This window comes from Thalassophryne amazonica, chromosome 2, assembly GCF_902500255.1.
Source record: "Thalassophryne amazonica chromosome 2, fThaAma1.1, whole genome shotgun sequence".
Taxonomy (NCBI): Eukaryota; Metazoa; Chordata; class Actinopteri; order Batrachoidiformes; family Batrachoididae; genus Thalassophryne; species Thalassophryne amazonica.
Window position 1 is genome coordinate 45,700,644 of NC_047104.1, and position 72,089 is coordinate 45,772,732.

Consider the following 72,089-nt stretch of genomic DNA (forward strand, 5'->3'; position numbering starts at 1 on the left):
GAAGGGAAACAAATAGCCGTCTCTCGGCTGTTAAGTCTTTGCAGCAAGACGGTCAAATACCCACGCATAGAGCCGCTCGCGGAAACACGGCTGTAAAACCTGTTGCAGACGCTAACTGTGTGTGTGTGTGTGCGTGTGTGTGTGCGTGTGTGTGTGTGTGTGTGTGGCGGGACACCCGCTGAGCGGAGATGCTGCCCCGAGGTGATGAACCCGAAGAACAATAAACAATGCTCCTTATCACTCACGCCAGATGTTTTCTTTTAAGATATTAGCCGATCGATCATGGTGCGCGGGACATCCGCTGATCGGAGATGCCGCCCCGAGGTGATGAAGGCGGAAAAAAAACAAAGTTTCTTCTCCGTCACTCCCGGCAGGGTGGCTGGGTGTCAGGCCAGATGGTATTTTTAGAGCAAAAGGTGCCAGTAAGTGTTTTTCACAAAAAACCTCGTTTGAAAAACAATTTACCCTTTTCAACAATATTATAGGAAAGAACACAGGCCGTATAAGGTTTAGAATATGTGCTTTATTACATTCATTAAAGTCACACAGAGAAAAAAGCAATTGTTCATGTTTATTAAACACAGCATACGTGAAGGAAAACATTAAGAAAAAAGTATTTGGTCCACTTACATGAAGAAAAAAAGTATACGTTCATGTTTATTAAACACAGCATACGTGAAGGAAAACATTAAGAAAAAAGGTACTTGTTCCAGTTACCTGAAGAAAAAAGCAATTGTTCATGTTTATTAAACACAACATACATGAAGGAAAACATTAAGAAAAAAGGTACTTGTTCCAGTTACCTGAAGAAAAAAGCATATGTTCATGGTTATTAAACACAAATTTGGTCCACTTACATGAAGAAAAAAGCATACGTCCATGTTTATTAAAGGGTAACCATCAGGCTGTCGCGGTAAATTAGCTGATAGATGATTATTATGTCTATTATGTATAATAAACTCAAGTCTGCTCAAAGCCACTTTTTTAAGGCAACAAGTTCGCATATTTTTTTGTAAAGTCAACTTATTATATTTTACACATTTTGGGATTCAAACATCAAATCCTTATCTCAACACTTCACGGTAACGTTCACATGCCAGCAGCTTGGATGTTAAGTCCTAAATCTAAACATTTTCTTTGCTCACTTGTATCACTGCAAGTTCCTGCTTTACCACCTCATTCTGACCAAGAAACATCTGAAGTGGGTCAAAAAATAACTGAAACTGTTCTTGAAAGCAGCTTTCTCCTGGTTAGTTTTTAATACACCCTGAAGACATCAAGATTGTCCGATCAGATTTCTTGGGAGACTTTCCAAAAGGGAGACATCTATTGTTTTAATATGAAAATCAGCCGTCAGCATTTTATGTCAAGTGTTCCCTGAAAATCACAGATAACTGAATGACGGAGAACTGAAGCAACAACTTTGAAGTTTCAAATAAAACAGGGTTCATCAGCATTTTCTGGTTTATCAGAATCTGAATCAGAACAGCTTTTAATGGCCAAGTATCCACAGAATACATGGAATTTGACTTTGGTTTGAGCCGCACTCTCTCTGTACACTGTAAATGCATGCAAACATACAAACGAATTAAGTTAACCAGACTCAGTTTTCAAGCTGTAGCTTCAAGAAAATTAAGTTGACCTGAATATAATGAATGAACAAAACTATTTTGAGAATTAAGCCGTCACTTGCTGGATGCTCACAGTAAATACATTACTGTAATTTAATTTTTTCAGTACAGCAAAATAAACAAGTTACTGTAATCTAGATTTTAAGTGTATTTGAGTACTGCACACTCGCAATAATTAAGGTAATCAAATCTGCTTCAAGACAACATAAATTACTTTGTAAGGGAGCAAGTTTGCATTTTTAGTAAAGTCAACTTATTATTTTTTACAGTGTAAGGCATGTAGAAATACCCTAAACAGCGAATAATCCGCAGTAAAAATTGTACAACGTGTTTTTAAAAACCGCTTGTAATTATGAACAAACTAGTTTAGCTAACAACTGCTACAGAAAGGTGAACATTTATTAAAATGAATCTGAAATACACGAGTTGACCAACATCAGGAGGGTAAGAGTTCTAATGTTAAAACTCGCTGTTGTTACTCCGCTGTTTTATGATTTGTAAAAAGCTGCACCAGGCACTTGAAAATTGCACATTTCCGACCAATTCTGTCAAAAAACATTAACAGCCTGTGAGCCGACACACTGCTGTCAGTGTGACAAGAGGAAAGTGTGTCATGTAGAAACTGTGCATTTGTTCAGAGCGTATAATTATAAATCTCAAGTCGTTTTAACGTGGATAAAGATTTAAATGCGGTTGTTTTGCAGAAGTTCCACTGAAAACACACAGAAGCTGTAATTTTTACAATTCACACGCCGTATCTTTGATAGAAACAGTCGGTGGTCATTTATTGAGAAATCTAACTGGCGGAGGGTTTTACGCTTTAAACGCTTATTTGGTTGTGAAAAGCTCCACAAAAACTTCTACTTTTCGAGCTGATGCTGACTGTTTGCATAAATTTTTGGCTGAGTGGGGAAACGTCTGACATTATATAGCCAATATGTTTTTTTTCTTACTTTACGGACCTTTAAAAACTTTAGTCATATTACTAAATCACTGTTTTTCTTTTTTTCTTACCTCATGAAGGCGATTCTCTCTCCGGCTCCCCGTGTCGTCTAATAACCCTCTGGGCTTCATTTGTCTTCTTCTTCTCGTTAAACCAGAATAAACTTTTTATGCATCGCAATTATTCTCTCTCAAAAACATTCATTAATACCAGTCCAAAATATCCTCGAACCTCCGGGCATCTTGCAGGAGCGACGGTCACGTCTCGCCACAAACTGAAAGAAAAGATGCGACTTATTAAATATTTAGCCTACACTTTAAAAAAAAAAAAATGTCATGATGATGATTGACGGTTCGACAGACCTCTGTCGGTTAGAACACACCAGCTCCGCGTTAACCTGTATTTTTAATATAAATGAGATTTCAGAGGGTTTACTATCTCTGCTGCTGTGTCTGGGGGAAAAACTTGATTAAACAGCGTTAAATAAACTCCTAACAGAATATCCACAAACTGTAACACAGACCATACTTATTAATGAAATATTTACACTTTAAAAAGTTATGAGCTGATTTTCTTACGTCATAAAGGAGAGTCTGTCCCTGGTGCGTCGTGTCGTCTAAATGATCCTCTGGGGTTAATTTGTCAGGCCGAATTCTTCTGCTCCATCAGAATAAACTTTTCTCACCGTGGGGCTCTATATCTAACAAAAAAACATCATTTAAAAATGTTTTTACCGCCGAGGATCTTTTTTTAAAAAAAAACAGAAGCATTTCTATCAAAAGATTACTTAAATCACTTGCCGTGAAAGACTTTCACACTCTGAAGAAAAAGAAAACTTCATCCCGAGAGAATGAATGTCTGCTCCGGTCAGCGGCTGGAATGAAGGAAAAACACTGCAGCAGGAGGCGGGACAGAAAACTGGACCAGCCTCCAAAACAAGCTCATTACCCACAGGTATCAGGTTTTATGGTGGACCCAAAAAACACACGTAATCATCGATCAGGGGATTTAGCCTGACACCTCGGACCGAGGGACACAGCAGGACCTCATAAAAATATTGCTTCAAACGGGACCTGTGACGCTGGCCCGGTTTGTCAAAAGAGGTGCGCTAAACACCCCAAATACACACACACAGGCACACACTTTTAAGAGCAAATATCCCCAGCCCCGCGCGTGTAGTGGTCCCATACTATGAAAAAAGTGGATGGATAGCAAAGTCATGACGGATAATACAGAAATAGTGGACCTTTTAATAGTTGCACTAAAAGAATAAAACGCTACTCACAGGAGAATTAGTTTTCCCAGCTTCAGCCTGTCTTATTCCAGACATGTCAGAAACCACATGAACAAAACATCTACATATCTTTAACACCAAAGAGATTTAAATATATCCGTACATACATATGTACATACTCATATTTTTTCCCATTTCTATTTCCATGTTTCCGTTTTGTGAATATTTACAAATAAAATAAAGGTCACTGCGTGTATTAAATATATATCAGCGCCACCGGGGCGTCATACCAAGATGTGCTGTCTTTATACACAGAAAATACTATCGCAAACAATGATCTGGTTTCTGATTTTGTGAAAAGATATCGTAATTGCCTTAAGAAAAGGGGTAATACCTCCTGTATCCAGCTACAAGGACCTTTGCACACTTTTAAATGCTGTGACAGCTTGTGTTAACCTTTGATCCTATTTTTTTTTTTATGTTTTTTCACGTGAAAATGTAACCCCTGTCTTGGGACAACCTCCCGATCATACCTTTTAAAGTTTTATCACGTTTGCACGCTTTAAAACATTGTTATTAAGTACAGAAAGAAGTGTTAATCTTTGATCCTAAATTTTTTTAATGTTTTTTTTCACCTGAAAATGGGTTGGATGTGTGAGAGCGGCCTTCCGATCATACCTTTAAAGTTTTACCGCGTTTGGATAATTTAAAATGTCGTTATTAAGCGCAGAAAGAAGCGTTGACCTTTGACCTTGAATTTTTTATGCGCGTTTTTTTGTGAAAAAATGCTTCTGGTGTGTTGAGAACGCTCTCCCGATCATACCTTTAAAGTTTTACCGCGTGTGGACGCGTTTAAAAATTGTCACGGCTCGTGTTAATCTTTGATCCTAAAATTTTTTAATTTTTTTTTGCCTGAAAACGGACCGGATGTGTTGAGAGCGGCCTCCCGATCATACCTTTAAAGTTTTATCGCGTATGCACGCGTTTAAATATTGTCCCTCACATAAAACATGTTCAAGCTAAAATATCTAAAAATATTTCTAGTACCCTCAACAAAGCAAAAATATTTATTGAATTACAAAGCTCTACATATTTTATATCATTCACTTATTTCGCCATTTCTGAATTATTGCGTGGACGTTTGAGGCAACATTTACAAATCCTCACTTCGACCATTACCTTTATGATACCTTGTCAGTATTCATGACAGCCGATTAAGCAGTGTCTTTACTATAACCTTGATTAGCAATTTTAATGCGTATTCTTTATTCTATACAACATATAGCCTATTGAAATGATGTAGTTAACTAAGGTGCAGCAATACAAATTCTATGGAAAAAAAGAGACTTACATGATTAATTATAACATTTATTAAAATAAGGGCTTACTTTCATCAATCAGCAACTCCGTCACTACATAAACGGAAAGTTCACCCCTTAAAAGTCAAAATTCAGCCAAAAGAGGGGCACCTATTCTCGTTTTGAGCTTCTCACAAACCTTCATGCGCTGCGTCTCCTGGAACTCACCGTGGAAGAATATGAAGAGCTATTGTGGAATACTTTCGAGCAAAACTGCTGACAAAGATGTTCAGATGGTTCTCGCAGGATGCTAAGGTGACACTCCATGTGGTCCGGCTGCTGATGGTCTATTTCAGAGAGCCCACGGACCTGTTGGAGTCTGATGGGGAGTGATGGCCACCAAGGTAGATCTTTTTTCTGACCATGGATTCATACATTTTACAAAAAAAGATGATTTTACATCGAACATAACTTAATTGCAGCCCTATTATTATTTTCTTGGACCAGCAGCATTGTGTTACATATTGTACCTATTACTGGACTGATACAAATAATGCTGTGGAAATGTTGGGCTTTACTTTAGACAGCAAGAGGTTCACAGAAACCCAAACTGAGGAAGGGTTCCAAGGGCCCCCCCAACCACCGCACCGCTCTCTGAAATAGACCATCAGCAGCCGGACCACATGGAGTGTCACCTTAGCATCCTGCGAGAACCATCTGAACATCTTTGTCAGCAGTTTTGCTCGAAAGTATTCCACAATAGCTCTTCATATTCTTCCACGGTGAGTTCCAGGAGACGCAGCGCATGAAGGTTTGTGAGAAGCTCAAAACGAGAATAGGTGCCCCTCTTTTGGCTGAATTTTGACTTTTAAGGGGTGAACTTTCCGTTTATGTAGTGACGGAGTTGCTGATTGATGAAAGTAAGCCCTTATTTTAATAAATGTTATAATTAATCATGTAAGTCTCTTTTTTCCATAGAATTTGTATTGCTGCACCTTAGTTAACTACATCATTTCAATAGGCTATATGTTGTATAGAATAAAGAATACGCATTAAAATTGCTAATCAAGGTTATAGTAAAGACACTGCTTAATCGGCTGTCATGAATACTGACAAGGTATCATAAAGGTAATGGTCGAAGTGAGGATTTGTAAATGTTGCCTCAAACGTCCACGCAGTAATTCAGATATGGCGAAACAAGTGAATGATATAAAATATGTAGAGCTTTGTAATTCAATAAATATTTTTGCTTTGTTGAGGGTACTAGAAATATTTTTAGATATTTTAGCTTGAACATGTTTTATGTGAGGGACAATATTTAAACGCGTGCATACGCGATAAAACTTTAAAGGTATGATCGGGAGGCCGCTCTCAACACATCCGGTCCGTTTTCAGGCAAAAAAAAACATTAAAAAATTTTAGGATCAAAGATTAACACGAGCCGTGACAATTTTTAAACGCGTCCACACGCGGTAAAACTTTAAAGGTATGATCGGGAGAGCGTTCTCAACACACCAGAAGCATTTTTTCACAAAAAAAACACGCATAAAAAATTCAAGGTCAAAGGTCAACGCTTCTTTCTGCGCTTAATAACGACATTTTAAATTATCCAAACGCGGTAAAACTTTAAAGGTATGATCGGAAGGCCGCTCTCACACATCCAACCCATTTTCAGGTGAAAAAAAACATTAAAAAAATTTAGGATCAAAGATTAACACTTCTTTCTGTACTTAATAACAATGTTTTAAAGCGTGCAAACGTGATAAAACTTTAAAAGGTATGATCGGGAGGTTGTCCCAAGACAGGGGTTACATTTTCACGTGAAAAAACATAAAAAAAAAAATTAGGATCAAAGGTTAACACAAGCTGTCACAGCATTTAAAAGTGTGCGAAGGTCCTTGTAGCTGGATACAGGAGGTATTACCCCTTTTCTTAAGGCAATTACGATATCTTTTCACAAAATCAGAAACCAGATCATCGTTTGCGATAGTATTTTCTGTGTATAAAGACAGCACATCTTGGTATGACGCCCCGGTGGCGCTGATATATATTTAATACACGCAGTGACCTTTATTTTATTTGTAAATATTCACAAAACGGAAACATGGAAATAGAAATGGGAAGAAATATGAGTATGTACATATGTATGTACGGATATATTTAAATCTCTTTGGTGTTAAAGATATGTAGATGTTTTGTTCATGTGGTTTCTGACATGTCTGGAATAAGACAGGCTGAAGCTGGGAAAACTAATTCTCCTGTGAGTAGCGTTTTATTCTTTTAGTGCAACTATTAAAAGGTCCACTATTTCTGTATTATCCGTCATGACTTTGCTATCCATCCACTTTTTTCATAGTATGGGACCACTACACGCGCGGGGCTGGGGATATTTGCTCTTAAAAGTGTGTGCCTGTGTGTGTGTATTTGGGGTGTTTAGCGCACCTCTTTTGACAAACCGGGCCAGCGTCACAGGTCCCGTTTGAAGCAATATTTTTATGAGGTCCTGCTGTGTCCCTCGGTCCGAGGTGTCAGGCTAAATCCCCTGATCGATGATTACGTGTGTTTTTTGGGTCCACCATAAAACCTGATACCTGTGGGTAATGAGCTTGTTTTGGAGGCTGGTCCAGTTTTCTGTCCCGCCTCCTGCTGCAGTGTTTTTCCTTCATTCCAGCCGCTGACCGGAGCAGACATTCATTCTCTCGGGATGAAGTTTTCTTTTTCTTCAGAGTGTGAAAGTCTTTCACGGCAAGTGATTTAAGTAATCTTTTGATAGAAATGCTTCTGTTTTTTTAAAAAAAAAGATCCTCGGCGGTAAAAACATTTTTAAATGATGTTTTTTTGTTAGATATAGAGCCCCACGGTGAGAAAAGTTTATTCTGATGGAGCAGAAGAATTCGGCCTGACAAATTAACCCCAGAGGATCATTTAGACGACACGACGCACCAGGGACAGACTCTCCTTTATGACGTAAGAAAATCAGCTCATAACTTTTTAAAGTGTAAATATTTCATTAATAAGTATGGTCTGTGTTACAGTTTGTGGATATTCTGTTAGGAGTTTATTTAACGCTGTTTAATCAAGTTTTTCCCCCAGACACAGCAGCAGAGATAGTAAACCCTCTGAAATCTCATTTATATTAAAAATACAGGTTAACGCGGAGCTGGTGTGTTCTAACCGACGGAGGTCTGTCGAACCGTCAACAGGGCGCCGCGGGGACGGACTCGTGTTACACGGTAAGAAGAAAAAATCACATCATGACATTTTTTTTTTTTAAAGTGTAGGCTAAATATTTAATAAGTCGCATCTTTTCTTTCAGTTTGTGGCGAGACGTGACCGTCGCTCCTGCAAGATGCCCGGAGGTTCGAGGATATTTTGGACTGGTATTAATGAATGTTTTTGAGAGAGAATAATTGCGATGCATAAAAAGTTTATTCTGGTTTAACGAGAAGAAGAAGACAAATGAAGCCCAGAGGGTTATTAGACGACACGGGGAGCCGGAGAGAGAATCGCCTTCATGAGGTAAGAAAAAAAGAAAAACAGTGATTTAGTAATATGACTAAAGTTTTTAAAGGTCCGTAAAGTAAGAAAAAAAACATATTGGCTATATAATGTCAGACGTTTCCCCACTCAGCCAAAAATTTATGCAAACAGTCAGCATCAGCTCGAAAAGTAGAAGTTTTTGTGGAGCTTTTCACAACCAAATAAGCGTTTAAAGCGTAAAACCCTCCGCCAGTTAGATTTCTCAATAAATGACCACCGACTGTTTCTATCAAAGATACGGCGTGTGAATTGTAAAAATTACAGCTTCTGTGTGTTTTCAGTGGAACTTCTGCAAAACAACCGCATTTAAATCTTTATCCACGTTAAAACGACTTGAGATTTATAATTATACGCTCTGAACAAATGCACAGTTTCTACATGACACACTTTCCTCTTGTCACACTGACAGCAGTGTGTCGGCTCACAGGCTGTTAATGTTTTTTGACAGAATTGGTCGGAAATGTGCAATTTTCAAGTGCCTGGTGCAGCTTTTTACAAATCATAAAACAGCGGAGTAACAACAGCGAGTTTTAACATTAGAACTCTTACCCTCCTGATGTTGGTCAACTCGTGTATTTCAGATTCATTTTAATAAATGTTCACCTTTCTGTAGCAGTTGTTAGCTAAACTAGTTTGTTCATAATTACAAGCGGTTTTTAAAAACACGTTGTACAATTTTTACTGCGGATTATTCGCTGTTTAGGGTATTTCTACATGCCTTACACTGTAAAAAATAATAAGTTGACTTTACTAAAAATGCAAACTTGCTCCCTTACAAAGTAATTTATGTTGTCTTGAAGCAGATTTGATTACCTTAATTATTGCGAGTGTGCAGTACTCAAATACACTTAAAATCTAGATTACAGTAACTTGTTTATTTTGCTGTACTGAAAAAATTAAATTACAGTAATGTATTTACTGTGAGCATCCAGCAAGTGACGGCTTAATTCTCAAAATAGTTTTGTTCATTCATTATATTCAGGTCAACTTAATTTTCTTGAAGCTACAGCTTGAAAACTGAGTCTGGTTAACTTAATTCGTTTGTATGTTTGCATGCATTTACAGTGTACAGAGAGAGTGCGGCTCAAACCAAAGTCAAATTCCATGTATTCTGTGGATACTTGGCCATTAAAAGCTGTTCTGATTCAGATTCTGATAAACCAGAAAATGCTGATGAACCCTGTTTTATTTGAAACTTCAAAGTTGTTGCTTCAGTTCTCCGTCATTCAGTTATCTGTGATTTTCAGGGAACACTTGACATAAAATGCTGACGGCTGATTTTCATATTAAAACAATAGATGTCTCCCTTTTGGAAAGTCTCCCAAGAAATCTGATCGGACAATCTTGATGTCTTCAGGGTGTATTAAAAACTAACCAGGAGAAAGCTGCTTTCAAGAACAGTTTCAGTTATTTTTTGACCCACTTCAGATGTTTCTTGGTCAGAATGAGGTGGTAAAGCAGGAACTTGCAGTGATACAAGTGAGCAAAGAAAATGTTTAGATTTAGGACTTAACATCCAAGCTGCTGGCATGTGAACGTTACCGTGAAGTGTTGAGATAAGGATTTGATGTTTGAATCCCAAAATGTGTAAAATATAATAAGTTGACTTTACAAAAAAATATGCGAACTTGTTGCCTTAAAAAAGTGGCTTTGAGCAGACTTGAGTTTATTATACATAATAGACATAATAATCATCTATCAGCTAATTTACCGCGACAGCCTGATGGTTACCCTTTAATAAACATGGACGTATGCTTTTTTCTTCATGTAAGTGGACCAAATTTGTGTTTAATAACCATGAACATATGCTTTTTTCTTCAGGTAACTGGAACAAGTACCTTTTTTCTTAATGTTTTCCTTCATGTATGTTGTGTTTAATAAACATGAACAATTGCTTTTTTCTTCAGGTAACTGGAACAAGTACCTTTTTTCTTAATGTTTTCCTTCACGTATGCTGTGTTTAATAAACATGAACGTATACTTTTTTTCTTCATGTAAGTGGACCAAATACTTTTTTCTTAATGTTTTCCTTCACGTATGCTGTGTTTAATAAACATGAACAATTGCTTTTTTCTCTGTGTGACTTTAATGAATGTAATAAAGCACATATTCTAAACCTTATACGGCCTGTGTTCTTTCCTATAATATTGTTGAAAAGGGTAAATTGTTTTTCAAACGAGGTTTTTTGTGAAAAACACTTACTGGCACCTTTTGCTCTAAAAATACCATCTGGCCTGACACCCAGCCACCCTGCCGGGAGTGACGGAGAAGAAACTTTGTTTTTTTTCCGCCTTCATCACCTCGGGGCGGCATCTCCGATCAGCGGATGTCCCGCGCACCATGATCGATCGGCTAATATCTTAAAAGAAAACATCTGGCGTGAGTGATAAGGAGCATTGTTTATTGTTCTTCGGGTTCATCACCTCGGGGCAGCATCTCCGCTCAGCGGGTGTCCCGCCACACACACACACACACACACACGCACACACACACGCACACACACACACACAGTTAGCGTCTGCAACAGGTTTTACAGCCGTGTTTCCGCGAGCGGCTCTATGCGTGGGTATTTGACCGTCTTGCTGCAAAGACTTAACAGCCGAGAGACGGCTATTTGTTTCCCTTCTTTAATTTACGAATTAAAAAACAGAAAAGGAAACGTAATAATTTAAGAATTAAAAATATTAAAGGGGCATTAAATAATAGACACTGATTTATGTTTAATTATTTCAGAATTAGTTAATTCTTTAATACATTAAAAAGATCTAGGTATTTTTAATCATTCTTTAATTCATGAAATAAAATGACATTAAAATATTAGACCCTGGGTGGGAGGGGAGGTATGGCTTGGAGGCGGTGCTTGGCCGGGGTTAGGGGAGGAGCTTGGGGGTGGGGCTAGGGGAGGAGCCAGGGGCAGAGCTAGGGGAGGAGCCGGGGGCGAGGCTTAGGGGCGGGACATACTGATGTCATCGACTCTGATTGGATGACGTCATAAGGGGCGGGGGCTCGGAGGTGGGACTAGGGGCGGGGCTTAGGGGCGGGGCATAGTGACGTCATCGATTATGATTGGCTGTGACATCATAAGGGGCGGGGCTTGGAGGCGGGACTAGGGGAGGGGCTTAGGGGCGGGACATAGTGACGTCATCGATTCTGATTGGCTGTGATGTCATAGATGGGGCGGGGCTTAGTGACGTAGTCGATTTTGATTGGCAGCTGTCACTTTTTTGACGAAAGGTGGGTCAGTTTTCTCTCTCTTGTTTTACCAGTTACACTTGAGTCTGCCAAAATAAATAATATAGCCGCCAAAAATAGCACTCTGGGAATTCCTGTGAGCTTTCCCGTGAGGCCATCCAAAAAAAAACAGTATATCATAGCATATCTCAACAGTGGATGTTATGTATTCCCCATTGTCCATATATTCATATCTTATAGTCTATATCACCTTGCTAGGAAATTTAAAAATTGACCCTCATGTCACATATTGGTGACCCCTTTTCCATACATGAGTCTTTGAAACTGTCATTACCAACAAAGGCATTTGTATGAAGTATTAAAATTGGCCTCCCCCCCACTTTTTTTTTTTTTTTACACACAGCTTAATTTCTGTACTTATTTTTTTGTGTCTTTGCATGCATGTTTTACCTGGGCTGTTACTGACATCTGATGAAAATTCCATGTCAATAGCACCTTTAGAAATATATTTACTAACAAAAATGGTGACGTGTTCAATACTTATCCACTATGTTAAATTTAGTGTGTAAAAAAAACAAAAAAAACAACAAAAAAAAAAAACAATAATTAAAGTGTCATATTTAAGGAACTGCATCCAGTCTGAATTTGATGTAATTCCTCAATAAATGTCATACATTTAACTGATTATAAAAACAGATGACTATTCTACTCGCAGTCAACTAATCGATTAATCCAACGCAAAAAAAAGTTATGGAAGTTGATCTGACTTTCCTGTTGTACACATTATTTGTAATTTACATAGTGTACTGTGATAATTTAAAATAAATGCACTGAGAAGCTTTGTGGGGACTCAGTTATTTCATTTACACCTGAAAAGTCAATCGTGCTTCATACTCGCTCTCAGCTCTTCTAGGATTTCCGAGCCATCGCTCCACGTGACGACTCTAGCTTTCAACGAACCGTGCTGTTTAGCCAGCAGTTTCTCCAGGGTGTACCCCTTCCTGGGCATCACAACATCACATCCTCCCAGACAGGACGTGGGACACAGATCATTCCCACCATCTCCCACATAAAATACCTGCTCATATTCCACCCCGCCATTGAGCTGACCTGACAGGTAAAGCTCCAGCACGTGTTTTTTACAGAGATTGATGGGACAGCGGTCACAGTCATGAGTGTGGTGGCACTGTACCTCCATGTACCCGAGATCATTGAACTTGGCCGGGTTACTAAAAACCCGATCGACAGCTGCCTGAACCCCCGCTGCTCGCAGGATCCAGTCTATGAACATGGTGTTGGAGTCGGATATGATGATGCAGTCAATGTTGCTTTTACGCTCCAATATGAAAGTTAGTAAGTCTGTCATTCCTGGAGTGAAGGGGATGGTTTCCATTACACTGCGCACCTGAGCCGGACTGACCTCATGGTCTCCTGGAGCAACAAAAAGATCAGATACGGATCTAGAAATATTCAGCAGAACAGGCTGTATGGGTTTGACTGAGGGAGAGGCCGACATACAACACAATGAACTCTCACCAATGTAGTTCATCACTCGGCCCATGAACTCAGTCCAATAGCCTTTTTTGTAAGAATTCTTCAGAGAATCAGGAAGCTTCTCACCTGGAAGACATCTGAGAAAAGGGGCACCATTTCATAATAAGGACAGTTCACAAATCCACAAAAACCTTGCCATTGTACAAGAGAAATTTATTGGAAGTTTGAGGACTAAAAGTAACTACCATGCCAGAACTCAACACGTTTCTATTTTTATATCATAACAATATCCAAAAATAAATAAAAATTCTGGGTTCTTCATAATACACACACACAGTATAAGCTGTCGCCACTATTAGCATAATAACAGTTGACAATGACTGTAAAGTTTATCTGGATATTAAGGGTTGACCGATTAATGGCCTAGCCGATTACTGCCACCAATATTGAGCATTTTTGTGAATATTGATCAGTATGGGCCATTTATAACGGCCTATATGACAGTTTAATTTTGCAGCACTGGATGTAGTGACTTAAGTTCCACCTTCACTCGTACATTATTTAAAAAGAGATCACCAGTCAGTGACTTTAGTGTTCTGTGAGGCCACAGCACTGTGTACAGTAGTTCAGAGAGATGTATCTCCACTGCAGCACAGAGCTAAAAGCAGCATCTCTCTCACTCTGAGCAAAACAAAAAGAATTCCATCAAACTCCTTCAGTAAATAATCCAGAGCTCCTCTATTGTCCGTAGCTGCTACAAAATTCAGAAATTAACTGTTTATTTTACAGTTTAAAGACTACATGTTTCCAAAAAGCTCTGTGTTTTCTCAGAAGAAACCAGCAAAGAGGGTGTTTCTTTGCAGATGAGTGAGGGGAGAGACAGAGGAGTTCACTTGTTTTCACATGAACAGTTTACAAACGATGACATGATCACTTTCATAAACTATCATCTTCAGCACCCAGCCTCACTTTGTGAAACAAGGATGTGTGAAAAACTGACTAAAAGTTTTTCATCCACATTTTATCTTTAAAAAAGCAGATTTGATAATGAAATTAGTCCAGGTTCTGCTGTTGTTTCAGATAAGACAATTATTAAGAGGGTTATATTATTGTTAAAATAAGAGCAATCAGAGATTTCTGAACATCGCCAATCCGGTGTCCCTGACCGAACGGCCCCCTCTGAAAATGGGTCCACTCCTCAAAATTCAGTGGAGTCTTCCATGGCCTAATATCTGTGGGGCAAATTTGGTGAGAGTTCGTTAAGTAGTTTTGCCGTAATTCCTCAAAGCCTATATAAAGTGAAATCTTGATCCAGAATCCGGACCCGGATCACCTCCAAAATTGAATGGAGTCTTCCATGGCCTCATATGTAGCTGTGATGAAAATTTCGTCAAAATCCGTGCAGTAGTATTGACATAATCCTGCTAGTAGACAGACAAATAAATAAACACAAGGTTCTCCCCAATTTCAATTTATTTTCATTTATATAGCGCCAAATCACAACAGATTTGCCTCAAAGCGCTTCACACAGGTAAGGTCTAACCTTACCAACCCCCAGAGCAACAGTGGTAACGAAAAACTCCCTCTGAGGAAGAAACCTCAAGCAGACCAGACTCAAAGGGGTGACCCTCTGGTTGGGCCATGCTACAAGCATAAATTACAGAACAATTCACGGATGAATATACAAGAAATGCTATTGGCGCACAGGACAGGAGGATCGCCAACATGAATACAACTCCCATCTCTGGATGGAGCTGCACCTTAAACAGAGAAAAAACAGAATCAGGCATTAGAAAGACAAAAAAATACTGTATAATTTGCCAGCATTAAACAAGAAAAACAGAGAAATACTAAGGTGATCGCCGGCCACTAGCCCTAAACTTCACTAAAAGAACAGAATTTAGGTAAAGTTGAGGCCGCAGCCGGCTCCAATTACTAATAAATGAATTAAAAGAGTAAAAAGCATAAAACAAAACTGTACCAGTATGCTAGCCATATGAAAGGGAAAATAAGTGCGTCTTAAGTCTAGACTTGAAAATGTCCACAGAATCTAACTGTTTTATTGACGCAGGGAAATCATTCCACAGAACAGGGGCATGATAAGAGAAAGCTCTGTGACCCGCAGACTTCTTATTCATCTTAGGGACACAAAGTAGTTCTGCACCCTGAGAACGTAAAGCCTGGGCCGGTACATAAGGTTTAATTAGGTCAGCTAGGTAGGGAGGTGCCAGTCCATGAATAATTTTATAGGTTAGTAGCAGAACCTTAAAATCTGGTCTCACTGGGACAGGAAGCCAGTGAAGGGATGCCAAAATGGGTGTAATGTGGTTGTACTTTCTGCTGAGTGTCAAAAGTCTGGCTGCAGCATTTTGGACCAATTGGAGACCCCTAATGCTAGACTGCGGTAAACCAGAAAATAGAACATTGCAGTAGTCCAATCTAGAAGAGATAAATGCATGGATCAGGGTCTCAGCATCAGCCATAGACAGGATGGGACAAATCTTCGCTATATTTCGCAGGTGGAAGAAAGCAGTCCTAGTAATATTTCTAATGTGAAGACGAAAGGACAACGAAGGATCAAAAATTACCCCAAGAAAGGGAGAAAAGCAGGGGGCCTAAGAAAGACCCCTGTGGAACCCCAAATTTCATGTCACTAAGGTTAGAGGTAGTGTTACTGTACAAAACACAGTGAGAACGACTGGTCAAGTATGACGTCAGCCATGCAAGGGCACTTCCAGTAATCCTAAAATGATTTTCCAGCCTATCAAGTAGAATATGATGATCCACTGTATCAAATGCAGCACTGAGATCTAACAGCAACAGAACCGTAGTGGTGTCCGAATCCATTGTAAGCAGAAGATCATTCACCACTTTAGTGAGAGCCGTCTCTGTTGAATGATATTTTGTAATAGCAGACTGCAGTGGCTCAAAGAGATTATTCTCAGTAAGACAGTCTCCGAGCTGCCGTGACACCACTTTTTCCAGAATTTTAGAGAAAAAAGATAGATTTGATATCGGCCGATAGTTTTTCAATACACTAGGGTCAGGTTTCTTAACACTAGGTTAGGTTTCTTAAGTAACGGTTTAATCACTGCAGATTTGAAACATTTAGGAACAGATCCAGAAGTTAAAGAAAGATTAATAATTTCCAGCACAGTCGGCCCAAGAGTGGGCCACAGGTCCTTAAACAGTTTTGTTGGTATAGGATCAAATAAACAGGTTGTGCTTTTTAAAGATAAAATTGAAAAAGGAGTGCTGCGTGGGTCCACAAATTGTGAAAAAGTATTTTAAAAAATATTAATGCACAGGTGCTCAATTGGAGATAGGGGTGCTATTCAGTACTTGAAAAACAGGCGTTTTTGATCCTCAAATGGTAAGAAAATGAAAAAAACGAAAAAGAGCTATTTTGTGTGAAAACCTCAGGAAGACCAAAAACAAAACTCCAAGGCACTCTGTGAAAATTAAATTAAAAAGCCTTTATTGTGGCATGGCTATATAATTAAAATACGCACCAACGCGTTTCGGCCCAGCATGGCCTTCTTCAGGATATCAAACAGGTTTTACACAGGTGTCACAGGCCTCCTTTAATGAGGAGGAAGCCAGTACATGCCTGCACTCAGATAATTGGAGGAGATTAGAAGTGCATTTTTAGAACAACAACAATGGAAAGACAAAACACAAAAATACAATACAGTATAGTCTATGTACAATATAATACATAGACTATACTATACATACATAATTTCGAAAGCACGCCGCTGTCCAGCACCAAAATCTCAAGTGTGTCTCGGTACCTGAATAATTTCGAATTCTGTTCTGCCGTTTTCTTCATAAAAGCCTTCCTGTTCCCTGTCACAGAAGCTGCAGTATCGTTCTTAGCCTCTGATCGGATCAATCCTGCAGCTGACAGCACTGATTGAGTCGGCTGTGCAACTGTGTGTCTCCTCCCCAGACGGCCCGGCGATCGCTGCACATCGCATGGGCCAAGATGAAACAAAAAAACGCAGAGATCTGGCTTCGTGTAGGGCTTGTTTTGTCATGGTTTGTGTCATCTGGATGTAAACAGGATAAAATAAAGAGCTGAAGTTGTTTATGTGAAACTTCCCACAAAAGCGGGTTTACGTGCCGTCACATTCCCACCAAGTATACCGCTAAAACATCACGAGATGGCACTACACTATAGCTACGCTAGATGGCAGTATGATGGCGCGGCACCTTTGTTCCATTGTTTGGGGAGAACCCTGTAAATAAAAATGCCAATGATTATATTACGTCCTTGGCATGTGTTTTGTTTAAATTTTTCTTTTCTTGGAAAATCCTTCTCTGTTCCACATCCACCAGTTTTGTAAATCATCTTAGATACAGCACATCTTCATCATTTCATTTCACCTACACTGCAGTGGTGCAGTCAAAATTCCAAAAATTGCATCAATGTCCAAAATATAGGCCTGCAATTTTATCTGGATAAAATGAGTGGACAATCATTGATTAAATACAGGATTAGTGCAGAACATTGTAACTCATTCTTCATTGTGATTTCCCCTAATAGACTTATCTGCTACAAATTCTTCTAAATTATTTGTGCCCGTGACAATGCAGAATATAAGAGTTTTGTACCTTAATTTATTATTTAATTACCTAATAACCCAAGTGTCACTGTTGTCATCAACCACAGTGTGATCAAAATCAAACACCACCAGAGTCTTCATTCTTCCCCTGTAGAATGTCAAATACATGAAAAACATCCAGCAAGACCAACCACACACAAGCTGTATAAAACAACATTTTTGGCATGATAATAACAATGTCTGCTAAGGCAATTTACAAGCCGAATATTACACAACGTCCAAATGATTCACGCAATGTTTTCAGTTGGATTTTTAGCGACTGTGCAGAAATAGGAAGCGCCACTTCGTGTAAAAACAAGATTATTTTAAAGGAGTTTGGCGTAACTTGGACAAAACGAACAGTAAACGCTGAATCAAACCGGCTAAAATTTTCTGTCAGTATTAACACAGGACGAATAACAGCGCAAAGCCAGCCTTATACAATTTTTTATCCGCTCAGTTTAGCTGCAAAGTTAAAAATACTTTAATTTTAAGAAAATACCAACACACCTTTCTCTCATAGAGTGTAGGATCCTTATCGACTCCGCCAGCTGACCCGTCTTCTTCTGCGCTTTGATTGTTCGGATAAGATCGGCTGTGTAACAAGTCTGGGAGAATTACCACCACCTGCTGGTCACGATCCGCTACACGCGTTCTCTCTCAAACTTGCATCTTTTTTAATGAACCAATTTCAACGAATTACAGTTTATAGGCAGATCCAAGAGAAAGTACTTTTCAAACAAAGCACTGCATGGCATTTTATTACATTTGTTTTACCTTAATCACTTTTTTTTACACTTAATCACATGTTATAAGCACTGAGAGAAAATATTGTGAAAAGCAGATTTCTATAATAAAATATTTAATGAGGTTTTTTCTTTTCTTTTGAGAAATGAGCAAACATTTTGGATTATATTTATTGTCATAACTGGGAAAATTTGTTTGTTTAGAAGACCTCAGTGCAGATCTGAGTGTAGACACAATTTCACAAGGTGAAATGCCACTTAGCTTGCATCAAAAGCAACCTTAGGTTAATTATTGGATCAACCTGATGGATCAGAGAGAGAATCACCCAGTTAAAGTAGTGATTCAACCAAGCTAGGAGAGAGAAGTGGCAAAATTGTCAAGTTTGGATTGTCAGGAGAGGTAGTAGCAAAGGAACATTACATGGCAAAGTCTAGGTGTTTTGTGGTAGAGGTGGGCGATACCGGGAATTTTGGTATTGATCCAATACCAAGTAAATACAGGCCCAGTATTGCCGATATTGATACCGATACTTTTTCATATTTAAGCTTCATAGATGCAAAGGATCCAAAAGACCTAGGATAGAATTTCGCCAAACATTGTATGTGACAACAAAATACTTTATTATCACAATCAACATTTTTGTTTAAAAAAAATCACTCAACACAACTTAAAACAAAATCTTCTGAGGTAGAGGGCTGACAAACCAAAATACAACAAAATTAACACACCACAACAAAATTGGCTGGTGCCACTGAGCCACTAATGGCGCAACAACAAAAGACCAGAGGGGGGAGGGTGCGCTGCTTCGTGTTGTGTGACACAGCGCAGTGCTGCTCTTACAGACAGAGAGTAGACTTTGATGAATCTGCGTGCACAGCAGTCAGTGCGTGCGGGAGAGAGAAAAAAAGCTTGAGTATTGATCTTTTTACATGAGGGGTGGTGACCAAGTGGTTAATGCACTTGGTTTCAGTTCAGAAGGCTCTGGGTTCAAATCCCACCCCTGCCACATTTCTCCATGTAATGTGGAGTTGCATCAGGAATGGCATCCGGCGTAAAACCTGTGCCAATTCAACATGAAGATCCACCTTGGATTTGCTGTGGTGACCCCGAGTGCAAACAAGGGAGCAGCCGAAGGGACTTACTATTGATCTTTTTACACGAGGATCATTCAATATCAATACCAGCATTGGTATCAATATTATCGATAGGATTGATCCACCCACCTCTATTTTGTGGCCTCCTGCTCCTTTGTGGGCAGTTAGAGATACCCAAGTTTGACCTTGCACTCCTTAAACGTAAGGCAGTGAATAATAATGGAGCCTTACTCAATGCATTTCATGAGCATGTAACAGAGAGGTACCAAGAACATGTTTTACTTTTTACTGACAGGTCAAAGGATCTAGAAACAGGTGCTACTGGAGCATCCTCGGTAGTGCAAGGATGGAATATGCAAGAGAGCATCAGATTTCCTGTATTCACAGTGGAATTATTTGCTACTGTAATGGCAGTCTGATGGCCAGCACAGATAGATCATTGAAAAACGACATTGTTTTGGCGATTAGGGATGTGGCACAGTAAAAGGGGTTGAGTTCACATTAATATGGGTTCCAGCACATGTAAGTATCCCAACAAATGAGAAGGTGGATAGGTTGGCAAAAAAAGCTGTGACAAAAGAAAACAGACATCAGTATCAATCTTTCCAAAGCAGAGGGCAAGTGTATTGTCAGGAGGGAAATTAAACAGTACTCCCTTCCTGAGCGTCTCTCAGAATTTAGAAGAACTGGCCTGAAAGACATTTGTGTTTTAGACAGGTCAAGTGGGAGGGGGAAGTGTTGGCTTTTTAAATATTTGAAAGACACTGGACTCATCGAGAGGATTTAGTACTGCTATTACGGACTGATGAAGAAATTGGCAGCAATGCAACAATAAGGATGCCGGCAAAAAAAAAGGATGCCGGCTGCCATTAAATGCCATAAAGGAAGAAGAAGAAGAAGACCTTCTTTCACACTAGCATTGTTTTTACGACACTAGATGGCAGTACAAGAACGTTCAGATGCGCAGACGCAAGACAGCAGCAACAGCAGAAGAAGAAGCAGACGGTAGACCTGTTTATTTCCTGGTTATGTAAAGTGAAGAAGATAGTCGATTGTATTTTTCTGAGCTAAAGCGAAATAATCTTCGCAAAAATGTTGAAGGGATTAGGAACGTGGTTGGGTCTGGAAAATGCAGCGAACAAAAATACGTCAGAGGAAAAGCAAAAGGAGCGCGTGGAGACAGAAGAAAAGGTTGTTGAAGCACAAAATGATGTAAACAAACAGCAGCCATCTGAGGAAGCTGAACAGAAGAACCAGGAACTGACGACAGGATTAGGAGGTGACAAACTACTGTTTTTACCTTTAACTGTCTTTACTTTGTGTCTACGCATTATAACCTAACTAACGCCTCGGTGCACTGATTGGCCCGTTTTTGATAAGCCAATGTCCTTTTTTTTTTCTTTTTTTTCCTCTGCACATTTTCCATCGCTCCTTGTTTTGTCACAAGCTGATTGGCTCATTCAGGTGTGCTCAGCCAATCAATAGCCAAGAGACAGCTGACGGATGCACCAGCAACTTTGATCTTTGACTTTTTGTCTCCAAAACCAAAACGCTTCTTGGGGTTACTGTACGTAATGCGGCAAGTTTGGTGTCAATCAGGCCAGTGCAACTGAAGTCATCTCACTCACAAATGTCACAAAAATGTCAGTCCCCATCATCGGGGGCCTCATTCATCAAACTGTGCGTAGAAGAGATTTTAAATGCTGTTATATAAACAAAATTTAGACAATGTACTTTGGTTTTAATTGCACTCCACCCACTGCACTGTTTTTTTTCTGTTCCTCTTTCTTTCTGTTTTTCTGTTGCACACAGCCTTTCATATTTCATATGTCATTTTTTATCTTATATTTTGTCTTATTTTGGCACATATTGTATATTTTATCTTAGCATTTTATATTGCTCTCTGTTTAATGTTGCACCATTATATCGAAGCAAATTCCTAGTCCGTGAATCCTGTTCATTGGCAATGGCAATAAAATTCTTCTGATTCTGATTCTGAAAATTTCATGTGTGTAAGTACAGATATCAAGTATCAGCCGTTGATAAATCTCACATGATCTCAAGCGTATGCTCCTGCACATTTATGGTCATGTGCATTCAGAAACACCTTCAATTAACCATACATGGTTAACCACACATTTACCAGAATAAAGGCTAAGAGAGTGAAGAAAAACATCTTTTGTGAGGTGGTGGTCAAAGTGTTTTTGTGTGTGGTAAAGGCAGAGAAAGAAAAAACATGAAAAATAAATACAACAAATGTGCAACTAGGTGGTGATAACCCATCCACCTGTAATTTTTGAAGCACATCAGGGGTACCAACCATTCACTTATAGGGTCATTTTGTTTCTGAATTTAAACATCAAAATTGCTTGCTCTGATGGTTGGTAATGAGTATGTATGTATATAAGGGATGGGCATTTATAAGCTTTGCTTCTGCTCACCCCCTTTTGGTCACATGTCACTGTGGAATTGTCTTGTGTATCAGTTTTTTGTTATTGTTGAGTTTGTGTGCCAAATAAATTCACTCATTCAAATTATTTATGAACAGAAACATCAGTGGGCTAACAACAACAGGTAGCATAAATCTTTACATTTAATAGAATAATGAGACAATTATTTATTGTTACTTTTTTTTTTGCCCTGAACCCTTTGTGTTCCAGTGACATCACCGGCTGCCATTATTATTAAGATAAAATTAAATTTGAGTAGTGAAAATAACATGGGCGTATTTAATATAAATTTGCATAGTAAGTCCCTTCGGCTGCTCCCTTGTTTGCACTCGGGGTCGCCACAGCAAATCCAAGGTGGATCTGCATGTTGAAATGGCACAAGTTTTACGCCGGATGCCCTTCCTGACGCAACTCCACATTACATGGAGAAATGTGGCAGGGGTGGGATTTGAACCCGGAACCTTCTGCACTGAAACCAAGCGCATAAACCACTTGGCCACCACCCCTGCCTATTTGCATGAGATAAGTTATTTCTTTATGCATTGCATTAGCAGGTGGTGATTGCGGTGCTAGTTTATGGTCAAAAGCTGTTGTTTAATTCCCAGAGTAATCTTTTGTAGGTTTTGTCACTATTGAGGCTATTGAGCAGGGATGCTTTTTCGCCGTCTTTGGGCAGTTGTCCATCTCTTTGTAAATTCTTGCCATCTGAAAGAAATGCAGAGCTGTGAAAACTCTGGAGATCCGCGAAATTCCGCGGATTTCATCATGGGGAGGAGGGGGCGTGTTAGTGTTTTACTCTGTAATTGTGATCATCACTGACTTTTTAAAATGTCTATCGCAAAGTGTTCTTTTTTTTTTTTTACGACATCGTGCAAGACTGCGGCGGTCCGTGGACATTGATTTGTGTGTCCATGGAGTTTCGAAGCAAAAAAAGCCTGGCTGTTGCGACCGTTGTCATAAAGCAAGACTGGTTGGTGGGTGCGGCGATGCTGTGTGACTCCTGTGCGAAGCCTAAGCTAAATGTAGCATGTGGACATCGTGAACCTTTAGACCTCTAAAGTTTTTAAAAGAAGACTTGTGCAGCATGTCTCTGTCACAGATCGACATCAGACGGAGAGAAGATGGCAAGAAAGACTGTTTGAAAAAGTCTGATACGGACAAGAATCTGTGGAATTGTCACTGGTTTCATCAAAACACCTGAAAGATAAAAGAAATGGGAAAAGTGAACTGTGCCCTCGGGAAACACAGGAAGAATTTTTCTCTCTCTGGAAAATAAACAGGATTTTAGACAAGATTATGTGACTTTTTTCATTAATCTAGACTTTCTTTCACTGGGAAAAAAAACTGGCTTTGAATGGTTTCACATGAATTTACACAAGAATGTAAATGAGTTTTTATTAATGTAGACTTTTTTCATGGGAAAAAGACACTGTGGCTTTGAGTGGATTTACAGGAATTTACACAAGAATATGTGGCTTTTTTTACTATAAGGTGTGTTATTGATATTTTACCATATTTTGGGCTCAGACTGAAATGGATAATTTAAACAAATTTAACATTTTATTGTTGTGCGTTGTTGAATGAATAATAGTAATCGAGTGGCTTCAGTATTATGGTATGATATTATGATATGATATCTCTTTACCTAGTCTGAAAGCAGTTATGAAGTTATTTATAACATGTTAGTTGAGAGTTATGATTTTTAATTGCCTAGTCTTTGAGCCCAATCAAAAACAAACTAAATAAAGTTTTCATAAAGATTTAATGATATTTGTAAACCGTTGTGTTGTTATATTCTGTACATGCTCCTACAGGATGCACAACAATTCATTCAAAAGCCACATGTTGTGCCATACTGCATGAGCTCACAAAAGAAATTTAACAGCTGTTTCAGGTCCAAATTTAGTCCAAAGAATGCACCACAGGGCACTTATATTCTCAAAATTTCTTGGGGGAGTGATCCCCCTTCCCTTAGTTTTCCAAACGTCTAGGGCGTTCGGGGTAACTTTTGCTGTCTTGAATATTATAGATGAATCACATTGCTGTCTTTTTTTTTTTCTCCTAAGCATCCATGATTGAGGTTTCTAATTTGACATAATTAATAATTGTGCACTTATTACCATATTTTCTGGAGTATCAGTCACATTTTTTTTTACTAATTTGGGAGGTACTGTGACTTATACTCCAGTCCAACTTGTATCCTAAAAAAATGCACATTTGTGATTATTAATAATAATTATAATGACTATTTGGGACTTCAACAGGAATCCATCAATTTTCTGTACTTTCTTACTTCACTTAAGGATCACAGGGGGCTGGAGTCTATCCCACTAGTCACAGAGTATGAGGCAGAGCACACCTCGGACTGGACGCCAGTCTGTCACAGGGCCACATATAAACAGACACAACCACACCTACTGTCAATTTAAAGATTCCAATCCACTTAACCTGTGTGTCTTTGGATGTCCAAGGAAGCTGGAGCACCCGGAAGTAACTCACCAAACATGAGAGGAACATGAAACCTCACACAGAAAGGCCACACGTGTGAAGCAATCCCACAGCCTTCTTGCTGTGAGGCAACAGTGCTAACCACTACGCCACCATGCTGCCCTATGAAAGAATGAATGCCAATAATAAAAAGTACACTACAACAATGCACAAAAAGCTGATAATACAGAAAAAAGGTGTGACTTATACTCCAGAAAATATGGAAATTTGAGGAAATGAAGAAGGGTTGACAATAAAGTTGCATGCTTTTGCAGTTTCCCTATTCTACCACTAGATGTTGTACATACGCACAGACGTGTGTATATTTAACATAATCCATGCCCAAGTTGATAAATTCCATGCTTTGAAATGTTCACTCGTACACAGTTTAAGCACAAATCTGTGTGTACGAACAGTTCATAAATGAGGTCCCGGGACTTTTAAGTTGAAGACGGGTGGTTGTTGAAAACCACCTGCTGAGGTGATCAGTTTCAAGGAAAACCTGCACCGTCTTGACCCTTCATGGCACACTGTTGCCCACCGCTGGTCCATGTTGGAATGCTGAGCTGTTCTTTCACCTTCATACAGTGGAACAAACTCAATGACATTCATGCAGGGAACACCAGATTCTGTGTTGGAGTTTTTAAAAATTATCAGGGGTGTCTATTTTTCTGGCCTCTGGGTGTTGCGCTGCTGCTTTGCTGCATTAATCAGTTGCTTCCCTTCCAGAATGTGATGATGTATTTGTGTAATCTCTTCTGTTTGAAGGCTACATCTTCAGTTTTGCCTCCAGTGCTACTAAGAAGATCTCTGAATCCGTGGTTGAGACAGCTCAGTCCATCAAGCAAAGCGTGAAAGAGGGAAACATCGATGGCATCATAGACAAGGCATGTTGCCATCATGGCTTGTTTGACACTGCTGGCAGGCTGTTGTTATGTAGTCATCTCAGAGGTATTAATGGAAAATTATTGAGATTTTCTTCTTTGTTGTCTTGAGCAACTAATTATGGTACACAAGATTTCACTGAGTGAGGAATACTTCTGCTTGGTTTCACTTGTTTCTATGCATTACATTTGTGTATTTGCAGACATTCATCGGTGACTTCCAAAAGGAGCAAGAGAAGTTTGTTCAAGAAAAGAAGGCAAAAAAGTCTGGTGAGGAAAAAATTGAAGGCATTGTTACAATGTTACTACTATTAATAGTCATGTACCAAATTATCTTTGAAAGGTGTTAAAGGATATGAAGAAATAAAGAAATGAGGTCCAGGTTGTTAAAAGCGACATTTCTCCTATAATTCAGGTTGCCTTATATATACGTATTTTTCCAGTGATTTTTAAACAAGCAGGCAGCTGTTGATTAAATAACCTCTTAATTTTGACACACCAGTTACACAACTTTAGATAAAATCTAAATCTAAAGTTATCTTCTTTAAACCTAAACTGAAAGCAAATCGGGGTCTTGTTCTCGAGTGAGAGACAGATGGAGCGTGAGATCAACAGATGGATCGGTGCAGCATCTGCAGTGATGCGGTTGCTGTATCGGACCGTCGTGGTGAAGAGAGAGATGAGTAGGGGGGCAAAGCTCTCGATTTACTGATCGATCTACGTTCTGATCCAAACCTATGGTCATGAGATTTGGCTCATGACCGAAAGAACGAGATCGCGAGTACAAGCGGCCGAGATGAGTTTCCTCCGTAGGGTGGCTGTGCGCTCCCTTAGAGATAGGGTGAGGAGCTCGGTCACTCGGGAGGAGCTCGGAGTCGAGCCGCTGCTCCTCCACATCGAAAGGAGCCAGTTGAGGTGGCTCGGGCATCTTTTCCGGATGCTCCCTGGACACCTCGCTGGAGATGTGTTCCGGGCACATCCCATCGGGAGGAGGCCCCGGGGAAGACCTAGGACATGCTGGAGGGACTACGTCTCTCGGCTGGCTTGGGAACGCTTTGGGGTTCCCCCGCAGGAGCTGGGGAAGGTGTGTGTGGTTCGGGAGGTCTGGGCGGCTTTGCTTGAGCTGCTGCCCCCGCGACCCGACTCCGGATAAAGAGGAAGAAAATGGATGAATGGATGGAAATCCAGCTTCCTGATGAAGTGGTGTAGAGGAGGATTTTCTTAAAAAGAAGACCTGATACTTCTACAATTTGTGAAAAAGTACATCTGAGATGCAAGCCTAGGGTTTGATGTTTTGGTGAAAGAAATTTTTGTATTTCTTCATAATTGTTGTAAATAAAGTCCAAGACATATTCAGTGACTTGGAAATGTTCATGTTCCCATCCCCTGACTTGTCTGAAGAAAACTGGCAATAAAACTGATTATTATTTACAAATATTATCAAGTTTTAGAGATTTGCTTTCAGTTTGAGTCTGAGGAAGATAATTTTAGAATTAGCTGAAAGGTTTTAGCCATGCTAATGCTCCCCTGAAGCATTTGCTCAAAAAAACAGTCTGAAGGACTTCACTGACATGGTGAGATGCTGAAGAGCTTCGCTTGTTCATGTCTGCGACATATACATATTAATGATAACTATGTATATAGGACTTTCCATGAATCAGCACACTACACAAAAGAAACTCTAATAATAATAAAAAATACAACAGCGTTCAAAAATCCCAAATTGAAGAGCTGCTGGACAAAATCAAATGGACGCATGTTTTTATTGTAGTGTTTCCAACACTGTCGACCAACGCTCAGTGTTTAGCTTCACAGAAATGGAGCGCACTTTATCACTGTGAACCCCGATTACGGTGTTATTATTTTCCTTTTACAATACGCTCTTAGAATTTTATGAGATCAGACTTAAAGCACATCAGGCCTTTTGGAGTTCACATAAAACTGGAGAACCTGAACATGAATTAGAGCAACTTAACACACATTTTGTCCCATCCCCCTGTGGAAACTGAGAAAGATTTTAGTTTTTTGTTGTTGTTGTTGTTTTTTTTGTTTTTGTTTTTTTTTTAAGACTTCAGTTTTCCTTCTGATGGATGTCTGTATATTTGTGTCACTAATGACTAGATACAGTCACTGTCATCTCTACATCAAGTACAATTTGTACAGCTGAGGGCTACATCTTACATTAGCATCAGCATATTTAGAGAGCAGTGTTTAATTTATATAGCTTCCAGATCATGTCTTCAGGTCCATTTTTGATACATGGTTGCATCATAAATTTTTAAAGCACCAGACGGTGAATCTGTGCCTGTGTTTGTGTGCAGATGCAGCGGTCCCTCCCTGGGTCGGTTACAATGAGGAAGAGACGATCCAGCAACAGATCCTTGCTTTGTCTGCTGTAAGTATTCATGATCTGTTGGCATCATGCTGTTAGTCAAAACATTTTTGATTTTATTGACAATCATTGGCCAGCGGTGTCCATCTGGATCCATAAATAAATAAAAAGATGCAGTGAAAGTGAAAACCTGCATCGTGTGGCCTCTCATGGAACCACTTTGAGACTGCTGGTTTAGACAGATAAAAAAAATGTTTGGGAAAAATCTGTCATTACCTGTGTGGCTGAATTTTGTTCCAATTGTAGGACAAGAGAAACTTCTTGCGTGACCCTCCAGCTGGTGTTCAGTTCCATTTCGACATGGAGCAGATGTATCCTCTGGCTGCAGTGATGCTGGAAGAAGACCTGCTGCTCAACCGCATGCGCTTCGACCTCGTCCCCAAACAGTTAGTTGCCCAAGTCACACTATCCAAACACTCGTCTTCCACAGTTTGCTTCTCTCCATGTCAAATTATGAGGAGGTATTTTAGCACCCAACAGGCAACATTAAAACCAGCCACCATAAACTACAGCTGTGTTGTTGTTCTTTTTTCTTTTTTTTTTAAATTTATAAATGATTGGCTGTGATTAGAGAAAATGGCAGTGATTATAGATTCCTAATTTCAAGGTGTGATCATTTCTCATTTACAACCCCAGTTCCAATGAAGTTGGGATGTTGTGTGAAATGTAAATAAAAACAGAATACAATGATTTGCAAATCCTCTTCAACCTATATTCAATTGAATACACCACAAAAGACAAGATTTTTAATGTTCAAACTCAGACTTTTTTGTTTTGTGTAAATATTTGTTTATTTTGAAATGGATGCCTGCAACATGTTTCAAAAAAGCTGGGACAGTGGTATATTTACCACTGTGTTACATCACCTTTCCTTCTAACAACACCCAATAAGCATTTGGGAACTGAGAACACTAATTGATGAAACTTTGTAGGTGAAATTCTTTCCCATTCTTGCTTGTTGTACGACTTCAGTTGTTCAACAGTCCGGGGTCTCCGTTGTCGTATTTTGCGCTTCATAATGCGCCACACATTTTCAATGGGCAACAGGTCTAGACTGCAGGCAGGCCAGTCTAGTACCCACACACTTCTACTATGAAGCCATGCTGTTACCACCGTGTTACATCACCTTTACTTCTAACAACACTCAACAACACTCACTCATAAGTGTTTGGGAACTGAGGACACCAATTGTGAGTGTCATGACTGGGTATAAAAGGAGCATCCCCAAAAGGCTCAGCTGTTCACAAGCAAAGATGGGGCGAGGATCACCACTTTGTGAACAACTGCGTGAAAAAAATAGTCCACCAGTTTAAGAACAATGTTTCTCAACATTCAATTGCAAGGAATTTATTGATTCCACCATCTACAGTCCATAATATAATCAGAAGATTCAAAGAATGTGGAGAACTTTCTACACATAAGTGGCAATGCCGAAAGCCAACATCGAATGCCCGTGACCTTCGATCCCTCAGGCGACACTCCATTAAAAACTGACATCATTGTGTAAAGGAGCTTATCGCGTGGGCTCAGGAACACTTCAGAAACTATTGTCAGTTAACACAGTTTGTCGCTACATCTACATCTGAGTTCATTTGAAATGGACAGACAAAGTGGAAAAGTGTGCTGCGGTCTGATGAGTCCACATTTCAAATTGTTTTTGGAAATCATGGACGTCTTGTCCTCCAGACAAAAGAGGAAAAAGACCATCCAGATTGTTACCAGCGCAAAGCTCAAAACCCAGCATCTGTGATGGTATGGGGGTGTGTTAGTGCCCATGGCATGGACAACTTACACATCTATGATATCACCATCAATGCTGAAAGGTGCATCCAGGTTTTGGAGCAACACATGCTGCCATCCAAGCAACATCTTTTTCAGGGACGTCCCTGCTTATTTCAGGAAGACAATGCCAAGCCACATTCTGCACGTGTTACAACAGCGTGGCTTCGTAGTAAAAGAGTGCAGGTACTAGACTGGCCTGCCTGCCGTCCAGACCTGTCCCCAATTGAAAATATGAAGTGCAAAATACGACAACGGAGACCGCAAACTGTTGAACAACTGAAGTCGTACATCAAGCAAAAATGGGAAAGAATTCCACCTACAAAGCTTCAACAATTAGTGTCCTCTGTTCCCAAATCCTTATTGAGTGTTGTTAGAAGGAAAGGTGATGTAACACAGTGGTAAACATACCACTGTCCCAGCTTTTTTGAAACATGTTGCAGGCATCCATTTCAAAATGAGCAAATATCCGCCCGCTGTGCATAAAGTGATGTCATAGCATGCGCAACCCAAGAACTGTCCCCAGATGATAACATGAAAAGGCGAGAAGTGTGTTTTGGTCCCAATATGGATATTCCGGATGATTTTATCATGGTACAACAACGAACAGCAGCCAGCTTCATGAGGACACCCCGCCGAATTTTGAGAGCAGCGCGGTACCAGCCAGCACGACAAAAGTTAAAGTGAGCCAACTTTTTATGTACATGTTTGCTGGGTGTTGTGCTTTTTGAAATAACATTAAATATTGTTAATGTGATTCCACATATTGTGTATCTCAGTAAGTGATAATAATGCAAATAACATGCAGTTGTCGTGCGGTGTGCATTTTCTCCATCCATGCCCAATGCCCATTGTCCGCAATGACAGATATTCGCCCTCGTCTAACTTGGGCGAATATTGGTTATTTTGGGCAACTGGGCATGGACAGAGGGACTCAGAAAATGCATACCGCCCTCCAAAAGCATGTTATTGTATTAATATAAAGTAGTGCTATACAAGAACCAGCTCAGGCCAGAGCTGTGTGTGAAATCATTATCTGCTCATCTTCACTGTTTAGGTTAGCTTTATAAAATTTTTATGGTAAAGTTAATAGTGGATAACCTCTTTCCCTCCACTGAGTATTTCCATCCTGTTTACTAACTGCTTAGGTCTAGAAAGACACTATAATGACGTGTGAGCACAATATTGGGTTGTTGAAGTTTTAATTAGTACTGTTAGACAAGAGCTTTCATTTTGTCTGTTTATTGATAATTGTGCACAAGGGCTGGTAATTAAATAAACTGCTATATGCTGGATTCTTTTAATAATTTGGATTCAATGGGTGCCTCTCTGGCTTTGTCATCATACAAATTCAGAGCTTTGGGAGTATTTTTGGTGGTATTGATGTCTAAAAATATCTTTTCAGTTGAAACATTTATTTTATTTTATTATCCCTATCTAAAAATACAACAATAGTAATTAATAATAATAATAATATTATCTATTTAAAAAATGAACACCTTCTGTGAGTGGAAAATGGGAAATTCTCAGAATTAGAGTGCAGTATTTTGCTTATGGTTCCAAATAATACTTATGTTCCATACAATAAGGTGGAAAATTCAGGATTTGGGCCTGAACCATGTCAGTTTTGCTACTGTGCAAAACTTCCAGACGTGTACACAGTCGTTGTCCATATGTAGAAGTATTGTTAAAATTTCCAGACTTTTTCTGCATTTTACAAAAAACAAACAAGCAAAAAAAAATACTAAGCCATTTAAGAGAAACTCAATTGCAAGGTTGCTAGGCAGCTGAAACTGGTTTAGAGCATGTTTCCCAAACTGGAATCATTCAGCACCCTTGCAAAAGTGGCAGTCAGTTTCTGCAGTGCAGTGTCTTCCAAGTTTGGCCATCTTCACATATTGCACAGAACATATATGAGGAGCAACTGAGAAGTTTTGAGCTTGACCCAGAAAAAGTAGGGGATGGTTCTTCATCTTTTGCATTCTGAGAAACCAACACTTCTCCACATTGCACCCAGTGAGTAAAAACTTCACACATTGTTGAGAAATGTTGGTTTCTCAGAATGGAATAGATGGAGACCCACGCCCTGCTTTTTCTGGGTCAGGCTCAAAACCTCTCACTTGCCCTTCGTACATGAAGTCTGAACAGTACCTGTGGCACTGCCTCTATCAGAAATGTGGTGCTGAACAAGTCATTCAAGTAATCATGTTTATGTTTGTGTGTATGTGTGTTTGGCAGAGTGAAGGAGGAGGTTTTCTGGAGAAATTATTTTTACCGGGTGTCACTGATCAAACAGTCAGCTCAGCTCACAGCATTGGCAGCAGCTCAGCAGAAAGACGGCGAGGACAGAAGCACAAGTGTGTCGCCTGAGGACGTCATCTTAACGGGTCAGGATCTCGTCCAGAAAAGCACATTTTTATCCAGGAGGCAGTTCTCAGGCCGAGTATTACACCCGGCACAGCGAGCAGGTGTCATTGCTAGTCTCTGCTCCATGCACTGACTTCAAATTGAAGCTAATTAGGTAATACAACCTGTGGGGATAAAGTCTACAGCAGTCTGACATTTGTCCTTTGTCCTTTACAAATCAAAACAAAATAGAAAAATGCAGACACAGTTTAAAGTGTAGGTGACACCAAAAAATGTGCACAAATAATCACTAAAAATTATGAAATGTTGATAATTTAAAAAATCCTCAACAATAAAAGTCAATGATAAGTGCGCAGGTGAATGATAAACAACAGCTGTCTGAAGCCTGCGTTCAGTTTCAGCCCTCAGCCGCAGCAATATTGTTGCTACATCATCACCACAACGGGACCTGCTGATTCAAGCCCAAATCAATTGTAAACACGGCGGAAGTCAAGCTGTTTGTCTGTTTGTGGACAGTTTTTTTTTTTTTTTTTTTGGTTTTTTTTTTCTAGTATGGAGCTTTTTTTTTTTTTTCTTTTTTTTTTAAGTCCAGTCTGAAGGTTTTTATGAAGCAGCTGTGGAGGACACAGCCTTATGGTTTTGAGCCTTATTTAGACGACAGTCAGGGAGACGAATCCTTGGAGGAAAGCCTTCAGTCTGACAACAGTGACGATATTGGCAGAGTTCAGAACATGGAATAGTGATTATAAAATAAATAAATAATGCAGGCAATTTTGGCATGCAGCAGATGATAAACTTTTTTCCCCAGCTCTGTGGTCATAATCGACTAATAATTTATTTATTTATTTTAAACTTTGTTTACTATCCTTGACATCAGAAAAATGTGATGATGAAGTGTGGATTTTTTTATTTATTTTTTTATTTATTTATTTTTTCCTTAGAAAAAGGTACATACATTTCAAATCTGAAAAATGACACGATGGCCTGAAAATATCAGTTATTTTTAAAATAAATACTGTTTCCTTTTTGGACTTCTGTGCTAGTCACAGTTTGTCCATCACAAACACCATGTTCAAGCACAAGGGTGTCCATAGTTCCAACTATAGGGGGATCACACTCCTCAGCCTCCCCGGTAAGGTCTATTCCAGACTACTGGAGAGGAGAATTCGACCGATGGTCAAACCTCGGATTCAGGAGGAGCAGTGTGGTTTTCGTCCTGGTCGCGGCACACTGGACCAGCTCTACACGCTCCATCGGGTGCTCGAGGGTTCATGGGAGTTTGCCCAACCAGTCCACATGTGTTTTGTGGATCTGGAGAAGGCGTTCGACCGTGTCCCTCGGGGCACCCTGTGGGGGGGTGCTCCGGGAGTACGGGGTCCAGGGTCCTTTGCTAAGGGCTATCCAGTCCCTGTACAGCCGCAGCAGGAGCTTGGTTCGCATTGCCAGTAGTAAGTCAAACCTGTTTCCAGTGCACGTTGGCCTCCACCAGGGCTGCCCTTTGTCACCGGTTCTGTTCATTATTTTTATGGACAGAATTTCTAGGCGCAGCCAGGTTGTAGAGGGGGTCTGGTTTGGGAACCACAGAATCTCGTCTCTGCTGTTTGCGGACAATGTGGTTCTGTTGGCTTCGTCAAATCAGGACCTTCAGCGTCCACTGGGGCGGTTTGTGAGGGACGGATGGAGCGTGAGATCGATAGATGGATTGGTGCAGCATCGGCAGTGATGCGGTCGCTGTATCGGACCGTCGTAGTGAAGAGAGAGCTGAGTAGGGGAGCAAAGCTCTCAATTTACCGATCGATCTACGTTCTGATCCTCACCTATGGTCATGAGATTTGGCTCATGACCGAAAGAACAAGATCGCGAGTACAAGCGGCCGAAATGAGTTTCCTCCGCAGGGTGGCTGGGCGCTCCCTTAGAGATGGGGTGAGGAGCTCGGTCACTCGGGAGGAGCTCGGAGTCGAGCCGCTGCTCCTCCACGTCGAAAGTAGTCATTTGAGGTGGCTCGGGCATCTTTTCCGGATGCCCCCTGGGCACCTCGCTAGAGAGGTGTTCCGGGCAGGTCCCATTGGGAGGAGGCCCCGGTGGAAGACCCAGGACATGCTGGAGGGACTAAATCTCTCGGCTGGCTTGGGAACGCCTTGGGGTTCCCCCGGAGGAGCTGGGTGAGGTGTGTGTGGATCGGGAAGTCTGGGCAGCTTTGCTTGAGCTGCTGCCCCCGCGACCCGACTCCGGATAAAGCAGAAGAAAATGGATGGATGGATTGTTTCCTTTTTGAATACAGTTAATGCACTGTACGTTAGTAGCGTAACACATTATTATTAAATATTAAAACCATTCACAGAAGGAGTCAATTATATAGTCTTACCTGTCCGTTTCAGTGAGATCATCTGAAAACATCTGAAAATAATTTAATTCCTTCTGTCTTGGCTGAAGAAAAGTCCATTTTCCACACGCGGGTTTGGTGCCAGGTTACAGCCCAGCTGTAATCCGTTTTTGCGGCTCATGGATCGAGTCTCTGCTCTTAATTAGCCGCTTTGTGCTCCAAGTTAAGACTCCCAGAGTTCTTCATCTGCTCCTAACGTTTCACGCAATGAAACTATGCCATGATCCACCTAACAATAAAACAAAAAAATCAGAAAATACTCACTTTTGCCTCCGTGTTGAGTGGCGAAGCCGCGGACACCGTGCAAGTGCGCGCTCGCCAATAAAGTGTTTCCACCTGCCAATCAAAAGGATTCTGTCGGTGAGAATGAACCGTTCTCACACAGAAAACATGGTGCAGCTCTGACCCGTACGACTCCGTGGAAACGGGGCTGTCAGTAGCCTATAAAAATCCATAAATTAATGGGGCTATTAAGACAATGGTTCTTGTGCTGATGTCACTTCCTCCTTCTTTTCCAATGTTGTGACTGGGCTGGAAGTTCCTGGTTTCTAGTGGCGCACGGTTCAAAATCTGAATATTTATCTCTTCACTAAATGTGCACCAGGAAAGGATGAATTTCAAACTGTTATTTTTAGTCTCAAATATTCAATAAAACATGGCATAACGTGTCACCTACACTTTAAGGGCAGTTCTGAAGTTAACTGTCATCCGCATGTCAAGTTTGCTGGAAATTAGCTGAAGGACCTGGGAGGAGTAGGAGTTAAGGCACCTTAATTTAATTAATTTAATTTAATTAGCTTATAATGCACCAAATCACAGCAAAACCCATCTCAAGGCGCCTTACACGAAACAGTACAACATAATAAATAATTAAAAATGAATAAAAAATTTCAAATACATAATTAAAAGCAAAAGTAAAAGAATAAAATGGATAAAAAATTGACACTTACTTCCATTTGATCCCGCACTGGCACGCAATCTTGCACATACATACAGGTGCTGGTCATATGATTAGAATATCATGAAAAAGTTGATTTATTTCAGTAATTCCATTCAAAAAGTGAAACTTGTATATTATATTCATTCATTACACACAGACTGATATATTTCAAGTGTTTATTTCTTTTAATTTTGATGAATATAACTGACAAATAATGAAAATCCCAAATTCAGTATCTCAGAAAATGAGAATATTAATTAAGACCAATACAAAAAAAGGATTTTTAGAAATGTTGGCCAACTGAAAAGTATGAACATGAAAATTATGAGCATGTACAACACTCAATACATAGTTGGGGCTCCTTTTGCCTGAATTACTGCAGCAATGTGGCGTGGCATGGAGTCGATCAGTCTGTGGCACTGCTCAGGTGGTATGAGAGCCCAGGTTGCTCTGATAGTGGCCTTGAGCTGTTCTGCATTGTTGGGTCTGGCATGGTAGCTTTGGCACTGTGTGCAGGTGCCAAGTCCTGTTGGAAAATGAAATCTGCATCTCCATAAAGTTGGTCAGCAATAGGAAGCATGAAGTGCTTTACAACTTCTTGGTAGACGGTTGCGTTGACCTTGAACTTTACACTGGACCTCAAGCAACGTGGATTCTGTGCCTCTCCTCTCTTCCTCCAGACTCTGGAACCTTGATTTCCAAAGGAAATGTAAAATTTACTTTCATCAGAGAACATAAATTTGGACCACTCAGTAGCAGTCCAGTCCTTTTTGTCTTTAGGCAAGACGTCAAGTCAGCAGTCTTCCCCATGATTGTGTAGCCTACAGAACTAGACTGAGACCATTTAAAGGCCTTTGCAGGTGTTTTGAGTTAATTAGCTGATTAGTGTCCCACCAGGTGTCTTCAATATTGAACCTTTTCACAATATTCTAATTTTCTGAGATACTGAGTTTTCATTAGTTGTCAGTTATAATCATAAAAAATAAAATAAATAAACACTGGTAATATCTGTCTGTGTGGAATGAATGTATACATGATACAAGTTTCACTTATTGAATGGAATTACTGAAATAAATCAACTTTTTCATGATGATCTAATTATATGGCCAGCACCTGTCGATATATCAGCATCTAATGAAAGAAAACTTCTCTTTGATTTAAAATGGACAATAGGTACAGATTAAAAAAAACTTTGGGGTGGGGGTTCAAGGCATTATTATCTGTTATATTTTTAGAGATATGGTAATAAAATGAGTTTCAGTGCCAAAAAAGTGTCACACACCCTTTTTTGGACCCTTCTGGGAGGAAACATCTGGAGTATGAGCCTAATATTTTGGATTTTTCAAATTGGACCCATAATCTACAAAATGTGTGAAAATGAAGCTATTCTGAGACCATACAACTGGGGATATTTTTTTTTAATGCCTTGCGTTCATATGGAATGACTTGTAAGGGAACAGACAGACAGGTAGACATGACATTGAACCCAGTGATTGTACCTTTGGTAAATTTGACCTCGCCTGGGCAATTCTCCATTTGTGCAACACGTTTGGTGGACACTGGAATGAAAATCCTAACACTCCAGTGACCATGCCTTGTGCAAAACCAAACCCTTTAAGGGCAATTCTGGGGTTGACTGTCATCCACACATAAGGTTTGGTGGAAATCAGCCCAAATGACCTGGGAGGAGTGGGGCAACATTTTTGTTAACAATAATCTTTTATTATTGTTAACAATAATCTTTGACTGTAAAAGTCAGCACACCATAAGTAGTCATAAATAATGTTAAAAACTAATTGATGTTGGATGGATGTAGTGTTTGCTGCTGTGTTAAACAGAGTGTTACTATCAAGACTTTTTTTGTTAAATGTTTTCATTGGCATCGGATGGATTTACTCTGCAGCACATTTATTTATTTATTTAACCAGTTGTGTAACATGTAATGTAATTAGTGCAGTTGTCTTCTTAAACGTACAGTCATTAAACAAGCATTTTGGCTTTAAGGTTCTTAGTTTGTAAGAAAACTCTAAGTTAACTTTGTGGAGGCTGGTGTCTGCTTTAGTGGCCTTTACAGATCTATGTTCAAACACACACAGCAGGATGACCAGCAGCCCACCATCCTGCAGACAGGAGACAGAGAAGCTGATAGCAGCAAGGAGAATCGAACAAAACAGACAACAGTATTTTAAAAAACAATTTTTGAACATTTTGAATGTACAGACATCCCATGTAGTCTCAAATGTGCCCACGATACATTTTACATATTGCATTCAGCCTTAATGATTTTGCATTAGGACACCCTCAGCACAAACTCTGCATAAGAGCTTGTAGATAAAAATGGAGAGAGATTTTATTTCAGTTTTTATTTCATGCAAAACATTTTAGTCTCATCTTTTTCATGAAAAATAATATATGTTAATTTCGTCTTCATCAGTGTTTTAGAACACTGACATAGTGTCGTCTTTGGCTCGTCTTTGTCATTAAAAAAAAATGGTCATTGACGAAGATTTCTTGTCATCTCCTCTGACGGAATTAACACTTATTATGTGCTGTTTTGTGGACTGATCTCCCCTCAGAGATAAAACAGCCATATTCCATAGAGACATTTACAGTGAGGAAAATAAGTATTTGAACACCCTGCGATTTTGCAAGTTCTCCCACTTAGAGATCATGGAGGGATCTGAAATTTTCATCTTAGGTGCATGTCCACTGTGAGAGACATAATCTTAAAAAAAAAAAAAAAAAAAAAATCCAGAAATCACAATGTATAATTTTTTTAAATAATTTATTTGTATGTTACTGCTGCAAATAAGTATTTGAACACCTACCAACCAGCAAGAATTCTGGCTCACATAGACCTGTTAATTTTTCTTTAAGAAGCCCTCTTATTCTGCACTCTTTACCTGTATTAATTGCACCTGTTTGAACAACCTGTCCACCATAGCCAAGACCAAAGAGCTGTCTAAGGACACACACATGCCACAGAGTGTTTCTCAACTGTACTCAAAAGTACTGAAACACTTAGCATTTCGCACATTTTAATTTGTTTATGCCATTTCAAATACAAATACAAATAAATAAATACATCTAAAGTTATCTTCCTTAAACTCAAACTGAAAGCAAATCTCTACAACTTGATATAAATTAATTAAAAATATATAATCCACCTTCCTGATGAAGTGGTGTAGAGGAGGATTTTCTTAAAATCATCTTAAAATATTTTGGCTCCAATTTGCCAGAAAGTACATTTGAGATGAAAGCCTAGATTTGATGTTTTGGTGAAAGAAACTTTGTATTTCTTCATAATTGATGTAAATAAAGTCCAAGACATATTCAGTGACTTGGAAATGTTCATGTTTCCATCCCCTGACTTGTCTGAAGAAAACACAATAAAACTGATTATTATTATTTACAGGTATTATCAAGTTTTAGAGATTTGTTTTCAGTTGAGTTTAAATATAATTTTAGAAATTTTTATTCTTTATATTTTTTGTATTTCTTGTATTTGAAATGGCATAAACAAATTAAAATGTGTGAAATACCAAGTGTTCTAATACTTGTGGGGGGCACAGTATCCTAACCTTATGATGAGTGCAAAATGAGTGCAGTATTATTACTGTTTTGTTTAAGAATGTTTAATTTTCACTGTTGCCACAGTTTGTGTGAAATCATAGTCATATCGTATATCAGATTGATATGACAATATTGAGATATGATGATTTGACCATATTGTACAGCCCTACAGTCAACTAGCTGAAAACGTTGAAAATTTATTTACATCTACATTTAAAAAAATGCTTAAAGTGGTAGGGGTTAAGAGAGCTGTAATTAGGGGGGTCTGTGGGGTAGAGCCCCCCAGAAGCTGAAAGTTTTTAGCAATGCTAATGCTCCCCTGAGGCATTTACTCAAAAAAAAAAAAAAAAAAACATGTGCAGGACCTAAATGACATGGTGAGATGCTGAAGAGCTTCGCTCATTCATGACTGCAACATATACATATTAACTTAAAAACGGGAGCGATACTAATGCGTTAGCATGTCTATGGCATTTTTCAATGTTAAAGCTAGCATTAAGCTGTCGCCTGTCAGCACATTTGTGTTCAATATAATAATTAATGACTTGGCGTCTGTTGACGTAAAAGAGTCAAATGCATTACAAATTGTAATATTTTTTCCATTTAGTTTTATTTATATATTGTAGTTTCACAGTAAACATCTCAAACTTACCTGGTGACTCCTGGATGTTTACTTTTTAAGTATTTATTTGAAGGTTTATTTTGATAATTTGGTTTGTACAGTGAGGAAAATAAGTATTTGAACACCCTGCGATTTTGCAAGTTCTCCCACTTAGAGATCATGGAGGGATCTGAAATTCTCATCTTAGGTGCATGTCCACTGTGAGAGACATAATCTAAAAAAAAAAAAAAAAAAAAAAAAAAAATCCGGAAATCACAATGTATGTTTTTTGTTTTTGTTTTTTTTAATTTTCTTTATTAGAAGACAAAGACAACATGACAACATAAAACAAAACAGGCATTAACAAGCACTGGCAGCAACGGTAATATAAAGAAATAAATGCATGAGGATAATTTATTTTTATTTATTTATTTATATTTATATAGCGCCAAATCACAACAAACAGTTGCCCCAAGGCGCTTTATATTGTAAGGCAAGGCCATACAATAATTACGTAAAAACCCCAACGGTCAAAACGACCCCCTGTGAGCAAGCACTTGGCGACAGTGGGAAGGAAAAACTCCCTTTTAACAGGAAGAAACCTCCAGCAGAACCAGGCTCAGGGAGGGGCACTCTTCTGCTGGGACTGGTTGGGGCTGAGGGAGAGAACCAAGAAAAAGACATGCTGTGGAGGGGAGCAGAGATCAATCACTAATGATTAAATGCAGAGTGGTGCATACAGAGCAAAAAGAGAAAGAAACACTCAGTGCATCATGGGAACCCCCCAGCACTCTGTCTATAGCAGCATAACTAAAGAATGGTTCAGGGTCACCTGATCCAGCACTAACTATAAGCTTTAGCAAAAAGGAAAGTTTTAAGCCTAATCTTAAAAGTAGAGAGGGTGTCTGGCTCCCTGATCCAAATTGGGAACTGGTTCCACAGGAGAGGAGCCTGAAAGCTGAAGGCTCTGCCTCCCATTCTACTCTTACAAACCCTAGGAACTACAAGTAAGCCTGCAGTCTGAGAGCGAAGCGCTCTATTGGGGTGATACGGTACTATGAGGTCCCTAAGATAAGATGGGACCTGATTATTCAAAACCTTATAAGTAAGAAGAAGAATTTTAAATTCTATTCTAGAATTAACAGGAAGCCAATGAAGAGAGGCCAATATGGGTGAGATATGCTCTCTCCTTCTAGTCCCCGTCAGTACTCTAGCTGCAGCATTTTGAATTAACACAGAGATGAGTCCACTGTCTGAGGCCATAAGAAGATCATTTGTAACCTTCACTAATGCTGTTTCTGTACTATGATGAATTCTAAAACCTGACTGAAACTCTTCAAATAGACCATTCCTCTGCAGATGATCAGTTAGCTGTTTTACAACTACCCTTTCAAGAATTTTTGAGAGAAAAGGAAGGTTGGAGATTGGCCTATAATTAGCTAAGATAGTTGGGTCAAGTGATGGCTTTTTAAGTAATGGTTTAATTACTGCCATCTTAAAAGCCTGTGGTACATAGCCAACTAATAAAGATAGATTGATCATATTTAAGATCGAAGCATTAAATAATGGTAGGGCTTCCTTGAGCAGCCTGGTAGCAATGGGGTCTAATAGACATGTTGATGGTTTGGATGAAGTAACTAATGAAAATAACTCAGACAGAACAATCTGAGAGAAAGAGTCTAACCAAATACCGGCATTACTGAAAGCAGCCAAAGATAATGATACGTCTTTGGGATGGTTATGAGTAATTTTTTCTCTAATAGTTAAAATTTTATTAGCAAAGAAAGTCATGAAGTCATTACTAGTTAAAGTTAAAGGAATAGTCGGCTCAATAGAGCTCTGACTCTTTGTCAGCCTGGCTACAGTGCTGAAAAGAAACCTGGGGTTGTTCTTATTTTCTTCAATTAGTGATGAGTAGTAAGATGTCCTAGCTTTACAGAGGGCTTTTTTATAGAGCAACAGACTCTTTTTCCAGGCTAAGTGAAGATCTTCTAAATTAGTGAGACGCCATTTCCTCTCCAACTTACGGGTTATCTGCTTTAAGCTGCGAGTTTGTGAGTTATACCACGGAGTCAGGCACTTCTGATTTAAAGCTCTCTTTTTCAGAGGAGCTACAGCATCCAAAGTTGTCTTCAATGAGGATGTAAAACTATTGACGAGATACTCTATCTCACTTACAGAGTTTAGGTAACTACTCTGCACTGTGTTGGTATATGGCATTAGAGAACATAAAGAAGGAATCATATCCTTAAACCTAGTTACAGCGCTTTCTGAAAGACTTCTAGTGTAATGAAACTTATTCCTCACTGCTGGGTAGTCTATCAGAGTAAATGTAAATGTTATTAAGAAATGATCAGACAGAAGGGAGTTTTCAGGGAATACTGTTAAGTCTTCAATTTCCATACCATAAGTCAGAACAAGATCTAAGATATGATTAAAGTGGTGGGTGGACTCATTTACATTTTGAGCAAAGCCAATTGAGTCTAATAATAGATTAAATGCAGCGTTGAGGCTGTCATTCTCAGCATCTGTGTGGATGTTAAAATCGCCCACTATTATTTTATCTGAACTAAGCACTAAGTCAGACAAAAGGTCTGAAAATTCACAGAGAAACTCACAGTAACGACCAGGTGGACGATAGATAATAACAAGTAAAACTGGTTTTTGGGACTTCCAATTTGGATGGACAAGACTAAGAGTCAAGCTTTCAAATGAATTAAAGCTCTGTCTGGGTTTTTGATTAATTAATAAGCTGGAATGGAAGATTGCTGCTAATCCTCCACCTCGGCCCGTGCTACGAGCATTCTGGCAGTTAGTGTGACTCGGGGGTGTTGACTCATTTAAACTAACATATTCATTCTGCTGTAACCAGGTTTCTGTAAGGCAGAATAAATCAATATGTTGATCAATTATTATATCATTTACTAACAGGGACTTAGAAGAGAGAGACCTAATGTTTAATAGACCACATTTAACTGTTTTAGTCTGGTGCAGTTGAAGGTGCTATATTATTTTTTCTTTTTGAGTTTTTATGCTTAAATAGATTTTTACTGGTTATTGGTGGTCTGGCAGAGAGGTGTGTAAGACTACAACTCTGCTTCCTGGTCCCAACCCTGGATAGTCACGGTTTGGAGGATTTAAGAAAATTGGCCAGATTTCTAGAAATGAGAGCTGCTCCATCCAAAGTGGGATGGATGCCGTCTCTCCTAACAAGACCAGGTTTTCCCCAGAAGCTTTGCCAATTATCTATGAAGCCCACCTCATTTTTTGGACACCACTCAGACAGCCAGCAATTCAAGGAGAACATGCGGCTAAACATGTCACCATAATAACCATATAACATAAAACAATACTAACATGATACACAAGAAGGTATATATACATATGCATACATACATACCCACACACACACACGTGTGTGTGTGTGTGTATATATATATATATATATATATATATATATATATATATATATATATATATATATATATATATATATATATACACACACACGTGTGTGTGTGTATATATATATATATATATATATATATATATATATATATATATATATATATATATATATATACACATACATACTTACATGCACACACGTCTACAAAACACATATCTGTGTATATTAATAGCAATAATCATAACAACATCAATCCATACCACAGCAACAACAACGATTAAACAACCTTTCAAAATAGTGTGACATTGATTATTGCGTTGTATCTGACCCATTCTTTTTTTTTTTTTTTTTTTGTCTGTGTGTGGGTCTCATCTTGTATGGTGCATTAAAAACATTGCGGAATGTAGTGCATTAAAAACACACAGACATAAATGTAGGGTTAGAATGGACAGGATCCTTGAATGTGCAGTGTTTTATTTTTAATTATCTTTAATGTGTATATATATTAAATATATATATTAATTCAACCTGTCCTTGTGTTGTTGTCACTATTAGTATTTCATGCAGCCATTAATCGTATGAGTAATCGTATAATCTCATACATACATATACACATACACACACACATATCATGTCATATATCATATGAAAACAATTATTATAATAATATCAATAATTATTATATTACCGTCAATGAATACATAAATAGCCTAATTTTTTAATTTTATATATATATATATATATATATATATACACACACCCAAACATATACACATACACACATATATCATGTCATATAGCATATAAAATAATTATAATATCAATAATTATTATATTATTATCAATAATGAATATATAAATAGCCTAAAATTAAAAAAAAAAATTATATATATATATATATATATATACATACACATACACCCATACATATACACGCACACACACACATACAACTGGTGTGAGGTTATGAGAGAAAAGTTATTAATATTGACCAGATGCCAGTGGGCTCTGTGAGGGGGTAGAGGCGAGTGTGCTGTCAAGAGTGATGTGGTTTTGATTTTTTTTTTTTCCTCTCTCTCTCTCTTCCTTCCCCTCCCTTTTTTTTTCTTTTTCTTTTCCTTTCCCTTCCCCTCTCATTTCCTTCCCTTTCCTTTCTCCTTCTCCCTCCTTCCTTTTCTTTCTTCTTCCCTCCTCCCCGAAAGGAAACTAAAACAATACCAGGTCAGTTAATGTTGAGTGGGAGGGTTGGGATTCTGCTGAGTCATTGTAGGGAGGTGAAGAATATTGCATTGTGATGAAATCTGTGAGAAGATTTCTCCAATAATTGAGGTTTATACTGTTTCGTGTTTTCCAGTTCATGAAGATAGTTTTCTTGGTGATGGTTAGAGCTATGAGGACCAGTTTGAAATCTATAGTTTTTTTGGTAATTACTGAAGTGTCCCCTAGCAAGCAGAGTGCGGGAGGTAATGGGATGTGGCAGTCCAGCAAGGATGAAAGTGCCTGTGTAACCTGTTCCCAGAAGTGTCTGATGGGGGTGCAGTGCCATGTCGCATGAATGTATGTGTCTATGCAGTTCTCTGTGCAGTGCATGCAAATTTCTGATGCGAGTCCCATTTTTGATAACCTTTCCCCCGTATAATGTGTTCTATGCAGTGTTTTGTATTGTATCAATTGTAAATTTGCATTATTAGTCATAAAATAAATATTTTTACAGATTTGATTCCAAAAGTTGGCATCAGGAGAAATTGACATGTCATTTTCCCATTTGGATGTCGGCAGAGATATTTCTTGAAGAGGTTTTAAAATAATTTTGTATATTTTGGAGAGTAATTTTTTGGATGAAGATAGATTAATTAATTGTGTTATTACAGGTGATAGTTGTAGATTTGATCATCTGAAATGTATTTTTGTTTGTAGAATTGATTTTAATTGCAGGTATTTCAGGAACTGATTGCTCCCGATGCCAAACCTCTGGATCAGGAGTGGAAATTGTAAAAGTTCATTGGAATTGAAGATATGGTTAATGTGAGTGATACCCTTTTCAGCCCATGTGTTAAAGTTAAGTGATTTGTTTATTATTTACAAAGTTCGGGTTATTCCACAGTGGAGTGAAGTTAGATGGGGCAAGAGTGGAGTTAGTGATTTGGTGGAATTTCCACCAGGCTGTCAGGGTGGAGGTTATTCTGACCGCGTTGAAACATGTATGGTGTTTAATGGACTTTGTAATAAAAGGAATGTCTGATATGTTTATGTCTTTGCACAGAGTTTGTTCCAAGTCTAGCCAGATGATATCAGATTGGGTAGGGTGTGTCCATTTATATATGTATTGTAGCTGGTTTGCCAGGGAGTATAATAGAAAGTTTGGTGCTTCTAGACCTCCTTGAAATTTTTTTTTTTGCAGAGTAGTTAGTTTTATTCTTGGTGGTTTGTTTTTCCAATAGAAATGGGAAATGATTGAATCTAATTTTTTGAACCAGGTGGGTTTGGGATGGATTGGAATCATTGAAAATAAATAAAACTGCTATTCTGCCAATTATGCTAAGTGGTAAGTTATGCCAGCGGAGTAAGTCATCTTCTATTGTTGTCAGTAATGGTGTAAAGTTGAGAGCGCTCAGCTCTGACAGCCTGGAGGATATCTTCACTCCTAGATAAGTGATGTGATCTGTGCATAAGGGAATGGGTGACTGCTGGATTACCACATCCCGATAATTAAGTGGGAGCATGGATGATTTGTTCCAGTTTATCGCATAATCAGAGATTTGGGAAAATGACTGAATTGTTGTAATTACTTCTTGTAGAGAGATTTGTGGATTTTGAATGAAAAGTAAAATATCATCTGCATATAATGATATTTTATGACTTTGGGTTGTTTCAATACCTTTGATAAGTGGGTTCTGACGGATTGCTGCTGCCAGGGGCTTAAATAATGATGGAGAGAGTGGACATCCCTGCCTAGTCCCCCTGTGCAATGTGAAACATTGTGATGTTAGTCCATTAGTAGTGACTGTGGCTGATGGTGATGTGTAGAAAATCTTGATCCAATTCATAAATGAGTCCCCAAAGCCAAACCTTTGCAGTGAAGTGAGTAAAAAATTCCAGTTAACCCTGTCAAATGCCTTTTCAGCATCTAGGCTAACTATGAGTGTGTCTTTTTGTTGTACTGATGAGTAATGCATTAGGTTGTATAATCTGCAGGTATTGCTGGATGATTGTCTTCCTTTGATAAAGCCTGTTTGGTCAGGGTGAATAATATATGGTATGACTTTTTCAATTCTGAGGGCTAGAGCTTTACTGATGATTTTGAGATCTACATTGATGAGTGAAATTGAGCGATAATTTGATGCCTGGGTGGGGTCTTTATTGGGTTTGGGGAGAAGTGATATAAGAGCTGTGTTCATGTGTGTTGGGAATTTGAGATTTTGTTTTATTTCGTCTATTGTTCTCATAAATAATGGAGATAAGATTGACCAAAAGTGTTTGTAGAACTCAGCAGGAAAGCCATCAGGTCCTGGTGCTTTATTGCTGGGCATTAAGTTAAGAGCGGAGTAAAGTTCTTTTTCTGAAATTGATAATTCTAATGCATTTGTTTGTTTTATGTTAAGCTTTGGTAAATGAATGTTGTTGAGAAATTGATTTATGTCTTCTTGACTTGGGTTCAAATCAGAGGAGTACAAATTTGTGTAATAGTCTTGGAATATTTTATTTATTTCTTGTGGAGCACTGGTTGGCTCCCCTGCTGAGCTCATGATGGAATTTATTGTTGTTTTTTCTTTATTTCTTTTTATTTGGTTTGCTAGGTATTTGCCGGATTTATTGCTATGGTGGAATGATTCTTGTCTCAGTCTATTAATAAGGAATAGATTTTGTTTGTTAATTATTTCATTTAGCAAAAGTTTATTTTTTCTGAGTTCTCGGTGTATAATTTCAGTTGGTTTTGTTGCATTAATTGTCTCCAATTCTTTAATTTTCATTTCTAGCTGTGTTTGTTTTTCCTTTTCTACTTTCTTTTTATAGGCAGAGAATGATATTATTTTACCTCGCAGAATGGCTTTCCAAGTTTCCCAGAGTATTGTTGGTGAAGACTTTGGGGAGTCATTTATTTCAAGGAAGGATGTCCACTCTCTCTTAAAGTAACTGTCGAATTCTGAGTCCTGTAAAAGAGATGTGTTAAAACGCCATCTGCTAGAACATTTCTGAAAAGCAGGCAAGTTCCAAGTGAATGTTACAGGGGAGTGGTCACTGATGGTGATTGGATATATTTGAGATTCGGAAATATTGGGTATGATTGAGTTGCTTGTTAAAAATAAATCAATACGAGAGTAAGATGAACTGATGAAAAAAATGTATATTCACGGGCATTTGGGTGTTGAAGCCTCCAACCATCACCAAGACCAAAATCACTCATGAACTGCTGTATGGTTATAGTAGAATGCCAAGGTTTATTTGAGGTTTTTGATCTGTCTATTGATGGGTTAATGACTGTATTGAAGTCACCTCCTACAATTACTGGGCAGTGAGAATAATTAGAAATAGATGAAAATAGATTATGAAAAAAGGAAGGTTCATTGGAATTCGGACCATAAATGTTGACAATTGTGATTGGGTTATTATTAATGGAAATGTTGATGATAATAAAACGCCCTTCTGGATCTGTAATTGTTGTGTTAAGACTAAAATGTATTTTTTTATTTAGTAGGATACATACTCCTCTTTGTTTTGAATTATATGGAGAAGAAAAGGAATTGGTAAATTGTGGGTTTTTTAAACTATGTTGATTTGAATGGGTCAGGTGTGTTTCTTGTAAGAGACAGATGTCTGCATGAATGCTGTGTAAATAATTTAGAACTTTAATTTTCTTTGCCGGACAGCCAACCCCCCGAATGTTCCATGTTACAAATTTAAGATGCATAATTTGTTATTTTTATGGTAATCTGGAATGCTATGTGTGTGTGAATAGGTCTGCAAGTGTGTGTGTAAAAGTGAGACTGTGATGTATGTGCACGTGTGGTTTGGAGCGCAATAAATGTTGAGAAGGGAAGAAAAGAGAGAAAAAAAAAATGGAGACATCCACAGACATACAACAACAAAAACAATAACATGAACAAATAAAACAAGAGAAACGACATACGCGAGCAATGAGATACGTGCATGGTATGTACAGTGTGATGAGCGCGTTGCAAATAGATTTAGCTTCTGGGTAGAAAGAGTACAAAAGAAAACACAGGTGGTAATGTAATATTAGTAAAGCCAGGGTGTAATGTTTTTGTCTCTAAACAGTTGTCCATCAATGTACAATTTGTCAACTGTGATGACTGCTTTTTTACCTTGCTTCATCATGTCCTTGCGTATGGGAAATAACTGCTTGCGTCTGCGAATAATCTCTTGCGGGTATTGGTCATTAAGTCCGTAATGGGTCCCTTTCAGCTGTCTGCCTTGCCTTTGGACTAATTCTTTTTGTTTGAAATGTTCAAACTTCACGATAATGGCCCGGGGTCGGCTGGAGTTGGGGAGCTTGCGTCCTAAACGGTGCACACGGTGGAAAGTGATGTTGTTGACAGTATCTGGTGGGAGTTTGAGTTCTTTAATCATGAAGTCTTTTACCAGTTTTTCGGGGTCGTCTGTGTGGGTCCTGAATGCCCGTGAAAATCAAGTTGTCCCTCATACTGCGTGCTTGTAGATCCAGGACAGTTTCATTCATAGTTTTATTTTCGGTCGTGAGAGTGGCGAGCTGGGTTGAAACAGTGGAGAGTTGGTTTGTGAGCGAGGTGACGGTGTTTTGTAGTGATGCATTTTCCTTAGTGAGAGATTCGATTTGATGTTGACTGTATTCTAAACTGCGGTGGAGTTCTTGGAATTCTTTATGCAGGAGTTCAATCAGCGCGACTCTTGAGTCCAGAGAAGATAATCACTCCTTTATAGATAGTAAAAGGTTCATCATTTCTGGGCTGTCCGATGGTTTAGCAGGAGAACACTGAGGTGAAAGATCAGATGATGATGAAGCGGATTCTACCGTGCATGGTTTTTTAGCCTTTTGAGTACGTCCCATGATGCAGAGTTTGTTGAAATATTCGTCAATGTAATCCTCCAGGTGCTCTAGTCCTGTATTGTAATCCAGATTGTGTAAAATGGCACAGAATCGGATGAAAAGAAGAGAATAAGAACTTGATGGGAGAAAAAAGTTTGTTGCTGTTTAGCTAGCAGCAGCGCGCCGCTCGTTGTTTAGCTAGCAGCAGTGCTGTTTCATTTCAGCGCCGAAACACCTCGTTTCTGCTTCAAACTGCACTCCAGTAATCATCTATCTCAGCGACAGATATCTGAAGCCTCTGTACAACAATCACCTCCACATAAAATCAGCCTTATTTCATCATAAAAGGCAGCAGAAGCAGTCGGAGCGCCACGGCTAAACGAGCTGCTTGCTGATACGTTCACTCCTAGCTTTCTTGACTGCGGTTGGATCAGCCACCTGTCAACAGTTCGGGCTTTGATGTATGTTTTTTTTTTTAATAATTTATTTGCATGTTACTGCTGCAAATAAGTATTTGATCCCCTACCAACCAGCACCGACCTGTTAATTTTTCTTTAAGAAATCCTCTTATTCTGCACTCTTTACCTGTATTAATTGCACCTGTTTGAACTTGTTACCTGTATAAAAGACACCTGTTCACACAATCAATCACACTCCAACCTGTCCACCATAGCCAAGACCAAAGGGCTGTCTAAGGACACCAGGGACAAAACTGTAGGCCTGCACAAGGCTGGGATGGACTACAGGACAACAGTCAAGCAGCTTGGTAGAAGACAACAACTGTTATGATTATTTAATAGAAAGTGGAAGAAACACAAGATGACTGTCAATCTCCCTCGGTCTGGGATTCCATGCAAGATCTCACTTTGTGGGGTAAGGATGATTCTGAAAAAGCTCAGAACTACACAGGAGGACCTGGTCAATGATCTGAAGAGACCTGGGACCACAGTCACAAAGATTACATTAGTAACACATGATGCTGTCATGGTTTAAAATTCTGTAGGGCAGCAAGGTCCCCCTGCTCAAGCCAGCACATGTCCAGGCCCATTTGAAGTTCACCAGTGACCATCTGGATGATCCAGAGGAGGCATGGGAGAAGGTCATGTGGTCAGATGAGGCCAAAATAGAACTTTTTGGAGTCAACTCCACTTACCATGTTTAGAGGATGAGAACAACCCCAAGAAAACCATCCCAACTGTGAAGCATGGGGGTGGAAACATCATACTCTGGGGGTGCTCTTCTGCAAAGGGGACAGGATGACTGCACCGTATTGAAGGGAGGATGGATGGGGTCACGTATTGCGAGATTTTAGCAAACAACCTCCTTCCCTCAGTAAGAGCATTGAAGATGGGTCATGGCTGGGTCTTCCAGCATGACAATGACCCCAAACACACAGCCAGGGCAACTAAGGAGGGGCTCCGTAAGAAGCATTTCAAGGTCCTGGAGTGGCCTGGCCAGTCTCCAGACCTGAACTCAATAGAAAATCTTTGGAGGGAGCTGAAACTCCAAACCTGAAAGATCTAGAGAAGATCTGTATGGAGGAGTGGACCAAAATCCCTGCTGCAGTGTGTGCAAACCTGGTGAAAAACTACAGCAAATGTTTGACCTCTGTAATTGCAAACAAAGGCTACTGTACCAAATATTAACATTGATTTTCACAGGTGTTCAAATACTTATTTGCAGTAGTAACATACAAAGAAATTATATATATATTAAAAAAAAAATCATGCATTGTGATTTCCATTTTGTTTTTTTGTTGTTGTTGTTTGTTTTGGGTTTTTTTTGTTTGTTTTTTAGATTATGTCTCTCACAGTGGACATGCACCTAAGATGAAAACTTCAGACCCCTCCATGATTTCTAAGTGGGAGAACTTGCAAAATCGCAGGGTGTTCAAATACTTATTTTCCTTACTGTATATATTTGATGTATGGTTTCCAATTGTAGAGAGTCTTCTCTACAAGAGTCTTCTTCTCTACTTCTTCTCTACAAGAGTCAAGACAGAAGTCAGACTACCAGAGCAAGAATTTTATTTGAGGAAGCTTCTGTGATTTGAAGCGAAACGTCCTCACGTCAAGCAACCCAGTCCAGTCGAAGATTCAAGCTTCTCTACTATGGAAACCACCTGGACAACTGAGCGCCTACACAGAGTAAAAATGAGTTTTACCGCGGAGCCGGTAAAACGGGTATTTGCAACAGTAATCTAGCATAAACATCCGCAAATCATCAAACACAAGGGGTTATTTCCGTTCTAATCCAATTCCATCATTTGCATGGTTTATTGTTCTGTAAGTGATTTCCTGGGTGAAGCTTACTGTATCAACAGCGTGTTCATGCCAAATTGTAAATTCTGTGAGCAGACCCACAGATTTCTCCATCTCGTCAACTGCATTGAGTAATTCTGTATCAGAATCTACATCAATACTTTCATGCGATAGATTAAATTCACCCATTTCTGCATCTTCGTTGCTGCACTTGTTTCTCTGGCTCTCAGCTGACAGTGCCATTATTGACATCTGCAAAGCAACGCTGTCAGGGCACGGAGTAATACATCAAACATGAAACGGTCAAATATTTTGCCACCATCGTTGCGCTATTTTATGGTCTGAAATCTCACACAATTAACCAATCAGATTTGCAGAACAAATGTAATTGGATTAGAATTGCTCATTCGTTCTGCAGTTCCCAAATAACATTAGTTTTGTTTTATTTAAGTTTAATGATAATTTGTTTTGGTCAAACCAAATTTTCAAATTGTTCATTTCTTCAGTGATTTCCTCCAGAACTATCTGCCAAGCTAGAAAACTACTGCATCCTAGTAAGGCAGAATACTACGAGACAAGTGATTTTTAATTAGAGAAGTTGGGGTTTTTTCTCACCAAAATGGATGCTGCACTCACTGCAATTTATTGTGTGGAATAGCCCCAGATTGCATTTCAGAGCTTTTAGAATTCAATTTTTTTTGGTGGGGAGGGGCGAGTAATTTTCGATTTCAGCTTTTTTTTGTGTGTGTGTTGCGTTTACAGATAATGTCAGACCCAGAACTCCACCTGTTTCCATCACGGACATGCAGAAGGTAACATAACTGTCAACTTAGTCAGAGGACAACTGAAGAATTAGTTCTGTCAAATGCCACCCTTGTGTGTCTTTTCAGCCACATCACGAAGAAGAGGAAATGATGTCAACAAGTCCCGGAGTGTCAGAGTTTGTGAGTGACGCCTTCGACTCAACGGCCATCAACCAAGAGGACCTGCGGAAAGAGATGGAGCAGCTGGTGCTGGATAAAAAGGAGAACGTGTCTTCACCAGAGGGTTAGCCACTTTTGAAAAAGCAGATCTATGGATTATTTATCGAAGTGTCGTGATTGCTGTTCACATCTCATTGCTGACAGTTTGTTTTTAAAAGAAAAAAATAAATGACAGATAAGTTAACCCTTTTAGCTCTGCCCTCTTCTCATTCAGAGGAACCATCAGACTGGGAGAAGGAGCTGCAGCAGGAGCTCCAGGAGTACGAGGTGGTAACTGAGTCGGACAACAGAGACGACCAGTGGGACCAAGAGATCGAGAAGATGCTCCAGACTGATGAGAGCTAAATAAGGTCCCCATGTCTGTCCTCTCTCCACTCAGTGACCCATAATGCACCAGTGGATCTGCTTTCAGATCCAGAAGATATTTACAAAAGGTTTTGTAAACTGTTAAGATCATTTATTCTCTGAAATGACATTGAATCATAGAAAAAAAAAAACACATTTTCCTCAGTGTCCAAACTACTGTCTTAATATCACATAATAAATTGTTCAAACTGCTGAATTTCAAAATATTAAATTCACAGTGATGGAATCTGACATAAAAGCAACAAACTACCCATATTTACAAAGGTGAAAACAGTTTTTGTTTTCTTGATCAGTAATTGATGAACACAGTGGTGAATTAAAATGAGTTGTTTTGTTTTACCAACATTTGTTTCAGGTCATTGTTTTTTCTCTAAAAAAAGATTCTACACTTGGAAAAAAAGGTTTTCTCATCCTGAGTTGTGATGCGCCTGCTGATCATGGTGTTTATGCTCAGGCACAATCATGAAGCACTACTTTTACTCTTTTTTATATGCACAGTGGCATGTAACCATTGGCCTTTTACATTTTTTTTTAAATTACATCAAAATTAAATTAATTCCAGCTTCTCTGTATTAAAATTTGTAAAACTCGTCCTTTAAACTCACAATGAGAGACTGTGCAGGCTTCATTGTCGCGTCCCACAGAGCCTGAACTCAAGGTTCTAGAAATTGAGCAATATTTCCACCTTATGGGCATTTACCATGATTGCAGGTGCAACAGAATTTCGCAAAGGGTGCTCATATAACAGAGACTAAAAGACACACCAAGGCTTTGAACCAGTTCACAGGACAAAATCAGGAACAACTATTTCACTGGGGAAGGGTGGCAAAACAGAAACTTTGTATGTTAATCTTACAGAGAATAAATGTTTGTTTTAAATAATGTTAACTAGTGAATAACATTATTTGAAGCAATAATTATTCTTTTGTAAAGTATTTTCTGCTCACAATAACTAGCTTGGCAGATAGTTCTGGAGGAAATCACTGAAGAAATGAACAATTTGAAAATTTGGTTTGACCAAAACAAATTATCATTAACTTCACTTCCTGTATAAGTGTGGCACATCTTTGAATGGCAGAGAGAAGTTTGCTAGCTTCAGATGATTAATGTAGAATATGGTGTGATCTTGTTTCCAACTACAAGAGCCAAATATTGTCCAGTGAACCTTATAAATGTGGGTTTTAGAGATCAGCATCTCCAATGTTTGATGGACAGGCTAACGTATAAAGAGAAATAATGTTGGAAATGGCTACCTCCAGTTAACTTAATAATGCCATCATAGCCTAAATTAGCTGCATCTTGAGATCACAGAGTAAAATATAGCCAATATTGTTAAACTTTTTTTTAATTACATCTTAAAGTAACACATTATGATGCCACACATTCTTACATAGAAGATTGTCGCCTGAAATTTCTTTTGGTTCAAACTGGTTCCGGAACAATAATTTTAAGGTGGAACCTAAAATTGGAAATGTTGAAATCCAAATAGTGATTTTAAGGCCTGTACAACTAAAGAAGCCTGTATCTCCATCAGAGTTGTGAGTGTTTTGGTGGCTTCCCTCACTAGTTTCTTCCTTGCACGGTTACTCAGCTTTAGTGAATGTCTTACTCCAGAGACAGTTATACAGTACCATAGTCTTTGTATTTCTTCATGACTGATGTCATCAGTGAAGTACAAAACCGAGTCAATGTGAAAAAGATCACGTTTCCGTATTCCAAATTGTAGTGGTTGGGGGGGGTGATATTGTAAAGCTGATGACACCCCATACTTCTGTTTTCTGTTATTTTGGTTTTGACTTTTTTCTTTTTTTTGAGTAAACTGTTTTCATTCAGAGTTTAAAGGGCATCATTTTAGATTTTTTTAAATGGAGAAGCTCTGAATTTCTTTGTAAGAAAAGTGATGTAATTTAAAGAAGAAGTTCAGAAGAACAATAAAAGAAAAAAATGTGTAGGATGCCAACAGTTTACAAATATTTCTATTTTACTTGATTTATATTTGGGGTCACCATATTTGGGGAGCAAGGTTGGTCAGCCCCTGGTCGCCGGGCTTTTTTTCTTTTTTTTTTTTTTTTTTTTTTTAAGTGATGAAAGCCGCTAGAGGGCGTGCTCATACAATGTATCAGGTATATTATAATGTAAAGGGTTCTCTTTGCAATCAGATCTAAATTAAACTCTCCCATGTTGTTTTCACTGCTGGTTTCTGGTAGGTTGTACAGTAAACTCTGAGTCTAGTTATAGTGTAGTAAAGTTGATTGTGATGCTGCGTCATGTAAATAAAGATTCTTTAACAATATATCAAGTGGCATTTTTCTGTCATTATATCTGCATGTCATTTTTATTTTACCTTCATTTAATAAGAGAAAATCACATAGAGATGAACCTCTCTTTTACATGTGAGCTGTACGTGGCAAAGAGGGCAGAAGACAAGGACCAAAAAGACAATCGCTAAACCCAACAACAAAATTAAAATTAAAGCGGCATTAAAAACAACTGTTTGTAAGAAACCAAACCGTGGCAAAATTTAGGTAAAGAGATTAAGAGCTCTGCATCTTATTCTATGCCACTGGAACACTATAAACACTGCCAAATTCTGTTCTGTTGGAATAGTCAACTGAATATGTGTGTTTTAACATAAGTTATACCCAGTGTTACTTGTTTGATATTAAGTATTTTACTTTTTGACACTGTCTACATGGATTAATATTTTTAATTCAATGTTACATACTGTTTTTATCTACAAGTCAAAACATTATTCTTGACAATGCAAATGAGTGCAGTAGACAAAAATAAAAAGCACAGCTGATCTTAAAGCTTCTTTCCACAGGCTGTCACCCTAATGAACACATTATCACTGAAAATAATATAAAGGCACACGTAAATATCACAATAAATATTTATACTTGTATAACACCTATTGTATATACATGTAGAGCAGCTGACCTACACATAGACACTATAAACATACACCTCAAACGTCACTGTTGCACATTATTGTACATACACACTATGGATTGCCTTCTGCACAGCGTCCTGCTTATCACTTAAGTACACAAGACCATTACTATACAGGAGTCACATTCCCTGTATGTACATACATACTTTGACAGTAAAGCCAATTCAGATTTTTCTGATTCTGACTATTGCTTTATTTATATTTGGCATTTTTAAAAAGTACCACTCTTGATTTTAATTGCAGAAATGCACCAAAATTCATCAACAATGTACAAAGTTGCAATGATGCATACAGATGATCTTAACACTCCTGGCAACAAGTCTGTCTGCCAGCAACACCACGGTTATGTTTCTTGTTTATAAAAGTTACACACACTTTTGCAGTTGCATTTGTCACTTCAGATTATTTCATCAGGTGTGCATGTGATGTACGTTAGATCCGATGAACTTTGTTCACTTTGATAGAACAAAAAAGCTCAGAGAAACCACATATGCTGAGAAATTGTTACTCAAGGATCATATGCAGCTCAGTTTCACGATTGTGTTGTGATATGTCACTGCTATGCTACATATATGAACGTTAACATCCTGGAGCTAAAGAAAGGCAGTAGACCTGCACTTGTGACTGAAAGTGCCCCCCCCCCCCCCCCCCCCCCCAAAAAAAAAAAAACTTACACTGAAAAACACTGACGGACACAGATAATAAACATAGGCCACCAGAGATACTATTTGTGAGAACTCCGGATGCATTTCTCAGTGTTGTTGACATCTCACAGAGCGGCAAACTTTTTGAAGTTTTGTGGGATTTGAAACCTCAGGGCAAATGAATATATTTACTTGATTTTCCACTCTGCACTGAAATAAAGAGAAGAGCTAAAGAATTTGCTTCAACTGGTAACACTCAAAAGAGTTGTTTGTCAAAATTAATTATTATTACTAGTTAATTTAGACCAACCTAATTCATAGAGTCCTATTAATTGAAGCTTTTTTGTTTTTTAAGCCCAGTTTGGCAATCCATGTAAAAATGTAACAGCCATTATGTCTTACCTGTCCATCAGATATCCAGCAAAACATTCATCCTTACCAGTGGAATCTCTGGTGTACAACCCCAATTCCAATGAAGTTGGGATGTTGTGTGAAATGTAAATAAAAACAATACAATGATTAGTAAATCCTCTTCAACCTATTTTCAGTTGAATACATCACAAAGACAAGATATTTAATATTCAAACTGATAGACTTTTTTGTTTTTGTGCAAATATTTGCTCATTTTGAAATGGATGCCTGCAACACATTTCAAAAAAGCTGGGACAGGGGCAACAAAAGACTGGGAAAGTTGATGAATGCTCAAAAAACACCTGTTTGGAACATTCCACAGGTGAAAAGGTTAATTGGAAACAGGTGAGTGTCAGGGGGTATAAAAGGAGCATCCCCAAAAGGCTCAACAATTCACACGCAAAGATGGGGTGAGGATCACCACTTTGTGAACAACTGCCTGAAAAAATACTACAGCAGTTTAAGAACAATGTTTCTCGATGTTCATTTGCAAGGAATTTAGGGATTCCATCATCTACAGTCCAGAATATAATCAGAAGATTCAAAGACTCTGGAGAACTTTCTACACGTAAGCGGCAAGGCCGAAAACCAACATCGAATGCCCGTGACTTTCGATCCCTCAGGGGGCACTGCATTAAAAACCAACATCATTATGTAAAGGATCATACCGTGTGGGCTCAGGAACACTTCAGAAAACCATTGACAGTTAACACAGTTCGTTGCTACATCTGCAAGTGCAAGTTAAAACTCTACCATGCAAAGCAAAAGCCATACATCAACAACATCCAGAAACGCCACAGCCTTCTCTGGACCTGAGTTCATTTGAAATGGACAGACGCAAACTGGAAAAGTGTGCTGTGGTCTGATGAGTCCACATTTCAAATTGTTTTTGGAAATCATGGATGCCGTGTCCTCCAGACAAGAGGAAACAGACCATCCAGATTGTTACCAGTGCAAAGTTCAAAAGCCAGCATCTGTGATAGTACTGTATGAGGGAGTGTTAGTGCTCATGTCATGGACAACTTACACATCTGTGATGGCATCATCAATGCTGAAAGGTACATCCAAGTTTTGGAGCAACACATGCTGCCATCCAAGCAACGTCTTTTTCAGGGACGTCCCTGCTTATTTCAGCAAGACAATGCCAAGCCACATTCTGCACTTGTTACAACAGCGTGGATTCGTAGTGAAAGAGTGCATGTACTAGACTGACCTGCCTGCAGTCCAAACCTGTCGCCAATTGAAAATGTGTGGCGCATTATGTAGCGCAAAATACGACAACAGAGACCCCGGACTGTTGAAAAACCTGATCGTACATCAAGCTAGAATGGGAAAGAATTCCACCTATAAAGCTTCAACAATTAGTGTCCTCAGTTCCCAAACGCTTATTGAGTGTTGTTAGAAGGAAAGGTGATGTAACACAGTGGTAAACATACCACTGTCCCAACTTTTTTGAAACATGTTGCAGGCATCATTTCAAAATGAGCAAATATTTGCAGAAAAACAATAACGTGTATCAGTTTGTCTTGTATTTGTGGTGTATTCAATTGAATATAGGTTGAAGAGGATTTGCAAATAATTGTATTCTGTTTTTAATTTACATTTTATACAACATCCCAACTTCATTGGAATTGGGGTTGTACTGAGTTTACAAGTACAGTTTAAGTTATATTATTTCTGTTTTTTGTTTGTTTGTTTGTTTGTTTTTCCAGTGTGAGTCAAGGGAATACAAAACTTTATGAAAACATGAAAGTCGAAGTATCTCAGAAGTTCAGCAATGTGGGGCCTGGTTAGTACTTTGGTGGGAAACCTCTTCAGAACACTGGGGGTTGTGTGTGTTTCTCCAGGTAAAACTGGAGTTGAGTCAGGAAGGTCATCCAGTGTAAAACTTGTGCCAAATACCAATGCAGATCTGGGTGTATCTGCTGTGGTGACCCCAAACATATGGGAGCAGCCGTAAGCACAACAATTGGAAAATACTATACAAATGTAATAATTGTTGTTATATTGTGAGTATGGTTGAAATTTCATATTAAACAATCCTAAAATCCATCAGTGTCCTGACTGCATGTACACATTCTCCTGATGTAAGAAAAGGATTATTTTACACTTGTGTGACACATCACCAAAGTCCATAGGTGATCCTCTCTTTGCTTTGGGAGACACTCCCACACAGCCTGTGATAGAGAGGTGGAGTCACGCCCCCTTTTGACGTGCTGCAGCTTCTTTCTATTTTTATATATATACATATATACTGTGTATATATATATATTCATTTGCACGGTCCTATGAGTTATGCTCTGATGCGACTTATATGTTGTGTGGGCCGCTGAAGAGGAGGTACTGCTGGCCCACCACCACAAGATGGCGCCCTGCTTGAAGTGCGGGCTTCAAGCACGAGAGGGCGCCGGAACCACCGGCCGTGACAGCTGTCACTCCTACACACCAGCTGTCTTTCATCACCTCTTCACCCTTAAAAACCGGACTGCTACTCCACCTCCCCGCCGAGAAATCAGCAACCAAGAGGTAACCTGTCTCTATTGTAATTTCTCTGCTAAACTACAACCGAACTCTTCTTTGCAGCCGTTTGCCCTGTGGTGTCCTTATCTGAGCTTGGCGTAAAGGCGTGACCGCGACGACTTCGCATCACGCTCATCTCAGATAAGTGGTAACAGGAGCTGCACGAGTGTGTGTTTGGAGGTGGAGGAATCCCCGTCCTAAAAAGAACATTAACTGTGAGTGGACTACTGAGTGTGCGGGCTCACGCTCACATGGACTTTCTCTATTCTCTGCCAGCAGTACCAGGGTCGACAGCCGAAGGCAGAGGCCACCTGGGGACTCGGGACTTGGCGGCTCCGGTGTTCTTCAGGCTTGTTGGTGGTGGAAGCTGTGTGGGAATCAGCTCTTCTCTTGCCAGAGGTCTTCTATCTTCGAGCCTGCCCACACATAACCTGGTGTATTATTGGCAATCCATATTTCTGTCTGTATTCCGTTGTGTGTTTTCACAACATTAAATTGTTACTCGTTGGCTTATCCATTGTCCGTTCCTTAGCGCCCCCTGTTGTGGGTCCATGTCACGACACCTTCCCAACAGGATTTCTCGGCCAATCGTCATGGATCCTGAGGGGCGTCAACCAGAGCTTGAACGGCCAATGGAAGAGCAAGAGGCGCAGGTGGAACCATCGGAACCATCGGAACCTGGAGTACATCCGGACCACCAAGCGGCTGAACCCCAGACAAGCCCGCTGGTCTCTGTTCTTCGGGCGCTTTGACTTCCAGATCACATACCGCCCCGGGACTAAGAACCAACGATCGGATGCGCTGTCCCGGGTACACGAAGAGGAAGCCAAGGCTGAGCTGTCGGACCCAACTGAGACCATCATCCCCGAGTCCACTGTCGTGGCCACCCTCACCTGGGACGTGGAGAAGACCATCCGGGAGGCCCTGGCAAGGAACCCGGACCCGGGGACCGGCCCTAAGAACAGATTGTACGTCCCACCGGAAGCCAGAGCTGCCGTCTTGGACTTCTGTCATGGGTCCAAGCTCTCCTGTCATCCCGGAGTGCGTAGGACCGTGGCAGTAGTCCAGCAGCGCTTCTGGTGGGCATCCCTGGAAGCCGACGTCCGGGACTACGTCCAGGCCTGTACCACCTGCGCCAGGGGCAAGGCAGACCATAGGAGGACCACGGGCCTCCTCCAGCCCCTGCCGGTGCCTCATCGCCCCTGGTCCCACATCGGCCTGGACTTCATCACGGGCCTCCCGCCATCCCAGGGCAACACCACCATCCTCACGATAGTGGACCGGTTCTCCAAGGCGGCCCACTTCGTGGCCCTCCCGAAGCTCCCGACGGCCCAGGAGACGGCAGACCTCCTGGTCCACCACGTAGTGCGTCTGCATGGGATACCATCGGACGTCGTATTGGATCGTGGTCCCCAGTTCTCCTCGCAGGTCTGGAGGAGTTTCTGTAGGGAGCTGGGGGCCACCGTGAGTCTCTCGTCCAGGTACCACCCCCAGACAAACGGCCAGGCAGAACGGGCTAACCAGGAGCTGGAGCAGGCCCTTCGCTGCGTAACCTCCGTGCACCCGGCAGCCTGGAGTAACCATCTGGCCTGGATCGATTATGCCCATAACAGCCAGGTCTCGTCTGCTACCGGCCTCTCCCCATTTGAGGCGTGTTTGGGGTACCAGCCCCCATTCTTTCCGCTTGTGGAGGGAGAGGTCGGAGTGCCCTCGGTCCAGGCCCACCTCAGGAGGTGCCGCCGGGGGTGGCGGACCGCCCGTTCTGCCCTGTTGAAGGCCCGGACGAGGGCCAAGGCCCATGCGGATCGCCGGCGTTCCCCGGGCCCTGCATACCAGCCCGGGCAGGAGGTGTGGTTATCCACCAAGGACATACCGCTCCAGGTCGAATCACCTAAACTGAAAGACCGCTTCATCGGACCGTTCACCGTCCTCAAGGTCCTCAGCCCGGCCGCAGTGAAGCTGAAGCTACCAGCTTCACTGCGGATCCACCCCGTCTTCCATGTGTCCCATCTGAAACCTCATCATACCTCACCACTTTGCACCCCTGGACCTGCACCGCCTCCTGCCTGGATCATCGACGGGGAGCCAGCATGGACCTTACGTCAGCTCCTGGACTACCTGGTGGACTGGGAGGGGTACGGACCCGAGGAATGCTCCTGGGTGAAGAGGAGCTTCATCCTGGACCCGGCCCTCCTGGCTGAGTTTTACCACCGTCACCCGGACAAGCCTGGTCGGGCGCCAGGAGGCACCCATTGAGGGGGGAGGGTCCTGTTGTGTGGGCCGCTGAAGAGGAGGTACTGCTGGCCCACCACCACAAGATGGCGCCCTGCTTGAAGTGCAGGTTTCAAGCACGAGAGGGCACCGGAACCACCGGCCGTGACAGCTGTCACTCCTACACACCAGCTGTCTTTCATCACCTCTTCACCCTTAAAAACCGGACTGCTACTCCACCTCCCCGCCGAGAAATCAGCAACCAAGAGGTAACCTGTCTCTATTGTAATTTCTCTGCTAAACTACAACCGAACTCTTCTTTGCAGCCGTTTGCCCTGTGGTGTCCTTATCTGAGCTTGGCGTAAAGGCGTGACTGCGACGACTTCGCATCACGCTCATCTCAGATAAGTGGTAACAGGAGCTGCACGAGTGTGTGTTTGGAGGTGGAGGAATCCCCCTCCTAAAAAGAACATTAACTGTGAGTGGACTACTGAGTGTGCGGGCTCACGCTCACATGGACTTTCTCTATTCTCTGCCAGCAGTACCAGGGTCAACAGCCGAAGGCAGAGGCCACCTGGGGACTCGGGACTTGGCGGCTCCGGTGTTCTTCAGGCTTGTTGGTGGTGGAAGCTGTGTGGGAATCAGCTCTTCTCTTGCCAGAGGTCTTCTATCTTCGAGCCTGCCCACACGTCACCTGGTGTATTATTGGCAATCCATATTTCTGTCTGTATTCCGTTGTGTGTTTTCACAACATTAAATTGTTACTCGTTGGCTTATCCATTGTCCGTTCCTTAGCGCCCCCTGTTGTGGGTCCATGTCACGACACCTTCCCAACAGGATTTCTCGGCCAATCGTCATGGATCCTGAGGGGCGTCAACCAGAGCTTGAACGGCCAATGGAAGAGCAAGAGGCGCAGGTGTCAGCGGGAGGCGTGTTGAGTGATCTGCAGCATATTCTAACCGCTTTCACAGCTCGGTTGGATTTGGTGACCGAGCAGAATGTACTCCTTAATCGGAGGATGGAGGCTCTCACCGCCAGGGTGGAAGCGCGCGATCAGGGCGCTGCTGCAGTCCCTCGTCTTGCTGGTCCTGGGCCCGACACAGACATTCCACTGGTCATTCAACGACCCCCCCCCCCCACCGTCCCCTGAAGCATACATAAGCCCCCCGGAACCGTACGGAGGTTGTGTCGAGACGTGCACGGACTTCCTCCGGCAGTGTTCGCTCGTTTTTGCACAGCGTCCAATTATGTACGCATCAGACGCTAGCCGTGTGGCTTATGTGATCAATTTGCTTCGAGGAGAGGCACGCGCCTGGGCTACGGCGCTCTTGGAGCAGAACTCACAGCTCCTAACGTCTTACGCTGGGTTTGTGCGGGAGCTCAAACAGGTTTTTGATCATCCCAACAGAAGCGAGACTGCTTCGAGCGTGCTACTGTCAATGAGACAGGGGCGCCGGAGTGCAGCTGAGTATGCAGTCGACTTCCGCATCGCGGCAGCGAGGTCCGGCTGGAATAACGTTGCGCTCCGCACCGCCTTCATAAACTGACTGTCTCCGGTCCTGAAGGAGCATCTGCTTGCTAAGGAGGAACCGCGGGATTTTGACGGGCTTGTCGATTTGGTTATACGCTTAGACAACTGTTTGGATGAACACCGTCGGGAGCAGGCCGGGGGGTGTGGCCGGGCACAAGCCGTCCCTCTCCCTTCCGGTTCCGAAAGGGTGCCGTCGTCCCCACGCTTCACTGCCAAAGGGCTCCGTGTGGCAACAGCTCCCCCTGCTGACGAAGCTATGGACACGAGCAGGGCCAAAGTGAAAGCAAACATCAGACAAAGGAGGCTGGCCCGCGGGGAGTGTTTTTTCTGTGGCTCTTGTGAGCACATGCAAAAAGACTGCCCCAAACGGTCAAACTACAATGCCCGTCCTTAGAAACTGGGCTAAGGGTGGGCCATAACACACACGCGGGGAAGCCCCGCAAATCTGCACGAATCCCAGTAATGATCCTGAGAGGGGATTTAACCCTTCACGCCCCAGCACTGGTAGACACGGGGTCGGAAGGGAATCTGCTGGACAGCAGATGGGCAAGGGAAGCAGGGCTCCCTCTGGTGGCTCTGCCATCACCGTTGCAGGTGCGGGCACTAGATGGCACCCTACTTCCATTAATCACACATCAGACACAGCCCGTGACCTTGGTTGTGTCTGGGAATCACAGGGAGGAGATTGTGTTTCATGTAACACCTTCTACCTCCCGAGTGATTTTGGGGTTCCCATGGATGGTGAAACACAATCCCCGGATTGATTGGCCGTCTGGGGTTGTGACGCAGTGGAGCGAAACCTGCCACCGGGGTGTTTAGGATCCTCGGTTCCACCCGGCATGACAGCTAATGAAGAGGTCAAAGTCCCCCCCAATCTGTCGGCGGTGCCAAAGGAGTACCACGATCTTGCTGACGTCTTCAGTAAAGATCTGGCACTCACTCTTCCCCCGCACCGACCGTACGATTGTGCCATCGATTTGATCCCAGGCGCTGAGTACCCGTCCAGCAGCCTGTACAACCTCTCGTGTCCGGAACGCGAATCAATGAAGACCTACATCCGGGACTCCTTAGCTGCCGGGCTGATCCGGAACTCCACCTCCCCGATGGGTGCAGGTTTCTTTTTCGTGGGCAAAAAGGATGGCAGACTCCGTCCATGCATCGATTACAGAGGGCTGAACGAGATCACGGTTCGCAACCGATACCCATTACCTCTGTTGGATTCGGTGTTCACGCCCCTGCATGGAGCCAAAATCTTCACTAAACTCGATCTTAGGAATGCGTACCACCTAGTTCGGATCCGGAAGGGAGACGAATGGAAGACGGCATTTAACACCCCGTTAGGTCACTTTGAGTACCTGGTCATGCCGTTCGGCCTCACGAACACCCCCGCGACGTTCCAAGCTTTGGTAAATGACGTCTTGCGGGACTTCCTGCATTGGTTTGTCTTCGTATATCTGGACGATATACTCATCTTTTCTCCGGACCCTGAGACTCATGTCCAGCATGTACGTCAGGTCCTGCAGCGGCTGTTGGAGAACCGGCTGTTTGTGAAGGGCGAGAAGTGCGAGTTCCACCGTACTTCTTTGTCCTTCTTGGGGTTCATCATCTCCTCCAACTCCGTCGCCCCTGATCCGGCCAAGGTTGCGGCGGTGAGAGATTGGCCCCAACCAACAAGCTGTAGGAAGCTGCAACAGTTCCTCGGCTTTGCGAATTTCTACCGGAGGTTCATTAAGGGTTACAGTCAGGTAGTTAGCCCCCTGACTGCCCTGACCTCCACTAAAGTCCCTTTCACCTGGTCGGATCAGTGCGAAGCCGCGTTCAGGGAGTTGAAACGCCAGTTCTCGTCTGCAGCCTGATCCTAATCGGCAGTTCATAGTGGAGGTGGATGCCTCTGACTCAGGGATAGGAGCCATGCTGTCCCAGAGCGTGGAGGCCGACAAGGTTCTCCATCCTTGTGCCTATTTTTACCGCAGGTTGACCCCAGCCGAGCGCAACTATGACGTGGGCAATCGGGAACTCCTCGCAGTGAAGGAGGCTCTTGAAGAGTGGAGACACCTGTTGGAGGGAGCGACGTTGCCCATCACGGTTTTCACGGACCATCGGAACCTGGAGTACATCCGGACCACCAAGCGGCTGAACCCCAGACAAGCCCGCTGGTCTCTGTTCTTCGGGCGCTTTGACTTCCAGATCACATACCGCCCCGGGACTAAGAACCAACGATCGGATGCGCTGTCCCGGGTACACGAAGAGGAAGCCAAGGCTGAGCTGTCGGACCCAACTGAGACCATCATCCCCGAGTCCACTGTCGTGGCCACCCTCACCTGGGACGTGGAGAAGACCATCCAGGAGGCCCTGGCAAGGAACCCGGACCCGGGGACCGGCCCTAAGAACAGATTGTACGTCCCACCGGAAGCCAGAGCTGCCGTCTTGGACTTCTGTCATGGGTCCAAGCTCTCCTGTCATCCCGGAGTGCGTAGGACCGTGGCAGTAGTCCAGCAGCGCTTCTGGTGGGCATCCCTGGAAGCCGACGTCCGGGACTACGTCCAGGCCTGTACCACCTGCGCCAGGGGCAAGGCAGACCATAGGAGGACCACGGGCCTCCTCCAGCCCCTGCCGGTGCCTCATCGTCCCTGGTCCCACATCGGCCTGGACTTCATCACGGGCCTCCCGCCATCCCAGGGCAACACCACCATCCTCACGATAGTGGACCGGTTCTCCAAGGCGGCCCACTTCGTGGCCCTCCCGAAGCTCCCGACGGCCCAGGAGAGGCAGACCTCCTGGTCCACCACGTAGTGCGTCTGCATGGGATACCATCGGACGTCGTATTGGATCGTGGTCCCCAGTTCTCCTCGCAGGTCTGGAGGAGTTTCTGTAGGGAGCTGGGGGCCACCGTGAGTCTCTCGTCCAGGTACCACCCCCAGACAAACGGCCAGGCAGAACGGGCTAACCAGGAGCTGGAGCAGGCCCTTCGCTGCGTAACCTCCGTGCACCCGGCAGCCTGGAGTAACCATCTGGCCTGGATCGATTATGCCCATAACAGCCAGGTCTCGTCTGCTACCGGCCTCTCCCCATTTGAGGCGTGTTTGGGGTACCAGCCCCCATTCTTTCCGCTTGTGGAGGGAGAGGTCGGAGTGCCCTCGGTCCAGGCCCACCTCAGGAGGTGCCGCCGGGGGTGGCGGACCGCCCGTTCTGCCCTGTTGAAGGCCCGGACGAGGGCCAAGGCCCATGCGGATCGCCGGCGTTCCCCGGGCCCTGCATACCAGCCCGGGCAGGAGGTGTGGTTATCCACCAAGGACATACCGCTCCAGGTCGAATCACCTAAACTGAAAGACCGCTTCATCGGACCGTTCACCGTCCTCAAGGTCCTCAGCCCGGCCGCAGTGAAGCTGAAGCTACCAGCTTCACTGCGGATCCACCCCGTCTTCCATGTGTCCCATCTGAAACCTCATCATACCTCACCACTTTGCACCCCTGGACCTGCACCGCCTCCTGCCTGGATCATCGACGGGGAGCCAGCATGGACCTTACGTCAGCTCCTGGACTACCTGGTGGACTGGGAGGGGTACGGACCCGAGGAATGCTCCTGGGTGAAGAGGAGCTTCATCCTGGACCCGGCCCTCCTGGCTGAGTTTTACCACCGTCACCCGGACAAGCCTGGTCGGGCGCCAGGAGGCACCCATTGAGGGGGGAGGGTCCTGTTGTGTGGGCCGCTGAAGAGGAGGTACTGCTGGCCCACCACCACAAGATGGCGCCCTGCTTGAAGTGCAGGTTTCAAGCACGAGAGGGCACCGGAACCACCGGCCGTGACAGCTGTCACTCCTACACACCAGCTGTCTTTCATCACCTCTTCACCCTTAAAAACCGGACTGCTACTCCACCTCCCCGCCGAGAAATCAGCAAGCAAGAGGTAACCTGTCTCTATTGTAATTTCTCTGCTAAACTACAACTGAACTCTTCTTTGCAGCCGTTTGCCCTGTGGTGTCCTTATCTGAGCTTGGTGTAAAGGTGTGACCGCGACGACTTCGCATCACGCTCATCTCAGATAAGTGGTAACAGGAGCTGCACGAGTGTGTGTTTGGAGGTGGAGGAATCCCCCTCCTAAAAAGAACATTAACTGTGAGTGGACTACTGAGTGTGCGGGCTCACACTCACCTGGACTTTCTCTATTCTCTGCCAGCAGTACCAGGGTCGACAGCCGAAGGCAGAGGCCACCTGGGGACTCGGGACTTGGCGGCTCCGGTGGTGGAAGCTGTGTGGGAATCAGCTCTTCTCTCGCTAGAGGTCTTCTATCTTCAAGCGTGCCCACATGTCACCTGGTGTATTATTGGCAATCCATATTTCTGTCTGTATTCCGTTGTGTGTTTTCACAACATTAAATTGTTACTCGTTGGCTTATCCATTGTCCGTTCCTTAGTGCCCCCTGTTGTGGGTCCCTGTCACGACACCTTCCCAACATTATATATAGAAAACTCACGTTTGTTGTTAACAATAATTATAATAACTATTTATATCAGACTTTCCATGGAAGCAAAGCATTAAACAAAAGAAATTCCAAAAAGAAAAGAATAAATGTAAATAATACAAAATACAGTACAACAATGCACAAAAATGCAAAAAGAAAGAGCTGATAAAGAAAAAAAATTTGTGACTTGTATAACATCCATCCATCCATTTTCTTCTGCTTTATCCGGAGTCGGGTCACGGGGGCAGCAGCTCAAGCAAACCCGCCCAGACCTCCCAATCCACACACACCTCCCCCAGCTCCTCCAGGGGAACCGCAAGGCGTTCCCAAGCCAGCCGAGAGATGTAGTCCCTCCATCGTGTCCTGGGTCTTCCCCGGGGCCTCCTCCCAATGGGACGTGCCCGGAACACCTCTCCAGCGAGGCGTCCAGAGGGCATCCGGAAAAGATGCCCGAGCCACCTCAACTGACTCCTTTCGACGTGGAGGAGCAGCGGCTCGACGCCGAGCTCCTCCCGAGTGACCGAGCTCCTCACCCTGTCTCTAAGGGAGCGCCCAGCCACCCTGCGGAGGAAACTCATCTCGGCCGCTTGTACTCACGATCTTGTTCTTTCGGTCATGAGCCAAATCTCATGATCATAGTTGAGGATCGGAACGTAGATCGATCAGTAAATTGAGAGCTTTGCCCCCCCACTCAGCTCTCTCTTCACCACGATGGTCCGATACAGCGACCGCATCACTGCAGATGCTGCACCGATCTGTCTATCGATCTCACGCTCCATCCATCCCTCACTCGTGAACAAGACCCCGAGATACTTAAATTCCTCCACTTGAGGCAAGGACACTCCACCAACCTGAAGAGGGAAAAGCACCTTTTTCCGGTCGAGAACCATGGCCTTGGATTTGGAGGTGCTGATTTTCATCCCGGATGCTTCACACTCAGCTGCAAACCGCCCCAGTGCACGCTGAAGGTCCTGATTTGACGAAGCCAACAGAACCACATCGTCCGCAAACAGCAGAGACGAGATTCTGTGGTTCCCAAACCAGACCCCCTCTACACCCTGGCTGCACCTAGAAATTCTGTCCATAAAAATAATGAACAGAACCGGTGACAAAGGGCAGCCCTGGCGGAGGCCAACGTGCACTGGAAACAGGTTTGACTTACTACCGGAAATGCGAACCAAGCTCCTGCTGCGGTCGTACAGGGACCGGATAGCCCTTAACAAAGGATCCTGGACCCCGTACTCCCAGAGCACTCCCCACAGGGTGCCCCGAGGGACACGGTCGAACGCCTTCTCTAGATCCACAAAACACATGTGGACTGGTTGGGAAAACTCCCATGAACCCTCGAGCACCCGATGGAGCGTGTAGAGCTGGTCCAGTGTGCCGCGACCAGGACGAAAACCACACTGCTCCTCCTGAATCCGAGGTTCGACCATTGGTCGAATTCTCCTCTCCAGTACTCTGGAATAGACCTTACCGGGGAGGCTGAGGAGTGTGATCCCCCTATAGTTGGAACACACCCTCCGGTCCCCCTTCTTAAACAGAGGGACCACCACCCCGGTCTGCCAATCCAGAGGCACTGTCCCCGATCGTCACGCGATGTTGCAGAGGTGTGTCAGCCAAGACAGTCCCACAACATCCAGAGACTTAAGGTACTCAGGACGGATCTCATCCACCCCAGGAGCCTTGCCACCGAGGAGCTTTCTAACCACCTCGGTGACTTCGGCCTGGGTAATGGATGAGTCTGCCTCTGAGTCCCCAGTCTCTGCTTCCTCTTCGGAAGACGTGATGATGGGATTGAGGAGATCCTCGAAGCACTCCTTCCACCGCCCGACAACATCCCCAGTCAGGGTCAACAGCTCCCCACCTGCACCGTAAACAGTGCTGGTGGAGAGCTGCTTCCGCCTCCTGAGGCGTCGGACGGTTTGCCAGAATCTCTTCGAGGCCGACCGATAGTCCTCCTCCATGGCCTCCCCAAACTCCTCCCAGACCCGAGTTTTTGCCTCTGCGACCGCACAGGCTGTGGCACGCTTGGCCTGCCGGTACCTGTCAGCTGCCTCTGGGGTCCCACCTACCAACAAAGATAAGTAGGACTCCTTCTTCAGCTTGACGGCATCCCTTACTTCCGGTGTCCACCACCGGGTTTGGGGATTCCTGCCGCGACAGGCACCAGAGACCTTGCGACCACAGCTACGAACGGCTGCATCGACAATGGAGGTGGAGAACATAGTCCACTTTGACTCCATGTCTCCAACCTCCCCCGGGATCTGAGAGAAGCTCTTCCGGAGGTGGGAGTTGAAGACCTCGCTGACAGAGGGTTCCGCCAGTCGTTCCCAGCAGACCCTCACAATACGTTTGGGCCTACCAGGTCTGACCGGCTTCCTCCCCTCCCAGCGGATCCAACTCACCACCAGGTGGTGATCGGTCGACAGCTCTGCCCCTCTCTTCACTCGAGTGTCTGAGACACGTGGCCGAAGGTCAGATGATATGACTACAAAGTTGATCATCGACCTCCGGCTCAGGGTGTCCTGGTGCCATGTGCACTTATGGACACCCTTGTGCTCGAACATGGTGTTCGTGATGGACAAACTGTGACTAGCACAGAAGTCCAACAACTGAACACCACTCGGGTTCAGATCGGGGAGGCCGTGCTTCCCGATCACCCCCCTCCAGGTCTCACTGTCGCCGCCCACATGGGCATTGAAATCCCCCAGGAGAACAATGGAGTCCCCAGTCGGAGCGCTATCTAGTACCCCTCCCAGGGACTCCAGGAAGGTCGTGTACTCTGCACTGCCACTCGGCCCGTAGGCCGAGACAACGGTGAGAGACCTGTCCCCGACCCGAAGGCGTAGGGACGCGACCCTCTCGTTCACCAGAGTGAACTCCAACACATGGCGACTGAGCTGGGGAGCAATAAGCAATGCGACCCCCGCTCTCCGCCTCTCCCCGTGGGCAACGCCAGAAAAATGAAGCGTCCAGCCCCTCTCCAGGAGTTGGGTACCAGAGCCCAAGCTGTGCGTGGAGGTGAGCCCGAGTATCTCTAGTCGGTATCTCTCAACCTCCCGCACAAGCTCAGGCTCCTTCCCCCCAGCGAGGTGACATTCCACGTCAAACAGCCAGGGGCTGTGAGCATGGACCGGGCCGCCGGGCCACCCGCCCTCGACCGCCACCCAATCCTCTTTGCACCCGACCCCCATGGCCCCCTCTGCAGGTGGTGAACACACAGGAGGGCGGGCCCACGTCACTCTTTCGGGCTGAGCCCGGCCGGGCCTCATGGGCTAAGGCCCGACCACCAGGCGGGCCTTAGCCCATGCGGACGTCTATAACATTTTTTCCTTTTTTTTTTTTACAGGTGTGACATATTGTGGAAAATACAGTATATATTTTACATAGTTTTAATGTACTCATAGAAAATCCGAGTTCCCATTTTCCACTGAATACAGCATGAACTTCAAACATAATGGCAGTACCTTAATAAATTAATTTCCACATTAATTAAATTAGGTGTAAAATTAAAAGGGACTGCACTTTTAAGTTGATGAACTCAAAAGTTTGACTTTAAAAAGTCATATGATTGTAGGTAAATATGGCATTTTTTTTTCATGTCTGTATGTGAGAAGGAAGTACAGTAATAAAGTTGGAGCAGTGGAGATACACAAGAAGAAAGTTGCAAAAAGAGCAAGAGAGTGAGTCAGTCAGTGTGAAATGAAGGAAACAGGGCCTGGATGGTTTGTGTGTAGAAAGTCTGTAATTATGTTGTTAAATAAGACAAATACATCACTGCTCGAACCAAGAGCACAGATGTGTCTCTACTTGTTCTTCTGTCTCTGCGTGAGAACAGGAGAAAATTATGGTATCATGTCTGGAGTGTCAACACAGTTACAATGGCAATACGGCCACAAAGAGAGGAAACATGGTCGGTTAGATGAGAGATTCTTTGGAATATGACAATGTTTTCATGGTATAACACAGACAGAAACACACTGTTGCTAAACTGTTGTGATGATTTGTTCCCGCACATCCAACGCAAGGGTAAATGTAAATTTTTTGTTGGTTCTTTGTTCCCCGCAAAGCATCTGGACTTTAATTAAGCCATCAGAGCCTCTAAAACCCTAAACTCTAAAATGAAGGTGGTCAAAACTCATCTGAAGTAGTTGTAGTTCAGTTTGGATAATTTACAGCTGATTCGTCAACAGTAGTGAGGGGATGTTGGCTTGTTTTTTTTAGCTCTTGGCACCACAGTGAAGTTGGTATATCTAACCAACTGATATCGATAAGGAGTTGGACTACCGATGTGTAGACCTTGATGGGATTCCAAGTCATGCTACCTGTCTATTGTATGTTCTTTGACAAGACACTTCATCAACATTGTCTCCATCCATCCAGCTGGAGATGGATACCAGCTTTGGCTAGGGAAGTAACCCATTTTAGACTGGCATTCAATCTACTGGCGAGTTGTAGACTCATCCGCATCATGCTGCGGAATCTGGGGATAGTCCCCTGCACCAACAGGCCTCAGTGCTGATATAAGACTTGCATCTGGTGGGATTCAAACCCGAGATCTCTTCCTCATAAGGCCGGTACCCTACCTAGTCAGCCAAAGGGGAATCCCCGCTAGCCAAGCTAGTAGAAACATATTTCAATCTGGAGTTAACCTTGTGACATATCATCCCAGTA

At 41.9% G+C, this 72,089-nt stretch overlaps 2 protein-coding genes across 3 annotated transcripts; one reads left to right on the forward strand and one right to left on the reverse strand.

The window, feature by feature from the left end:
• Window positions 1–12,218: 12,218 nt before the first annotated feature.
• phospho2 (phosphatase, orphan 2) lies at window positions 12,219–18,096 on the reverse strand. Its single transcript, XM_034161170.1, has 3 exons — window positions 17,971–18,096; window positions 13,375–13,469; window positions 12,219–13,269 (listed from the first exon to the last, which is right to left on the reverse strand). Exons 1-3 carry the CDS (start codon window positions 18,075–18,077, stop codon window positions 12,716–12,718), a joined length of 756 nt encoding a protein of 251 aa, XP_034017061.1. The 5' UTR covers window positions 18,078–18,096; the 3' UTR covers window positions 12,219–12,715.
• A 2,655-nt stretch (window positions 18,097–20,751) lies between these two features.
• On the forward strand, window positions 20,752–54,971 carry syap1 (synapse associated protein 1). 2 transcript variants are annotated; one of them, XM_034185470.1, is made up of 9 exons: window positions 20,752–21,059; window positions 25,486–25,604; window positions 25,805–25,871; window positions 27,923–27,996; window positions 28,240–28,379; window positions 32,011–32,159; window positions 52,094–52,143; window positions 52,222–52,378; window positions 52,508–54,971. In XM_034185470.1, the coding sequence occupies exons 1-9, from the start codon at window positions 20,873–20,875 to the stop codon at window positions 52,657–52,659; spliced, it is 1,095 nt and encodes a 364-aa protein (XP_034041361.1). In that variant the 5' UTR covers window positions 20,752–20,872; the 3' UTR covers window positions 52,660–54,971. The 2 variants fall into 2 exon arrangements, with proteins under 2 accessions (XP_034041361.1, XP_034041368.1); XM_034185477.1 differs by having other exon boundaries at window positions 20,753–21,059; window positions 52,529–54,971.
• The last annotated feature ends 17,118 nt before the right edge of the window (window positions 54,972–72,089 follow it).

Bases quoted from the DNA above. Each gene is read 5' to 3' on its own strand.
- phospho2 (XM_034161170.1), bottom strand. From the start codon at position 18,077: ATGTTTTTCATGTATTTGACATTCTACAGGGGAAGAATGAAGACTCTG. The intron at 13,470-17,970 runs GTAATTAAATAA...CCCTTTTCTCAG, and splicing joins AGTGACACTTGGGTTATTAG to ATGTCTTCCAGGTGAGAAGC. The intron at 13,270-13,374 runs GTGAGAGTTCAT...TTGTTGCTCCAG, and splicing joins CCGAGTGATGAACTACATTG to GAGACCATGAGGTCAGTCCG.
- syap1 (XM_034185470.1), top strand. From the start codon at position 20,873: ATGTTGAAGGGATTAGGAACGTGGTTGGGTCTGGAAAATGCAGCGAAC. The intron at 25,605-25,804 runs GCATGTTGCCAT...GTGTATTTGCAG, and splicing joins TCGATGGCATCATAGACAAG to ACATTCATCGGTGACTTCCA. The intron at 32,160-52,093 runs GTCAGGATCTCG...TTGCGTTTACAG, and splicing joins TGAGGACGTCATCTTAACGG to ATAATGTCAGACCCAGAACT.